This window comes from Lepisma saccharinum, chromosome 6 (genome assembly GCF_977018435.1).
Source record: "Lepisma saccharinum chromosome 6, izLepSacc3.1, whole genome shotgun sequence".
Lineage (NCBI taxonomy): Eukaryota > Metazoa > Arthropoda > Insecta > Zygentoma > Lepismatidae > Lepisma > Lepisma saccharinum.
In genome coordinates this window covers 22,853,083-22,925,171 of record NC_139234.1, presented here as the reverse complement: position 1 = coordinate 22,925,171, position 72,089 = coordinate 22,853,083, and the positions used below count along the sequence as shown (strand labels likewise).

General features: G+C 37.9%; 1 protein-coding gene across 1 annotated transcript; it reads left to right on the top strand.

The window, feature by feature from the left end:
* The first annotated feature begins 44,040 nt into the window (after positions 1 to 44,040).
* On the top strand, positions 44,041 to 68,713 carry LOC145989018 (carboxypeptidase B-like). The gene is made up of 11 exons (XM_083124318.1): positions 44,041 to 44,089; positions 48,340 to 48,470; positions 51,500 to 51,712; positions 54,010 to 54,094; positions 55,084 to 55,231; positions 58,354 to 58,511; positions 60,330 to 60,420; positions 61,832 to 61,977; positions 63,197 to 63,253; positions 67,853 to 67,937; positions 68,430 to 68,713. The coding sequence occupies exons 2-11, from the start codon at positions 48,403 to 48,405 to the stop codon at positions 68,615 to 68,617; spliced, it is 1,239 nt and encodes a 412-aa protein (XP_082980444.1). The 5' UTR covers positions 44,041 to 44,089; positions 48,340 to 48,402; the 3' UTR covers positions 68,618 to 68,713.
* Positions 68,714 to 72,089: the final 3,376 nt, after the last annotated feature.

Genomic DNA, 72,089 nt, shown 5'->3' with positions numbered 1-72,089 from the left:
ACCTATAAGAATAACACTACATATAGTGTCATCAGGAAGTGTATCGTGGAATTCACAGATAATTTTAATGTTTGTCCTGTCATTAACCACAACTTGTTTCCTTTTTGAAGTGTTGATGACAAACATGGGTCTCTGTGCTTTGAATTCATCTGGTGTGTAATACATGTCAGTATTGCCAGTAGTGACCCTTTTGTATGCTGTAAATGCTTCATATAATTTAAGAAAATCATCCTTGGACATGTCTAAATTATAATTTTCTCTAGGAAATACCTCATTTCTGCCATTTTTAAGATAAATGTTCTTGATGTTGCAGTTATCAAATTTACTTGAATTTTTTTCCTGATTATTGTGTCTTCCAGTCTGAAACAGTACCACTACAAAATCTGGCATGTCATATTGTATACTGGAGAATGAATTTGTAGCATCAAACTCATAATAGGTACCAGTGGCAGGCTTCTGTACACATTGATATGTATAAAATTGTAAAGGTACCTGTGGATTTTTAAGGATATCTGCTTTGTATTTAAGAGCATAACTGGCCTCATATTCAACAACCGGGATTCTTAGCTCCATAGTCTGAATAAGGCATTTGCCCTCATCAGGTAGGGTATTAGGCAGAGCTTCCCCTGTAGAGTTTAATGTACTGTACCTCATCAAAGCATTTTTATCATTGGCAGCTCTTCTAAATGTAATTCTTAAACCACCCTTCCACATAATATCTTTGTAATCTGAGAAGAATCCTGGCAACAGACGCATGGGGAACAGCACTGTGTGGCTCTTGGATAATATTTTATCACCAGCCTCAAATCCACCTATTTTGTAGTAAGAAGCCTCGGTTTTGGATAATTTTAGTGTGGCCAAAGCTGTAGAGGTAATGCCAGGGTAATCTACTCTGTTTATAACAACACCATGTTTTCTGATCTCAATTTCAGAGAACAGATGTGGCACAAAATTGTCTACCAATCTTATATTTGAATTTGCCGGATAATCTGTACCATCGAGCTTTACAACATCAAATTTGATGTATAGATCTGCTCTGTGGGGGTGTATAAAGCCATCCCCTACATCAAGATCAACCTCAATCTCTGTGTTGGGTTGATTTAAATTTGCAAAGGTCCTCCTGTTTGGGGGGAATGATTGTAGCTCATAACTCTCAATATTTTCCATTTTTTGTATGTATTTTTATTTAAATATTAATCTCTATGATTGCAGTTGTTGTGGCTCCAGCAAAATCAACTAATTCTTCTTTTTCATTAGTGACCATCAACTCAATGTAATCTATTCTATTATGGCACACAGGAAAATATAATGTTGGTGATGGAGTGTAGATGATTGGCTCCATGAATTCAGAGTTAGGTTTGAATGTTGCAATGATGCCAGTTTGTTTGTGAGTGCCTATGCCATTTGATTTGGTGATCATACCCTCGGCTACATTACAGTGAATATTTAGAGTCTCTATGGCTAAGAATTTAGGTATATTAATAGCAGTGTGTTTGATGGCTGGTTCAAGTTTTGTGTTGTTCTCAAATCCTAACAGCTCTCCTATAGTACCCAGATCCACTGTTTCTGTAGCAGACACAATCTCTACTCTGTGAGTGACAGAATTTTGAGTTAACACTATACCTCTGGGTAATTGAGCATTTAGAGTGGACAGATTATACTGCCCTGGAGTGATGACAATTTTTTGATCACCAACTGCAATTGTGTTGTTGTGGTGTGTAATATTAGGGATCAAGTACATGCCATAAAATGCTCTGAGAGCTATTGTTTTGGGATACACTATATCATCATGTAATCTGAGTTTCAATATTGAATTTTGGCTGGTGAGATGGAATACTCCCATGATGTTTTAAATACCACAAGGCTTTTTGAAAATCTTCAATTGATGGTTTATTTATTTGAGACAGATATCTAAGAACAGATAAACACAGATGTCCACAATTAACATCTTTGAAATTTTGAACACTGGCATTATTGTAATAAAGATTAGCTGATTTTAGATATTTTACTAAATTTTCAGGTGGAACACCTCCAAATGAATCAAACACAAATGCCTCATCTTTTAAATATTTAAGATAACAGATCCAGTGAGTGCCCTGATTTTTGTACTTATCCAAATTAACTATGCCGCACTCTTTGTTGAGTGGTTGTTCTGGCAAAGAATCAGAGATGTACACACCTCTAAAATGTTTGATGCCCAGTGGCTTGATTAAAGCTTCAATATCTTGGTTTGTAAGCGGCTCTTGTTTTTTTAAACTTATTCATGGCTCTCTTAACACCTTTGCCTTGTTTTTCCATAGCCAGGTTATGGCGCTTCAATTCATCTAATTCTGCCTTATTCTTCTTGGCATCTATTACTGTTTTTGCTATGGCAGCTGATCCCCCAGCCAAGCTCCCAACAGCCCCAAGTGCTGCTAAGATGGCCGGGATAGTAAATATAAATCCACCCACATGTGTTTTTTTTCTAGATTGCTGTAATTTTTTAATTGGGGGGTACTAAGCAACAATTTCATATCATGGCCCTTGGCAAGACAAGAATTTTTTTCTTGCGCTGCTTTTTGGTTAAAAGACTATCAATAGTTTTAAGAGATTTAAGACCTGCATAAGGTATCTGATACATAACACCCTTGGCCTTCATCCTAGGTTTATTATATACATATTCACAGCCCCCACCCCAGTTTTTGTTTGGTGTTCATAGCTATGGTGGTTCCCAATGCTGCTATTCTCTCACTTAAAGAAGCATCTTTGCTTACAAATCTACCAAATGCAGCCTCTTCTAATTTCTTGTCTGCAACATGTCTCTTGTCAAGATCAGAATGTGTGTTGTATGCTATGTCATGGTCTTTACAAGCAGCATCTAGGGGATTAACACCAGGGTCCCCTCTGTTTAATCTATGGTCCAATTTTGTACCGGGACCACAATACTGATAGCCTGGAATGTGTAGTTCAAATGGCAGCTTGTTTATGATGTCATTAACCAGCCCCCGACCCTCAGAGATATTCCAAAATTTAGGTGGTAGAGTATTAATAATTTTTATAAGATATCCAATCCCCTTAGTGTCATTCACTATAAAATTAGACAATTTTGTGCTTATCATGTCCATAATTCCAACCTTTTCATTGTAAAAATTGTGGTTGCCAGCATTTTCCTCCCCAGCTATCACCAGCAACCTATCTACAAGTTTCCTGACATCATCAACCCACACAAATTCTTTAGGCAGGGTGTTGTATTGTTTGATTCCACTACCTGTCTTGATCTGTGACCATATGGGCTTGATTAAGTTGTTGTATTTTGCTCCACTGCTAGACTTGACTCTTTTTTGTGTGGGATCATTGTTCTGGTATAGAGCATCTGATTTTATTAATATTTCTTTGTAATGCTCATAATCTTGATCTGTATAGCTGCCAGGTCTCTTCCTAGTCATCAGTTCCCATAATCCAGGTGTTCCAGGATACTTAACAAAACCACCCTTTTCTCCAAGATGAGATTCTGAATATACAATCAGATCATCTCCCATAAATGTTACTCTGAAATTGCCAATTCTATGTATGATGCTACCATCACGCTCTGTGTCAGCATATAAGCCAAAGACCTCATCTTTGTTGTCTTTAGGTGTGCTTAAATATTTTTGTGCAAGAGGACCCAATTCAATAGGATCCTGAGTAGCTTCAATTCTTCGAGGAGGAACAGGACTAGGTGTATGAATACTGGAAATTGGGGTGATTGGATAATCTAATATGTTCCTTGCAGCTACAGGTACAAGCTCTGTGATCAAATTTTGATTTTGCTCTGTAACAGTTTTGATATTTTTACCTAATTCACTAATAGCATCAATAATAGGCTGTTCTGTTTGCTTGTGTTTTTCATAGATTCCTCGGTTCTCTGATTTCCATCCCTTAAACCTTTTTACAAGATAATCTCTTAATTTAAGATCATCAATGATTGGCCTTTTCATGGTTATTTATATATGTTTCAATGTCTAGAAAATTGTTGATTTTATTTCTGTATTTGCCACTATTGGGTTTCCTTGTCATATCAATTGTGACAAAACCCATAACTGTCCTGGTTCCAGCACCTACTGCAAAACTTAGAAAAATCATTGTAGCTCAAGTCCCCACCTACATATTCATCATGTATGTGTTTGAGGTTGGTATGATCTTGATGAAACACACACATAAAATTGCTGTTGTATCGGATCAGTTGCTTCGGTATTTTAGAAAAAGTCTGTGCCAGGTAGAAGCAATCAATGTTTTTGTGTCGGCCCTGTGTAAAAAAATGTCTAACCTTGTTTTGATTATCCAGTATAATGTCATCAAACACAACAACAGAATTATCGAGACATTCATGAAGTGGCTTAACATCTGATTCAAAAGTGGCAATATCCAGTCCATCATATAGCTTCATCAGCTGCTGATATTTTAATTGTTCCAAGCTCTTAGAGAAGACATACAAGTGCCTGTTTTTCCAGTCTAACCAGTTGGGTGCCAATAAAAAATTATCAATCATTAGTGTAGTTTTACCACAAGCTGATGACCCTACAATAAGACATCTAATATTATCAGGCAGCAGCATTCCATTTCTCTTATTCTGCTGTTCAGGCTCTGGCAGCCTCTTTATAACATCCCAGGTGCTCATAGTATCACTTTGTTTGCCTCGATCCAGCTGTGTTCTGGGAGTCCTAGCCATTTCACCAGTATTTTATCGCCTTTTCTGCGGATGATTTTTTTCTATGAGATATGTGTCAGGCTGCTTAGTTTTGCTGAGTTCTTCTTCATAGAACCTGCCTTTGAGAATTTCTCCTCAGTGATCTTTTATTATATATGTATATCGGGTCCCAGGTTTAACTTGAACCACTGTAAATAATTCAGTACTCCAGTTTCTGGTAAAGCCTCTTTTGAATAAGTGCTTATATTTGCTGATTCTTACTTGATCACCCACCTTGTATTTGGCTTTTCTTGTTGTTGGCTGGTATCTAGGATAATAAACAGTACTGATCAATTTTTGCTCATCAGATGAAGTTACCTCAGAGGGTTTCATGTTGATTGTGGAATGGACAGAGTTGTTACATTTATGTAGAAGTTCTGGAAGAATACTGAGCCATTTGTAATTACCTTGAAGTGTAAATTGTTTATACATATGATTTTTTAGGGTTTTGTTGAATCTCTCTACAATAGAGGCCTTGAGATCACTGTAACTCGAGTAATGTTGTATTGACTGGCTTTTAATAAATTGTTGGAACACAGAATTATAGAATTCTTTGCCATTATCTGTTTGCAAATAGCGCGGTGATCTTCAACTCTGATTGATGATTGTCCTAAAGGCTTATGTAACACATTTTCCAGTCTTGGATTTGAGTGGCACAGCCCAGGCAAATTTTGAAAATGTATCTATGACAGTGAGTAGATACTTGTAGCCCTTGTTGATTTTGTCTAAGTTTTTCAGCTGTCCACTTGCCATTTCAACCAAGTCACACTGCCATAAATCATCTATGCCTTTTGTAACCACTGGCAGTCTCTTATAATTATGTCTGGCTTGTCTGTGTATTTCATCAACAATAATTTGTCTAGACATAGTATGTAAACAAGAATATTGCAACTATGGGGTGTTCAGCAGCTGATACTACAGGATTTTCTAAATACAGTTTGTCTCCTATTTGTATATTAAATTCCATCTTCAGCATAAGATGTTTCTAATGTATTGGGATCTGTAAAATCCTCTAACTCTACACTGGTGATTTTTGGTTTGTTGTCAGCATTTGTTATTGATAAGGTAGGGTAGTGGTGTGCCTGTGGTTGAAGCCAATATTTGATCTCGATTGGTCTAAGTGTGCCCCCAACAAAAAACTGGTAATAAAATTGTGCAGGGGACAGCATATATATTTTGCCACCTGGTGTAAATGGTGAATCATATTCTTTGTTGTGGATACTGTACAATTCAAGGATTATTGTATGTTTAGGATTCTCGATTATGCCAGTTATTTCTTTTTCTGCTGTAAGCAATCTACTTGTTACAGATTCAAGGTGCTCATTGATAGTCCTAACAACATCATCATGGCCTGGCTTGATCTTTATGTCCACAACAAGTTTCTTGTACTGTTGCACAATCTCTTGAAGCTGGGTGGCAAAAACAGACAAAGCATTTGCTTGATTGGATTCCATGGTCCCTAGTTGTTGCTTGATATTAGCTACAATTTGCTGTAAATTTTCAACAACTGCCAATTTTGAATTTTGAGCAGTAAGATCATGGACCTGTCTTCTGATATCCTCAAACAGGGCATGCAGTTCATTAATATGTTGATTGGTTGGTAGAGTGGCCACTGTCTGAGTGAGTTGTTTGATCTCTGTCTGGATATTCTTGATATCTTCTGATTTCAATATGCGATTCACAGCTCTCTTAATATTTTTAAGTTCCTGTGATGTAGGCAGATTTGATACAGTATTCTGCAAAGATTCAAGTGCCAATTTCACATCATTTAATTCAGAAGCATCAACCACACCACGCATAGCATCTTGGAGCAGGGCTATATCTGCCTGAGTAGGTGTTGATTGTTGTAAAATTTCAAGTTTTGTTTGGATATCATCGAGCAAGTGATAAAAATGAGATAGCTCAGATTCAGTGTTGAGGTTTTCAAGTTTTGTGATCTGTTGCTGGACACTGACAAGGGTATCTACAATACCAGGCAAGCGGGATTCTAGAGATTCTTGTACATTTGTCAGATCACCTTTCACTGCTGCTATTGTACCTTCAAGATGGGTTATGGTACTTTGAATTTTTCCAAAATCTTCATATGTTTCAAGTTGCAGCTTAATGTTGGCAACACTCCGAGTTATTGCACTCAAAGCATCAGAAGATGGCAAGTTGTTCATAAAATTTTCAAGTGTCTCAATTTTTTCTTTAACCTCGGCTATGGCATTGTTCAGAGGGTCCAGATTAGGTATCTGTAGTGATTGAATCTGTTCCTTTAAAGTGGAAATCACTAGATCAAAATCTTCTTGTGATTTTATGCTTTTGACAATTGTTTCTAGCTGTGTCTGGACATTATTTATCTGCTCTTCCAATTGTTGTTTCAATTGCTCAGAGTTGTTAGCCTGGGTCTTAAATTTGGCTTGAAGAGCTGTTACAGCCTCCTCTAAACTTTGAAAATTATCCAATGTGGCCAAATCAGTATATTTTTGAAGCAGAAATTTGAGTTCTGAGTCAATTTTAAGAAGAGGGTCCATGCATTGTGATTGTAAATTTGTAATTTCTAGTTGAAGACTGGCATTGAGTGTGGTTTGTAAAGCTTGTAAATCACTTCTTAATTTTTTGACTCTGACATCAAGCATCAGAATCTCATCACTGTTATCTTCATGCCTTGTATGGCCAAATATATCATTAGGCATTTTGTTTTAGTGGTTATTTATTATTGAATATCTAATTCTTAATTCTATAAAAAAGGGTATAAGCTTGTCATAGGATCCCGGGACCTCAATATATAAGCAGTCACCAGCAGAAACAGTATATACAGTGCCAGAAATCATGTTTGAGTGCTTTATTCTATAAATATCTCTCCCTATTGAAATCTTGACATTACCCTCGGGGGTTGTAATAAATTGTAATTGACCACCTACAGGTAATTGGTAATGATTTAAATTATTGTTAAATATGTACAATGTTTTACCTGTTTCATCATCAACATCTGTAAGTATGCTGTTCAGATGAATAATTAACAAAGCACTTAGTTTAGATATTATATCAGAAGAGGGTTGTGGTGTTGGCAGGTCCATAATAGCCTGTTTTTTGAACCCAAATAAGTTCATAGGCATGTTTATTTATTTCAAATCATGCTCTGTAATTGAGCATTGATTACCATTTTTCAAATCACAATGACCCCATGGTAGAGTATGTATGCCACATGACAAAATACATATCTTATCATCATGTGGGTCCAGAGCCACTTTTCTTACAACATTTGTAGTCAACAAGTGAACCACGCTCTGAATTCTGCATTCTGATGTTCTGATTGAACTCTGTGATTTGAGACAATCTTCATAATCTTCAAATTGGAGCTCTTTGTCAACAGTTACTCTGCCGATGCCCTTGGCTTTTTTGACAACAACACCACTACATGTTTCAAAGCTGTACATCTTGGCCCTTAACCCAGCAAATGCCACAATAACATCACCAAGTGTCTCATCTTTTAACTTGCCAGGCACCTTTTTGTTGTAGGGTTGAATCTTTGTATGTTCACTGGTATCAAAATATTCAAGCAATGCAGGCTGTGTCATATCTTGATAGACATCTTCTGTCTGAATATCAAGAATAAAACTATCTGTGTCCATGTACATCAATTTTACACAATCACCATAAATAGGCTTGAGCACATCATAATAGAGCTTTAACGTGTGTAATTTGGCCAATTCCAATATCACAGCCCCTACATAAATAGGCTTATCAAACTTAATCTTTTTTTTTTTCATGTTGAAGAGTGCCATATTTTCATCATAAATTCTTCTATAATTGAAATTAGGCTTTGCAATCAATTTTTTGCTCAGGCTGGGGTCAGTAATTATTTTAACATCAGTATGTTTTCTGACATTTTCTATGGTTTTGCCATACACTGAATTTACCATCAATTTAAACAAGGTCTTATCAAATTGGCTCATTGCAGATGTTCGAAGCTCTGTGTTTGTATCAATATATGGTTTCAACCATCTTGAGTGCCTGAACCTCAAAACTTTGCCAACTTTGGTCACTTGAACACCATGATTCATTAGGAACTGGAGGTTTTTGTAATATATGACATAATCCTGTTTTGGCTCTAGAGTCATCATTAGCTTCTTCTGTTTAGAGCCAGGTGAACACTCAACCTCAGGAATTGGGGGCAGATCAGAAAATGTCTTGTGTAAATCATCAGGAATTGTCAGATCAACCTCTAAGAACAGGCCATAGTTACTGTCATCAAAATCCTGAAGATCTTTAATATTGAAATCTTCAACCCACTCAAGCCCTGCATATGGCAGTTTATCCATCATAGCATAACCATACAGGCTGTTATCATCTACATACAGTATATAATTTGATGGCAGTGCTGGATCATAATCAGGAATATATTTGTTGTTAGCTTTGGCATATCTCTGAGAGCATTGCACCATGCCCCCTCTTATACATTGCTCCATAAACAGATACATATCTTGATCTTGGATCAGATCCAATTGCATTTTAGTGTTTAAAAACATTGCAGACCATGCTAGGCCTGGTGCACTGTAAAAATACATTGGATCCAGCTTATAATTTTCCATGGAAGATTTTCTGAATGACTGCAGTATATCGGCTAAGAGAACCACATCAAGTTTTAAATATGCCTTGTGATAATCACCAAATGTCTGGCATTTTAAATTGTTCCACATCAATTGGGCATGGTGATAATCTTCATCAGTGATTCCAGATGCTGTAAAACTCTTGTTGTGGTGGCAGAGCACACTCATCAAATTTAGAAAAACCTGTAACATAGTCATATGGATATACACCCTTCCGCCTAATTAATTTCAGGTCCTGATTTGGAAACAAAGCACATGTGATTTTGAATTGATCATCATATAATTGACTGGCCAGTGTAGCCAGGCTAGCAGACAGAATTATGTAAGAATCAAGAAATCTTAAGTGAATGGGAACACCATTAACTTTAATTATCTTGCTAATAGCTATATATTTCTCATTATTTTCTGCTAAAATATTTAAATTCTGCTTGTCAAACCCCTCGTACCTGATCAGATGATGAAAATCATAATTGGATGCACCATGGCAAAATACAGGGACAAATTTTGGTCTCTGGATCTTAATATTACAGCTCTTACACAGGGCCATTTTGAATTTACCATCTGTATGAGAATGGTGTTTCACCTTGATATTTATATCTGAAAATTCAGAATCACATACCGGGCATTTTTCTGCATTGTTGAAATCTTCAATCTGTTCCTCTGTTAAAGGCAACATGGGTTTTGATTTTAATAAGACATTAGATGCTATGTCATGGCACTCATTTTCTATTCTATGTGCAAATTCTTTGATGGCATCTGCTCCCATGTACAAATATTCTTTACTAACCACACCATCCTGTACAACAACATAATAAAAACTAGAAGGTTCATGTAACTGGTATGATGTAATTGAAGATTCATCAGGATCTGGGCTGCAGAATGCAAGGGGTTTGAGGTTTGATTCAAAATCACAGACTATATATGCTGGGTGTTCCAACAAGGCTTCAAATTTTTTGAATTTCGCATTTTCACTTGGATTAGGCATTACCATATGAACAGGTTTATGGTTTCCACAGTATTTTAGATGCTGAATTAACTTGTTTTTAGCAATTTCTGTGTTACATTCACGAACCCCATTTATCATTTTTTGACCATCAAATACAGTTAAACATCTTCGGCACAACTTAAATATTCCATTAAATTTGTCTAGTTGTTTTCTTACTAAAGCTTCAAGATTATGTATCAAAGTGTAATGGTATGTTCAATTAAGAGCAGATCAATCGGAACAGCAGAATCATCATCAAGTGTACTGATTCTGAGAGGTGCTATCAAGCAATTGCCACGACCAGTGGAACAAATAAAAACATTAATAGATAATTGTTTACCATTGATATCCCTGGCCTTTTTTTCAAATTTATCAATATTCTGAACAGACATTGGATATTCTAAGCCCTCCATAGCATCATCAAAATCATGTTCATGCTGTTTATAATAAGTTATTCTCTGAGGATTCCTTAAAACTGGATACAAAGCCGCTAAAATACACCACAGAAAGCATTTCTCATCATTATTTTCTATGTTAACCACAGCTTTTTTGTTTTTAATATTGGCAGGTAATGGCAGATATGTAGAACCTTGTAATGGGCTGAATTCAGAAATATTAATATATAACTTGTGTGGAGATCCGCATAGGCTCCATCCTGACTCTTTTGCTGCAAATTCAGAGTGTTTAATATTCAATTGCTCTATCAAACTGCTTATTATTTTGTCTAAATTTGCATTTGAATATATAGCTACAGTTTCTGTTATGTGGGGCTGTGTAAATTTTGTGCCATGTGGCTTCTTATATTGTGTAAACAATTTGAGGGACAGCTTATAAGAACCATTTTGTGCATTTAGAATTGCCTGCACATCAGGATTTATACTGTTCAAAAAATTCTTAATGTCACATCTTGGCTCTGATTTAAAACAGTGATCCCTTAATTGGCCATTAAAACTGCTATGGATAGGTGGTGCATAGCGTGGCTGCTTTGCTGCTCTAGCATTAACAGGTGCTTCATGCTTCCTTTTCAGACCAGATGTAGATGGCTGTGAGGGCAATGTTGATGACTGTACATAACAAGTACACTTATGCCTATTGTAATATGCTTTGCTTAATATTTTATGACATCTTGGACATATTTTTGTAGGCTTTCTGCATTTCTTAGGGTCACAAATATGCCGGTGCCTAGCCCAATTAGAACTAGATATATTTTTATTGTATTGATTGCAATATTTCAAGTTTGGCATTTTTATTGTTTATTTATATAAAATTTCTTGGTCCAAAACACAGAAGTATGGATAATATACCAAAACAATTATAACAGCAATTAGTGGCTGAACTGGTGCTTTAATACCCAAACAACAGCAATAACTAGGCTCTGGTGATCCCCAATATAAAATAATTTTGCTCTATTATGCTGTTGTATAACACACTTTACCAGGTTTCAAACCTCAGCTGTATATCAGCTAGCAGTGAATATTCTCAAAATCTCACGTGTGGGGATATTATTTTGCCACATGTATTTCAATCTCACACACTTTACCAGTCCTCAAACCCAGAAGCTTTTGATTACAAAGCAATAATACAAACACTTTGCCATTAGGGGAGGCCTACACATTTTACCAGGGCTCAAACCCAGAGCTCTTGTTTACAAGGCAGCAATATTAGCACTTCTCCATGGGGGGGGGGGCTCAAACCCAGAAGCTTTTGATTACAAAGCAATAATACAAACACTTTGCCATCAGGGGAGGCCCACACATTTTACCAGGGCTCAAACCCAGAGCAAGGCAGCAATATTAACACTTCTCCATGGGGGGCCTCAAACCCAGAAGCTTTTGATTACAAGCCATGGGACTATGTCCACATTCTATTGAGTATCAGAACCCAGGAGTTATGAGCTCTATATCAGCTAAATACAGTCAAAGTTGGACTTTGAACTGTGCAATGAATATTCTGTAAGTCTCACTTGTGTATATATTATCAGAACAAGGCAAAACCTAAATTGGGCTCAGGCATACATGACAACATGCAAAAGAGTAATGTTCTTTTACTAAGAATTTCCCTCTATTACACAGAAATATTAATTGAAGTTTTATGCTCTTTCAGTGAATTACACAGAAATATCATTAATGCCCCCTTTTAGCTGTGTAGATTATATCTCTTGCGTGCCAGCATATGAAAGCCCCCAGGCATGCATAATTTATTACCGGGCAAGCAATTTCTCAGAAATGTATTAGTCTATCACACAATTTTGATCAGGAAAATTGATGCATTTCTGAACTAAATAATTGCCCCGAGCAATAAAACTGATTAAAGATTAAGAAGAAAATAGAATTTGCAGCCTGCTTTTGCCCAAGGTAATTCTGTATTGAATTAGATCTGTAAGTTGTTAAGAGTATGAGGATATGAGCACTTTTGGTTTAGTTTTAGGTGTAGCAAAAACAATATCAAGAGGGGCATATTTTTGACAAGTTTACAGACAACAAACTGAGAGATTCAGCCTTTGCACACTTGGCCAAATCTGTCTGTTGAGGCTTCTTCATTTGTACACTAGGGCTCAAGATTCTTTAGACTTAACTGTGTGCACACTTGGCCGATTGATTCATATAGACATCTTGACATTGTTTTAAGTGTAGCCAAATCGGGCTGTTTAATCATATGGCTCTTCATTTGTACACTGTATGATTCTTCATTTGTACACTAGGGCTCAAAATTCTTTAGATTTAAATATGTGCACACTTGGCCGATTGGGGCATATGGGCATCTTGGCATAGTTTTAAGTGTAGCCAAATCGGGCTGTTTAATCATATGGCTCTTCATTTGTTGTGCCAATATTATCATCAATACAACTACTTTACGTGTATCTTGCAATTGTTGATATTGCATGATACACGAAACACTCCGTGGTGATGTTGTTAGCAAAGATCGCCAAGGCGCCAGGTGTCTCGAGTTTAAATCCCGGCCTAGACAATGGTGTCATTTGTTATTTCATCATAGCTATCATCCTCATCTTCGCGATTAGCCAAAGATGGCAGAAAATCAATCAATCGATCAATTATGGAGATATTTTAGAATGAGTTCGTAATCTTGAATTTCAGCCTGCCCATTATTTGTCTTGGTCAGTTTATAAATACTGTCAATGCTTCTTACAACATCGCAAGTATCATTAATGTTTTGGATTTTTCTCAGGCAAGACTCCCAGGTTGTTGTTTCGAAGTCGTCTCTCTTAACGAGGAATGCTAGTGGCAACCCTGCCACGCGCCCCTGGTAGTTATGTCAGAGCAAGCGTTTGCTGTGTTGGGTTGCATACGTACAGGATAGATTTTAAGCGCTTATAGCGTAGAAACTAAGCGCTTTTGAGGTAAACTTTATAGGGAAAAGTTACTTGTTTTTATGATATCTACCAGCACCCAAGCGTTGTTGAAAGAGTTTTGCGACACCCTATATATATATATATACACAAATGAAAACCTTAAAAGTGCAATAAATGCTAGAATGTAACAATGAAAAGGAAATCGTACCACTTATTTTTCAACGTAGTCCCCTTGACGTTCAATGCAAGTATGCCACCGTTTCGGAAGTACATGGATACCACGGTGGAAGAATTTTTTTGATCGAGATTGTAGCCACTCGTGCACCGCATTTTTCACCTCTTCATCACTATTGAAATATTTTCCGCCCATCGCTTCTTTGAGTGGTCCATACAAATTAAAGTCACTGGGGGCAAGGTCTGGTGAATAGGGTGGATGAATGAGACACTCAAATTTGATTTCATCGATAGTCTCAACGGGCAGTATGCGGTCGGGCGTTGTCATGCTGTAGGAGTACTCCTGAGGACAAAAGTCCTCGCCGTTTACGCCTGATTGCAGAGCGAAGTTCATTTTTCAGCATGTTTGAATACGAGGCACTGATTACTGTCACTCCTTTGTCCATGTACTGTTCCAAAATTATTCCCTTAGAATCCCAGAAGAGAGTTAGCATGACCTTTCCTGCTGATGGTTGAGTGCGGAATTTTTTTGGTTTCGGCGAAGAGCTATGCCGCCATTCCTTGCTCGCTTTCTTGGTTTCTGGTTGATGATAGTGAGCCCAGGTCTCATCGCCTGTAACAATCCTGTCCAGAAATGCATCACCCTCGGCGTTGAAACGACGCAAAAGTTCTTCACAGGCGTCGACGCGACGATCTTTCAATTCAGCGGTCAACTGACGTGGGACCCATCTTGCCGATACCTTATTGAAATTCTGAACATTATGCACAATGTGTTGAGCTGAACCAAAGCTCATATTCAATATTGTTACGATTTCTTTCAGGGTTATACGCCTGTTGTCCTTTACAAGCTGTTCCACTAGCGCAATGTTGTCGTCGGTCACTACGCGGTGAGCCTGTCCCGGTCGAGGAGCATCCTCCACAGATGTTACGCCACTTTTAAACTTCCTACATCACTCGTATACTTGCTGCAGGGACAAACACGAATCACCATACTTTGCTGCCATCCTGCGGTGAATTTCAATTGGTTTCACACCTTCACTACTCAAAAACCGGATCACCGAACGCTGTTCTAATGCGGTGCATGTGGACAGTGGGGCGGCCATCTTGAAACTGCTCCTGTGCTGGCGCTTGTTTGACTAGACTCTTCTGCCATGTACTGAAGAAAGAGAATACTGTTAGAAACAATATTGCCAACTTTCATAGCAATACCACAACATTTGAAATTTATAATAAACTTTTAAGGTTTTCATTTGATCCTCCCTCGTATATATATGAATGGTTGATTTGGTGTTTTAAGTCCACCTTTATGCACAGTAAGGGTAATTCGGGACTGGACCTACAGTTTTAGAGTGGGAACCGAATAACTCTGTGCCTCCTCCGGGTATCGAACCCGGGACCACTTTATTACAAGGTGGCAATTTTAATTGGTAAATGGGGTCACTACACACTTCGTCACACTCAACTTTTTAAAGAAAGCTTTGAACAAAACATATTTTTAATAATTGATGAAAAATTGCCGATGTAAATGTGTATCTTGACAGAAAGAACTTTACGATCAGAACGGCCAATCGGGACTTTGCCTACAGTTTTTAAAGTGAGATTTTGACACCCACCGCCAGAAATCTAGTCTGGGACCTAACTTTTGGGGATCTGAATCAAACTTGGGCATAACGTTTGTGGGGGAGGCAGAATCAAAACGTTTGCTACCACATAAAAATAGCTCGCAAGTATACTTTGCTAAAATACTGTTACATTTGTGCGAAATCATAAAAAATACTCATTAAGTTGCATCTTAGGATCCAGGAGCTTAACCCAAGTTATATTAGCTTGTTAATTCTGAAAATTTGTTAGGTGGGCAATGAAAGGTAATGTACGAGTATATGTAACTTCATCACTATACACAACAAGACATCCACGGCCACGTAATTTTCCATTTGTTAAATCTCTCATGGGCAACAAACAAAGAAACTCAACACATTACTACTACCTCCTTCTTGTGTAGATGCATTTGCAAATTTTCAAAACCGATCCTTTGATCAAGACAGCCTTCACTGCCAACAGCTTTATCAGATTTCGTTCATTTTGAAAGCAGATTCCTGATATAGCAGAGTCTGGAACTCGTAATGCTCACTTTTTCCACTAACATTCTAGCTTCACAAAGAAATCTAACTCATGATTAAAAAAGAGCACACTGTTCCTTTAAAAAAATGACTTCGTAAAGGGCTATCGCGCTTGCATAAAAAAATTCCATGTAGGCTATCTTCGTGTACTATTGTTCCACTCATAGCAAGACGTTCTGAGGTGACAAGTTCAAGTCAAGTGACAACCAAATTGTAACTTTCACATGCATTTTCCTGCCAAATTTCGTGTAGAAAGAAAAGGAAAGAGGGGAGGTGATCTTCAACCCTGGCCACTGGTTTGACAGTTCCAGGAGTAGAGCAGCGTTTGAGGCTACATCTGTGTTCGCCAAATGGAGCTTCCAGTTGTCTGACAGAAAATGTTGCAATTGAATGGCGAAGTAGGAAAAAGGAACTAAATTGCCAAAAAATTCTTGTCCCCCCCCCCAACACTATTCCTACCAGGGATAAAATTTATCAAGCAGAGAGGGGGATGCAAGTATCCAGAGAGGCGAATTCCCCCATCCCCCATTCAAATACCACACTGGTTGTGTGGTAATGAAATAAAACTTTACGAGTTTCTCTTTACATTGATATTACATTGACATTATATACATCTGTCTGAAATCAGGAAGATCATTTGTAATAACCCTGTATTTCGACTACAAAAATTTCTGTTACTGGTGGTCAAATTAGATTGACGAATTTTATAAGAATCTCTGGCTGCCCGGTGAAATTAATGCCAGGGTCCTGCGGTTGAGGAACATCGAGAGAGTTAACTATATGTTCGTATATTAGAAGCCATATTAGAGTACTGAGAATAATTTGTATAGTTTATAAAGATACTTATTTCGTACACAATCTTTTTCGAAGATGACGGTACGGCACAATGTGGTAATATATCGATAGGAGTGTATTTGTACCTAGAATTTTCTTCCTATTACGATTACTTCAACAACATAAATGTGTTAAATGTTTCATAGAAATCTATGTTATCTTGCAACAAATGTTCTTCGTGCGTTTAATAATTTTGATTGTTATTATTTATTTTCGTCGCATGTTCTAATACTTTGTTCGTCTTTCAGTTGACAAGAACAAGAATAATAATATAATATCATTTTCGCCATCTATTGGTGATATTCAAAGTTGCACAAGTCGAAGATTTTTTAATTATACAGTAAAACCCCGTTAATCCAGATCCCGATAAGTCGGACTTCGCTTAATCCGGATAGGCAAAAGGCGGCTAAAGGAAAGCAGAATGCAAGGTTTTATATGTGGCTAGAAGTCAACCATCGCATTTCACTGCATTGTATGTACAGTATTGCTTTATATTTTACTGTACTGTATAGTGTATTTAGTAGGCCTATACCCTTTAAATACACAATAATTAATGTGTTTTGTTGCTATAAACGGATTTTCAATGCACTTTCTAGTGTTCTTTTAGGTTATTTCAGTTAAACCGGTGACTTATCCCCCAATTAGTCCGGATTAACGAGGTTTTACTGTATAATATTACAAATGACTGGAAGAAATTCAGAATACATAGAATATCGCATTATGTAAATTAACTGAGGACTAAAAGTGGTAAACGTTGTAAGTGCCAAAAGCGAAAGTGTTGGGAAATCGCATCGTTCCGCACATCAGCCCGTAAGAACGTTCACACTAGTGACCTCTTTACACGCCCTTTGAACTACTTAGAGAGCTACCAGGAACTTTTCACGTTTACCACATTATAAAGCATGGCACATTTCACAGTTTAACATGGAAAACGATGTTTGAAATATTGTGGCACTTACAACGTTTACCAATTTTAGTCTTCAATTTTGAAACGTTGAACTTAAATATTTCATGTAACAGGTTCCACAGTAGCCTAATGCACAGAAGAATAGCCTATTCAAATATTATGTAATTAGTAGATTGTAGACCCTTCTTCTGTTTTCATTTCGATACTTGATGCAATGGTTTACCACCGCGGTTGCTCAAGGAGGATCATAGCGTTCTCAGTATTATGTTTTGGGCGGGGTTGTACCTTGAGACTAATATAGCCCTGTTCTATGCACTAAATTTTCGATTTTTTTTGCCTTAGTTACCCAGTATATTAGATGGCATGGCCACCCAAGGTTCTCCGGTTCGAGTCCCTTACAGGGCACGAGTGACCCCGTTTGCTCCTTCGACATCAACTGTCACTTGCAAAATCTAGACGAACTCCAAGAAAGAGAAAGTTAATCAAAAGCAACGCTTAATAACGAAAATACAAGTAGCAACACAGTAAGATAGTGCAATATTATTATTATTATTTCCTTCAGCGTTTTGTTTTAAAGTGAGAAATTACCTATACTCTGTCCCGGGAGTGTGTGAAGCAAGGATATGCACTTACTTTCCCTCTCACGAGTTCATTGGCCCAACCGTCACGAGTCACTACTTGCGCAGAGACTAGTTCTCGTTAGCATACTTCAGATATTCCCGGTATAGTGTGCATGCAGTATTATTCTGAAAGTTACTTTTTAAAAGTAACCGACTTTCAGTTGCCCAGTTTAAAAAGTAAATCAGTTACAATTACTAAAACTTGAAAAGTAATCGTAGTAGGAAATTAATTTTACAGTTACTTTCTGCTGGAAATTTTCTTACAAACAAATTAACATAATCAATGATCATTAATTGTTATAAAAAAATATATGAAGACTTACATGTGTTTTATTTAGGGGAGAGTTGCCGAAATTGGACCGTTGCCTAACTTGGACCGCCTTTGTTTTTGCCTATAAACGAGTATTTGAAACAGCTGAGTTGGCACTACTGGTTGACGTCAGTGCCATGTACAAATGACTGAACAGTAAGTCAACTAGAGACGTTCGACGAAGAAGGAGTGCTGTTATTGTGTTTCCATTGTTCGTGTAGCAATTATTATGCTTCGGATCTTAAGCTCTTGTGTAGACTAGTGGTAAGTAATCAAATGTCCTGTAGTATATTATAAAAGTGTCATTTATTAACCACTAACTACATGTGGTAAAACTATGGTTTAGTTGCGTATGTCTGGGTGCCGTCATATTTTTATTAACAGGGTATAATTGCCTAAGTTGGACCACCACGTGTTTCCTAAATTGGACCGGAGAAAGTATGAGCTGTTAACGGAGGTGGAATTGCAAATGGCTATAGCAGCATACAATAATGGGAATTATGGCTTGAACGATTGTAGTAGAAGGTATAGTTTGTTTGCTTTTACAGCTGACCGAATATTCAACGTGGATGAGTCAGGTTTCACCACAGTCCCGAAACGTCCACAAAAAATGTAGCAAAGAAAGGAAAATCACAGGTGGGTGCTGTTACAAGCGGCGAAAGTGGAGTAAATACCACAATGGTGTGTGCAGTGAGTGCTGTAGGTGTCTACATACCGTAGACATACACACGTACATACCTCTTGTGAGCGGTCCAAACTAAGCAACCTGTGGTCGAAGTTAGGAAAACAGTTGCCTATAATGAACCGATGTCACTACTTTCGTTTATGTACCCTATTATATTGGTCCCTGCATTTTTGTTGAAATACATATATGAAGTGAAAGCTAATAGTTTGTGCTTCTCATACCTATATCGTTCTTTTTCTGTGTCTTGTTTTTGATGCAGAAGCAAAATAGTACCAACTGGTACAATTTCGGCAACTCTCCCCTAATATAATTTGGTACTTCATACATTAACAACCAGTGAACTGATTTATATGTAAATACATATTTATGTATGAAGCTGAAATCAGTTCTATTTTGTATTATCTTTGCGCATCATAACATGTAGACTCGAAGACTTCAGTTTTAATTTTCCATATTTGTACATATATTAGAATTTGGCTCATATTTTACATATTTTAGTTATTTTTACATATTATTTCCATATTTCAGAAGATTTCTCAACATGTGCTCCATATTCGCGCAATAACTACATGTCCCCGTGTGACCGAAAGAGTTCAATGAATTTCTTGCGAATAACTGACAAATTTGAAATACACTCCCATTATTTCTGGCGATATTGAATGCAGTTTTAGTCAATATAAACATCCGTCTTAAGAGACAACAGAAGAAAATTCAGGTTTGAACACTTCCAACAAAATTTTGTTGTTATTGGTTTTGGAAACAGAACATAATAAATCATTTTGTGTTGTTTTGCAATTAATGTCAATGTAAGCGTACTGTATTTTATATAGCTCATGTAATGTCTTACAATTTTAAGTCCATATTTAACTCCAAAATTTTGGTGAAATACGTATTTACATATTTAGCACATTTTTTCTACATACAAATCCGTTTCCCTGTTAAAAACATTACAAAAACAAAACAAATAAGATGGAACAAAACACTGTAATCTTCAAATGCAATTATAAATCACTAATTGCAACATAGCGTGGATGTTAGAGTGCAGAGAACCTTATGTACCTCTTGCCTTAGACCATTTCAAGAAAGTATTACACATTACAACATTTCACTTTAGCATCTAGAGAAGACACACAGTTGCAAAGAAGGTTGCCAAATTCACATCTTCAGAAAGTTACAAACTTTTAAAATAAGCATTTCAGGTCCTCTGCGCAAGTAGGACTCAAGAGGGAAAGTGAGTGCATGGCGGGGACTCGAATGCTTGAGAGGGAAAGTGACGGCATGGAAGAAAGAAACGCTGCTGCAACTAACAGCCGATTGCAGCAGCGCACACTGTTTTGTTCCGCTCATTTGCTTTCTCCCCTTCTCCACCGTTATGCGCGGCGTTGAGAGTGTAATGATGATTCTGGAAATAGTGAATGCAGATTAGGAGTTCAAGTAATGTCCTGTGCGGGATGGGATTTCCGAGAAATTAACTCAAGCCTACGAAATATCACAACAATGAAGGACATGACAGAAGTCTACGAAAAATATGGTTACACATTTTAATACACATCAGGGTAAGATATTCGAGCGTAACTAAATCTTGCCCAGGATAGGGACAGGTAGAAGACACATGTTGCTACGAATAATACTTCAGTTTCAGGAATGTCAGAGTTACTCAGTTAAGACATATTTAGTGTTTTTTTTTTTAAATATAGTAATGTATACATGTTTTATCTACATAAAAATCTGGATGTTAGTGTTGAGAAGAAATATGACCCAATTAGGTGAAGAAACCTGCGCAGACCCGCGCCTCCTGTGCACCGTACTTCCGCGTGGAGGGGAGGGGGAGAGTGGACCATGCTTCCTTATGGCCCAAGCTGAACGAAAGAAGGGAAAGCTGCGCGGCGACTTTTCGTCCAAGGTTTTTTTCCTTGTGGTCGCTCTATAGTACACAGATTTCCTCACAAATTTTTACTGGTGTTAAGCACATCTGTCCATTGTGAAGAAGAAGAATGTCAAGGTCCCGTTTAAGGAGAGAATTATTTATTGCAGTTTATATGCTCTGGCCATTTCCTCTTCTTTGTTGTGAGAAAAAAAGGCGGGAAAGGGAATTTAAACATGCCCCATTAAACGACACTTGTAAAAACTTGCAAGGTTTTTACAAATTTCGTGAACTTTCCAATTGGACCCTTCTTGTTCTTTCTCTCCCTCATCTCTCTCTCTCTCTCTCTCTCTCTCTCTCTCCTCTCCTTATTTCTTAACGACAGGCAATGGGAGGGAAAAAAGCAGGTCATTACTAGTTAAGTTCTTGGTGCGTAAAATGAACTTTTACAGAAGTCACCATTTTCTCCTCTCAGTTTTCCAATTTCTACTTGATGTTACTTTCTTCTGTTCCTTCTTCTTTTTTTCTCCCCATCTTCTTTTTTTTCGGTGTTTTTCAGCTCGAGTGGAGATTTCTTCAAGCGGATTAAATGTGTCTGATCGGGTTTTCGCTATCATTGGTGATTGATGAGAAAATAATAGCTTTATTTAATCAAGGAGCAATTGAGAAGGACCAGTGAAGCGAACCTTGCAGTTACAGAAGCATAATCAATAAGGTTATTCTTTAATTTTAAAGAAATTGAAGCATGGCAGGACAAAATAAAAATATAGTTGAATGCGGTACACGTGTGGGAAAATAAGTGTTTACCTCTGAATAAAGTAAATATTGCAGAACAAATGAAAGTCTCACAAAGAACCATACTCCACTGGGCAAGATTACTATCTGGAAGCTCTGTTGAGTGTAAAATTTAAGTAATGTGTCGAATTTAGGATCACGGCGAGGTAAAATCTATTGAGGACACTGAATTGTTAGTAACATTTCTGTTCAATAGATGGCGCAAGAAACACTTTCCTTGAATTGTGGAGAAACATTTTCAGAGTCAAACCCTTGGATGAGACGCTTTACTGTTTTGAAGGAACTTAGGAAGTTTAATGAATATTAATAATTTTCTTGCGGATAAATATAAAATGTACATAACTATATTACATAAAAATTCTAATTATCACGGTAGTATATATCTAAAAATGATAAATGTATTATTTCTAGTCCTATTTTGGTAAAATTAAGTTTTGGTTGTATGATATTCATGATTGAAAAGTTAAACTAAACACATTTTACCAACTAACAAAGCACAGAAAATATTAGTAAATTTTATGACCGAAAACTTTTACTCGCCTTTCTGTTGATAATTTGAATGATATCCTTTACTTTCGAGAGTGAACATAAGTGAGTGTCGATTAACCTGTTCCTTTTCAAGAGATTTTATGTGCTACATTCTTGGAAGCATGTTTATAGAGATCCGAACATGGACAGAAGCCGCACAGTTAGATTGTGAATGATGACGTACTCGCTCATGGATACAATACAGTCTTCGTGAATGAATCTGTTACATACAAAGAGTATTAATTTCATAAATTAATAATTATGAAATTAAATAAGGTGTAACGAAAGCACATAAGAAATGTGTGTAGAGGTAAGGTTTCACACATTTTCAATCTGGAGCATGGTGAAAGCTATGCTATAGTGTAACCTTGTGTTAACAATATATTTCAGTTCCAAGGAAATCGCAGATATGCATCTTCAAAAGTTCAAGGTTCAAAGGCCAAAGTGGATGGCCTTGAAAAGATTTTATTCTAAATATAGTAATGTGATACACCGTTGGAAAGCTTATTTCATGTCCTTTCAAACAAGACTACAACCAGCTCTCTACGTCATTAGGGTAAGAGCAATTATCGATGAAAGTCTAGGGCGCCGACTAAAAATTGACATTTTTTTTGTATTTTCGAGCCCCCAAAACTCCATAACTACAGCATACAGGTAGCTACAATTTCTCAGGATTTCTTATCTTCATGAAGTTTCAGAAAATTCTGAGATGGTCGGGTTGTGGACTTTGTTGATTTGGCATGTGGAATGACCCGTAAATACTATTTGTGAATAGTCCATTCTGAACTTCAGTTTATGAAACATATTATTTTGTGAATGCAGTGTTGTGCCTATGTTGGAATGAATTATGCTACAGCTACAAACATATTTTTTACCTCATTTATTTCATTTCCTTACAAGGTGGCAGAAACCATTAAATAATCCAAAAGTACTATGCAACACAATGTTTTAAATCTTCTTCAATACAGTTTGTTCACAGTTTATCACAGTTGTGTTTTCCCATTATTTTTCTGCATGTTTCAAGCAAGCATAAATACCTCCTGCGTATATTAACCATGCCAAATTACAAGTTTGCCAGATTTAATTGTCTGGCTGATTTCGTCGTTATATATCCTTCAAAATATCTGGCTGATATGAAAATGGCAATTCCTACGGTCATAACATTTGTGGCCCATAATTTGGCCCCCAATGCTCCCTAAACATGCACTATATTTCAAAACACTTATTGTCAAACTATAGATAAGTGACGCCCTAAAATTCTTAAAAGGTTTCTTTCTTTAATCTCCAAAAATGTAGTTTAAGTATTTGAAAGTGTCATCAGAATTTGGAATCTACTTCAGCATATGAAAAATCCATTTTTCATCTACAATCTTGAAATGCTTTGAACAAATGTAAAAATCACTCCTAAGGTGTATCTTAGTGTGATTAATTTAAGCTAAAAACCTCTAAATTTGCTGCAGTTATCATGGTCTCAAAATTGGTAACTTACTCTCACCCTTTCTAAAACACACTACATTCAAGTGTTTTTATTAAAAACTTAAAACTCAAGTGATGTCATAACATTGCTGAGACCTGTGTTTCTTAATCTACAAAAATGTAACCTAGTGAAATATGATAAACCGGTCTGTCATCTACTATCTTTAAACATGGTGACCATTTTTCTCAAATGCAATGTGAAACCAATCCTTCAAGATATCTTGCAATTATATAAAATGCAACTCAAAAGCATTGCATTTATGGTGGTTATCATAAATACAACGTTTGTGATTTTACCACCACTCCTCTCCTAATCCAGGAAATATTATTTTGAAAGATTTACTTCAAAATTACGGACCAATGAAATATTGTATTCTAGACAGTTTTGAAAGAAAAAAATGTAGAGCATAGCATAGAGCCTGCAACATTGGGAAAATCAGTTTTTCATCCACCATCTTGAAACACATTTTCTAGCTGCAGAAATAATTTTACCTAAATGATTCAAAATTTGCAGCAGTTATCATGGCCACTAAATAGATAACTTATACCTCTCTGTCCATCCACCGTAACTCATGCATCATATTTTGATAATTTTATTGTCAAATTATAGTGCAAGTACATAATGCTCTTGTAAGTTTCATGCACAAAGCTCAAAACAATAGTCTATTCAAATGTTTGAAAATGTCAAAAACGAACAAAGTGTATAAAACATGTATATGAAACATAGGCACAACACTTCATTCACAAAATAATTGTATATGAAAATATACATGTACACTGTATTTAATTGAGTACCCTACAATCTTTAAAAAATGAAATTGTGGATGATCATGAAGGTGGACAACTTACATGGGTATATTGAATAGGCAAGCAACCCATTATGATGAGAAAAATCATTTGAAGAGTGTTCCAATTTAATTATACCTTATTTTTATTGACATTTTAATAAAATGTACTCAATTCTCCCTTGTAATGCTTAAACATGCAACAATTTATTGTATCAACTGATCATCACAGTTGAAACTATGATGTGCAAGTATGGTTTTCCCCACATAAGGAAGTGACTTATAACCAAAGTGCTACCACATTTCAAAAGTATAAGCTTTGTACAAGTATGCTGCACCAATCAATGCAAATGTTTTACCTAAAAATTTCTGGTACCTTTTTTTTCTTCTTGAATATATATATTATTTTTATTTCTGTTAAAAGTCCATTTCTATCTTGATTTGAGTAAAATAGCCTGAAGAACCCACTATGACTTGTATATATTCATTATTGTTAGTCTTATAATCTTTGCTGTGCCTTTTTTTTACAAGTTTTTCAAAACAGTTTGACAATCATAGAACGTCACAAGTATTTAAAGCAATAATTTACATTTTCTGAAAAAAAAAAAACTTTTTGACTGGGTTTTTTGGTGTTCTTTTTTCGAGGTTGGTTTTTCTGAAAAAACCCGCAAGGGGAAAACTGGGTTGGGCCCAACCGGGCCAACCCTGATCTTATGACCGACTATATAACCTAACACGTTAAGTGATTAACTTCCGATCTCGCTATCGAAGAATCCATGTTCAAGTCCCGACTTAGCTATGGGCGTTCCTACCTTAATGTACCGTCATTCATACTCATCACCGCGAGTGCCAAAAGCGACAGAAAAAGCAACAACAAAAAATATAAATAATAATAGAGTATTTTTATGATGGAGCAGCTGTGGTTCAGTCGGTAATGCGTCTGACAGCCACGCAGAAGATCCGAGGTCGATTCTCGGGGTGGGTGATGTAAAGCGCCTTTGGGGTTCACCCTGTATCTAAAAATGTAATACTTCTGTGGGGAGGGGACCGTACAGGGTAAAAACGGCAAGAAGATGGTGCTGATCACCATGTGAATATGTGGGACGATAGCTCCCCATTCCCCTATATGGCTTCATAGCACAGTGCAACATGCACGCAAAAATTTTACGTTTTTCAGTCTTTTTTCAGTGGTACTGTTCACAGCCAAAAGTGGTCAAAATACAGAATTTATTCTACATATCTCACACACACATAAGCACTAGTTGGATACTTGTATACAGTATATTTGAATTCTTGTATACAGAAGTATATTAATTATACAGGGAACAAGTCGCATATAAATGGATAAAATACTTACGAAAGTCTTTCAACAGTGTACTACAAATCCCTCACGTCGATTATGTTCTAAATATTGTTTATTTCTTATTTCACTTGTAAGTACTTTCAAATTGATATTGTTTTAAGAATGTACACTGTCCATTAGACCACTTAAAAGTTTATTTAAAAACTTCATAGATGTCAGCTCAAAATAAAACATAATATTATCATGTTGGAAGCAAGGAAAATTTATTACATAGCATACATTGCACTTAATAATACTAAATTATGTGTGTTTGCTAATCATAACAACTATAGTATCAATAAGGGGTGATCCTTTTTTTAAGACACCCAATTATCAACCTGTTTTCCACATATGTAGTACACACTAGACTCTATTTTATAGAGTAACGAGGAATTGCCGTCTGGACTCTCAGTGAGTATAATTCTCTGTGGACGTTTGAGTTGTGTCGTCCATGTATATTAGTGAATGTCCCTTCATCAGTTTTGTTATCACCATTTATCCTTACCATCAGGCAAGAAAGAAAGACGAAGCAAAATAAATCAATTAATAATATCAATGACAACAAGTGCTGGGACGCATTTGACATCATATTAATTATTATTATTATCCTCGCATATTTTTATTTACCGATTGGTCTTAATTGTGTCAGGTAAATTTATATGTGTGTCATATTTAAAAATTAAGCAAGATTTATGTGAGTGCCATACTTAAAATATAAGCAAAATTCACATGAGCCTCATATTTTTAAGCAAAATTCATGTGAGCATCATATTTAAAATGTAAGCAAATATGTATCGAGGTTTCCAATTTCATAGAACCGCCACTGACACATCTGCTTTCATTTCAACATGGGAGGAAAGATAATACGGAAAATCTGATTTCGATGTAAATCACCACGAAACGTACAAGTCAGTAGGTGTAATCACGCGATATATCTTTCCCTAAATGAATCTGTTAATTGTTCACAGACGATTTAATTTTTGGTGAGTGGCATAAAATCAGCATTTCTACTTTTCACATCTTGGGTTGGCAAAGCTCTGATGGCACAAGAATATCTGCGGATTCAGCTCCATAAATTACCCCTGTTTTCTCTTCCACACCCCACACGACCCCTTGCTCCAGCGGGAATGCCAGTCAGATAAAGAAGGGGGAGGTTTTGAAAAAAAAGGGGTCGAAATTCCAAAACTGCTACAACTCATTTTGTCGTCCTGACGCATCCTGCTGGTATTAATTTGCATGTGTGATAATAATGTGTGGGTCGCGCTGTTCTCCACGTCTGCCCTGCCACTATTATCATAACTTGGCGCCTGTTTCGCAACCACACACTGAGGAAATATACAGCCAGAACCGCACAGTTGACAACGCTTAGCTTTGCGCATGGGATACCCACTAATTTATTGCCCAATCCCCCGCTAACTTTCCGTTCGTGCTGCACAGCTTTTTTTTGAAGCGCCATTCTGCACGCATACTGCCCCGCCATCTATTGAGAGAATATCGAACTTAAGGAACACATGCGTAGCCTTAATTTATCACCTCGACTTTGCTTACTAAATATACACTTTCTTCTGCTTTGTAATAGTTCTGGAACGTCTATTTAAGTAAAAATAAAACACGAGGACCGTAAATATCATCCTTTTTCCCCTTGCATCGAGTGATAAGTCAAGCTGAACGCTCGTATTGATGTATAGTGTCATAATTCATTTCCTTTCCATTTTCCACATCTAGATGGCGCTGAAACACTGCATCCCGCTGATACTAGCAACATTGTACACAAGCAGAAATGTTTGGTTCATGAGAGCGGAATAAAGAGTTGGGCCGTTTTTCGTTTTGTTGGAGACTGTTAACCATTTTGTTTGCAACTTCTGCTTGTTGCCTGGCATTAAAATGATCAACCAGGTCACTCACTGCCTTATTTGTTACATAATCATAATTTTCAATACTAATATTCTGATTCGAAATTTAAGGTTTTCTGGCAATAAATGCGCGATATTTTCTTTTTTTTACTTGTACGTATTTGGGAAGGGTGTTAATAAATGTTATCTAAACGGTGTTGTAGCTTCCCCTTAACTTTTTGTCACTTTTGCCCCCGCACTATGTCCTCTTAATGCTAAGCCTTGTCTACCAAGAGAACGTAAACTGTCCACTGTCCTTGCCCCCCCCCCCCCGCTGTTCAGGCACCCAGTCACCGCTACTGCTCAGAATAGTTACAAGTCTAAGCTACGTCACAGAGCTGCCATTGGGTCCCCAGTTCATTTAATATATTCATGCCAATCTTTTATGCATATTATACAGACGCTTATTATTATTATTATTTACTCTTTGGAACAACTTATAGAAGTTTCCTCACACAGTCTGGTATTTTCCTTCCAGTATTTACTTTTAGTGAACACTAAAGTCTCATGTTTAGTCTATCTACGAAGGGCGGTCATAAAGTAGGTATCATTACCAAGAAGAAAGCGAGTCGCAGGTATGTGCTTTGGTGATGTACAGTTGGATCCATGAATATTACCGTGCAAATTGTCCATCACCATGTTCGTGCACTTTATTTGAGCCATAAGAGCTTCAAGAATTAAAAGAAAACTCAAAACAAGCTGTTGACAACTTCTGCACCAGCATACATAAAAATTCATAGCTTGAAAACACATAGGATGTAGTAGTCATGGACAATTTGTCGATCAATACTAGTGGATCTCACTGTATTTAGTCCTTCTATACACCACTTTTCCTGATATTTGTCTTAGTGTAAAAATTATGGTGGCCGCGGTGGCTCAGTCGGTAACGCGTCTGACTACCATGCTAAAGGTCCCGGGTTCGATCCCCGGCTGGTTCAAATCCGGGAACTTTTCTAACGTTGGAAGCGCCCACCCAGTGTCGAATAACATGGGTACCTGGGGAAACCCTGGGGGGTAAAGGCGGTCAGGGGCGTGATGCTGATCACATCACCCCCACTCACGACCGGATCAAGAAAGTGTGGGGCGTTACCCCCACACCCCCTATACGCCTTCATGGCGTGGTGCTATGGACAGGGGAGCACTTTACCTTTTTTTCTTTTAAAAATTAAGTCCTGGCAGCTTCGATTTGGTATAAATCCACTTTGGCTTTCTTGTAGTTGGTGTTCAATTTCTTGCCTGAGCCTGTATTCCAATATTCTTGCATACATTTTACTTGGGACACTCAACAATGAAATTCCTCTGTGATTTGAACATAATCGGTTCTCTCCTTTTTTGAAAAGTGATAAAATATAATAAAGAAATTCATATGTGTTTCGTAGATTTGGCATTTGACAGGGTACCTTGGATTAAATTATGGGAAGTGCTGCAAAGAAGAAAAGTGAATGTAACCTGATCGCTAGCATACAGAGCTTTTACAATAACTGTTGTAACTACATCCGTACAAGTAACATAAAATCTGATGAATTTTATACATCAACTGGAGTAAGACAAAGCTGCATTTTAAGTCCACTTCTGTTCATAATCTTAATTGATGAAATTACAAAAATTTGCAAAAGAAAGATTAAACCCTTTACTGTTGGGAATTGTCTCATGAGACCTGTACAAATATCAGAACTAGCTTTTGCAGACGATCTCGTTTTATTTGCTAAAACTGAAAAGGACTTACAATATAATTTAGATGTATGGAACGGAGAACTACAAAAGGTAAATATGAGAATTAACACCAGTAAAACAAAAACAATGATAATAAGTAGAGAACATAGAACTCATACCATTAAGATAGGAGGTGAGAGCTTGGAACAAGTAACAAAGTTCAAGTATTTAGGGTCTATAATAAGCAGCAGTGGGAAAATAGATGAAGAAGTAAATAATAGAATTGCTGCAGCAGGAAGATTATATCATGCTCTAAATAGAAACTTCATAAATAAAAACGAAATTACGAAGAAAACAAAGTTGACAGTTTACACCTACACTAATTTACGGGTGTGAATCATGGCCACTAACAACTAATTATTCTAGCAAACTTCAAGCAACTGAAATGAGATACCTAAGAAGAATAGAAGGAAAAACAAAACGAGATAGAGTAAGGAATCAGACAATTCGAATGAGCCTTAAGACCCAACCTTTACAACAACAAATAGAAGCGTCGCAGTTGAGGTGGTTTGGTCATGTTCACAGAATGAGTGAAGAAAGGATACCTAAAAAGATATGGCAAGCTAAAGTAGATGGAAAGAGACCAAAGGGAAGGCCAAGGCAGACCTGGGACGGCTGGATGGAAGAAGTTTTGAGGAGAAGAGGATTGGATACCAACAGGGCAAAAATGTTAGCCAGGGACCGAGAAGGATGGAGAGCTCTTTGCAAAACCTCTACACCTGACGGTAGAAGAGGATCGAGTAAGTAAGTAAGTAAGTTCTATACACCACACTTCTCTCATGGATGGATCACTTGCCGTGGTTCATGTTTGAGATTGGTTTGTCCACATTTACAACCTCTAGCGCACTTTTATTACTGTGCAATATGTTGGACATTGTCCCCGTACACTTGACCAGCTCAACACGAATATCCTTGTCGTTATTCTCCTTCAAGTGAGGGAAACGGATCACAGAGCGAAGTTGTTCTTCGTGCACGGGTTGAGCCATGTTGAATTTGCCCCTGTAGTGGCATCAGGCGGTACTACACCAGGGGAAGTTACGAGCGGCTAGGGACAGCATTAGTACCTTGGTAAATACCGGGTGGCCAGAATTAAAGTTACCCAACTCAGAGCCCTCTGTAGCCTGTTTGAGGCATTGTAGAACTCTGAAATTTGGTGAATCCACTATGCAGACCATGGGGAAGAGGATGGCGATAGAAAAATAGTTCAATTTTCCGCCACCAGGTTGAAATGTGGCGCTGTAATAATGAACATTGAAAAACATAAGTGATTTAGCCGAGTTATTAATTAGAAAGACATTTGTTAGTGGCTGGAAGTTGCGAGAAAATAATCTCTCGTTTATTGCAAGATTGAAAGGTAAAAGCAAATCCATAACCAATTGGAGCCGTTTACGTCATTATTACAACCCATCATGGAAGTACAGCGCCATATTTCAACCTGGTGGCGGATAATTGAACTTTTTTTATCGCCATCCTCTTCCCCATGGTCTGCATAGTGGATTCACCAAATTTCAGAGTTCTACGATGCCTCAAACAGGCTACAGAGGGCTCTGAGTTGGGTAACTTTAATTCTGGCCACCCGGTACATGATAACAGCACCAAACCTGACCTGCCTAAGCTATCCTCGTAGCATATAATAGCTTATATAAAAAATATAACTTGCTAAACCTATTTACATGCCTATTTATTCTATTATATGTATATTAGCATGTATTTCCCAAGGTGCTAATGCTGTCCCTAGCCACTCGTGGGAAAGTTTAGCATATCTGTAAACCTTAAGAGCGTTTTCAAACGCACCGATAACAACGGTGGCGTCCCCTACATTGATATCGTCGGCACCAGAAACCAACGGGGATTAATGGCACATCTGCGAACGTGGTCCTACACGACAAATTTCCCGGAAGGACCATCGAAGGGCCGGTATGCGGCCGGAGTGCCACCCATTGCGACTTAGGCAATGACACAGACCCAAGCTATAAGTTCTAGCTGTGTCAAGTAGGAAATTGTTCCGCCGGAGCCACGTGCGCTTTCAGGCTTTTTCCATGCGCTCCTTCCAAGGTATTGACGAGAACACCGATTTTATCGGCCCGTGTAAACGACTCCGAATACAGATCGGCACGTGTGCAAGAGCTCGAAAGATACATTTAACGGATTCCATAAATCTTGCGCTATGTCCTTTTTGCTAGTGGTGATAATACGAACTTTATGACCGTTGCTCGTAAGTGTGTTTAATTCAATTTTCACCACTTGTTCCACCAAATTAACTTTGTTCTTTCACATACAAGCGGAAACTGCAGGACTTTCCTCATATCTGGCAACAGGATTGTTTCACATATCTCTAACACAGTGGCGTATACTGGGTCCAATATCTGGGATATCTCACTATGTCACGTGGTCCTAGGCTATGAATAGAAATACATTTACCAACTCCTAAGAAATCAGGTTGCAAACTCATAAGAAATCAGGTTGCCAACTCATAGGAAATCAGATTGCCAACTCCTAAGAAATCAGGTTGCCAACTCATAAGATATCAGGTTGCCAACTCATAAGAAATCAGGTTGCCAACTCATAGGAAATCAGGTTGCCAACTCCTAAGAAATCAGGTTGCCAACTCATAAGAAATCAGGTTGCCAACTCATAGGAAATCAGGTTGCCAACTCATAAGAAATCAGGTTGCCAACTCATAAGAAATCAGGTTGCCAACTCATAAGAAATCAGGTTGCCAACTCCAGAATCAGCATCATCATCTCACTGATATGAATAATATTTATTTACAATTTGTAATAGATTTTTCTCCTGTATTTTATTCTCTAGACTTCAGGCTTCGTAGATAGCCTAGCTAGCCTAGAATATACGCTCCTGCTCTAACAGTTATCCAATTGGATTGGAACAGAAATTGAGAAGTCACGTGGTACTCCAAAGTAATTCAATGAAACGAAAGAGCATTAACATCGTCGTTAATTTTTCAGATAGGCCAATCTCTAGGACTTATATTGGTAGCAAACAGCTATAAAATATTTGTGTTGTTCTCTTTAATAGTAGCAGCTATAGAATTAGCAACGAACCTCGCAGTTATTGCTCAGAAATTTGCTCACTTCGGAATAGTAGTTGCTAATTACAGTAATTATGCAACCATTTGCTAGATTCCAAGCATCCTAAGGTTTTTTGACCATCTTTTGCTTGTATTTTCAAAACACTAGTACAACAGGACGGTCACTCGCTATATTTGAACGGAAACACATTTCATGCACAAACTCTCAGACGACAGGTCGCCCAGTGGCGAGAACTGTACCAAAATAAACCTTCTGACCTAATAATGCAATGCATTTACAATATAATATAACTCTAATGAACAAAATAACACGGCAATCATATTCAATAGCTTGTGAACGATTTTGATTTGGAAGGTACAAAGTTGAACTTCCATTTTAGCACTGGCCACACAGCTTTCAATTTTTACAGTAAAATTTGCATAACCTATGCTGCCAATGCGCAAATAATTTTGATTTTTTATTATTCTGGAAGTTTATGATTATTTTCAAGATAGTTTTAACAGGTTTTTGAAACAATTCTGGCAGAGATTAAAGTTCTAGGACTCATTCCTTGGTTTTTCAATTATTTTTCAAGTTTTTAACTTTCTCATAAAGTTTTCTAGAGCAGAGATCAAGTGAGATAACATAGTACCACAATGTAGTAACAGTTTTACGGTGGTTTTGCGTCTTCTGGATAAGGAAATAATGTGGACAAAATAAACGTCTGGCGTTTAGCTTATTAAAAACAAGATTTTATGAATAACAACTTCTTTGAATCGGTCAAATTACTTCAGGGGAGTAGTACAATTCGGATCAAAGGATTTGGGGGTACTATAACCCTTCCATAATAACTATTGGGGTAAAATGTACCCCTGTACCCCTTTCCCCGTTTTTGCGCAACTGCTACCGGTTTTCCAGAGGATGGTTGTTTCAGGGATACGTGCACAGAACGTAGTTCGACTAACACTCACAGGTGGCAGCACGATCCATGCCGGTCAATATACGGTGCTCTATTACTAACTTCTGGCAATAGATGGCAGGAGTAGAATATACCAACACTTGACCAGATAGAAATGGTAAAGTAAGTCCACTATTTTCCGTGATTTGCTGATTTGTAGAGATAGGAAGGTATACTTAATATACATACAGCAAGACGTATTTATTTGAGTTAATAAAACTCTTTTGCTTAAGGTGTTTTAATCGTTAAGAAAAATGAAGAAAATGGAGCCTTTACTAAATATTTTGGTATCTCAAAGCAAATGCAAACTATTACTAAAACGATTTTGTTCTGTTGATCGATCACTTGATAGTCTTTTAAACAAATATCTGGTTAATAGAAACTATTTTTTTCTTATTTCAAACAACATTTCTTTCTCTGTGCATATATACACCATGAGTTAAAAATTATACATGGATAATGCCTCACTACCTCATGTTCATACGTCTGGGATTCGCAGTAGATTCTGATGAATAATTATTTGAATGAAGAAACGTTCGCAAAATCATAGTGTATAAGTTACATTTATTTGTGAAGGTTGTTGTATTTCTGTTTCGAAGATATTATTGTACATATAGAAATTAAGATAAGTTCGGTAAAATCAAATTAATGTTATTTTTCTGGCATAGGAATTATATTCTGTCTTGGCTGACTTAAGTTTCGAGTAGTTATGTACTGAAAATAGGAGTTAGTTGATTTAACTTGGCATTTACAATATAAGATTATATAAATTCTCAAACTGTTGCTGTACATGGAGGTGTATAGTAGATATTGTAACGCAAACATGGGTGCTAATATTCTGTTACTCTCATACTCCATCTGTTGGTCATTCTCTCAACCTTTGCCTCCTGTTTGGGCAATTGTTTCTTCGAAAGTTGCAAAAGCACCGAATCGATATACCAATCCAGCAACATGTTGGAAGGAAATCCTGGAGTAGTACCAAGGAAACCTGGTAAACTGGATGGCAAAAGTATTAAGAGCAAACCTGATTATGCGAATGGAATGAACGTAAACGGAACACGTGCGAAACCAAACCTTGCTACTGAAATAGAATAGGAATAAAAGTGAAAGGAACAACTTTTCAACAGGAATAAGCCGAAAGAAACAGCCACGAATAGGAATAAAAGTGAAAGGAACAAGCTTCAACATTAATAAGCAGAAAGAAACTACCACGGATAGGAATGAAAGTGAAAGGAACAACCTTCAATATGAATAAGAGTGAACGCAACAGCTTTCAACAAGAATGAGAGCGAGAGAAACAACTTTCAATAGGAATAAAAGTGAAAGGAACAACCTTTAATAGTAATAAGCGAGAAAGGAGCAACTTTCAATAGGAATAAGAGGGAAAAGAATGTCTAGGGACAGGAATAAACGAGAAATGAAATACGTTCAACACGAGGATTAAGCCCGAAAGAGTTAAGCTGGAAAATTTATCTCTCAGTTGCACACGTACAGTCAAATGACCTGAAACAAATCTTAAAACGTGACAATACAGGAAATGACAAACCGATGGTCAGCATAATAGTAACGTAATTAGCGGAATACGTAATTGGTCTACAGATTGCATCATCTCTCGGGCAAGAAATAGGCTAAAAGATTCTGGTCTCACACAGTGAAAAACAACTTTCAAAGGAAATTCCTTCTGTAACGATACAACGATTAGAATGTCATTAGGGCAAAATAGAGATTAATAACTATTTAACCCAAGCGGTAGCAAGAACACTTACAGTAGAAGAAAGGATACTGGAGAGCTGCATTGAAAGCTAACAAGATGGTGCAGCATCTAGCATTTGCTCTGCTACTTTCCTGTGTTCTGGGTAAGACACCTTTGTGCGAATTATGATGTCTTGCGTTTTGTATCCCAAGTCAGTCAGCCTGTCTGACTGTTAGTCCGGAGCCTAAACGAAGTCAAAATTGTGCATGTAAAAAACATTTAACTTTGAGCCGCCATGTTGAAATATGGCCGTCCCAAGCCGTTTTCAGGCTGTAACTTTTGAATGGATAATCACATTTTGAGTTGTCCTCTTTTGTTATTAAAACTCTCTTTAAGACAAAGAAGAAAAAGTTACAAAGTTTTATCTACACACTAAAGTTTGTGCTTACGTGCGTACACACTTACGTAGAAAGTACAGTATAAAGTGCAAAATATCTATTTAAAGGGAAATTTCTTATATCAGACAAACAGTTTCACTACCGTACTCGGCATGCAGTGTTTCCACCCCACTGCACCCAAAAATACCTACGTAGCCCCACAAACCGTTGACGCATAGCCCCACGAACAATTCATACATAGCCCCACGAACCATTTCCGGTAAGGTTAGGTTAGGTTGGGTCCCGTTTAGGTTACAATAATTAAAAATTAGTGTAGAAAAAAAATATGCGTAGCCCCACACACCATTCTCGCATAGCCCCACGAACCATTTGCAGAACGTACCTTCTTCAGTTACAAAAACACGTGTTTGGAAACACTGACCGGCAACATCTGGCTGGAAGGAAATGGATGCAACAGCTTTCGTGCATCGGTCACACATTTATATCGAAATATAGATGATTTACCGGCAGAATTCAATGAACGATGCAAGAAAACACTTCCCCGAACTTCCACAACTATAAAGAAACTTCATTCGGTAAGTAATTTCTCCTGTAAATTTGAAGAAATCCGTTTGTCCGATATAAGAAATTTACTAAAAACGTTTATATATCCAATAATAAAATTATAGAAGAATTTATTCGTATTCAATGACTCATAAATGCACAACCCAAAACCATGGACTTGGAAACATGAAAATACTCATAAACAAGAAAAAAAAAAAGTCCTCAAGAGATGGCGCTATGTCTATTATACATCACGGTATGGTTATGTTTAGCGAAGATCTACATAAACAGATTAATAAATGCTAGTTACTGTGTTGAAATAATATTATACTAAACTAATTCTTCTTAATTATTGATACTAATGCCAACCCGCAGTTGAGAGGAGGGCTTTTTGAATTATCTGTGAAAAGGTTTTCAGTTTTACTGTTCAGCTGTCAAAGTATTTAAAACCCCTCATCTCGATTTAGCCTTTGCTCTTACCAATCCACAAGATAGAATCAGAAACTTTGGGAGATTTACGATGAAGAGTGTGTGACTTGCCTGGCTTATCCACACCTTACCTCCTCTCTTGAGGCTCGGTTCACTCCATACTCTGCTTTTATTTGACTAAATACATAGTTGCTATGCAAAGAATATAAAAACCTAAATAATAATAATAATGTAAAATGCTTTTTCACTAATTTCGTTAACGCGTCTGACTACCATGCTTAAGGTCCCAGGTTCGATCCCCGGCCGGTTCAAATCCGGGAACTTTTGTAACGTTGGAAGCGGCTCCGGCAAAGGCGGTCAGGGGCGTGATGCTGATCACATCACCCCCACTCACGACCGGATCAAGAAAGTGTGGGGCGTTACCCCCACACCCCCTATACGTCTTCATGGTGTCGTGCTAAGCACAGGGGTGCACTTTACCTTTTTTTTCACTAATTACTGAATCTTCGTTCAATCATATGAACATACACATTCACACATACATATCTGTATTCATGTTATTACCTAATTCATTAGATAATTAAAAAATATAATAATTTAAAAAAAACTGTTTTCCTGACACGAGGACAGTTCAAGTACAGCCAAATATTTCAAACTGCTTCTGAAAAGTGTCAACAGACATTTAATTTTGAAATTTCGATTCCAAGAATAACCAAACAATAAAGCGAGGTAACCATTCTCGTACTATTATTGGGGGAGGGGAGGAGGCTGATGTTTTATTGGCCTTGAGGGATGGGCACCCCTGGATGGACCCCTTCCAAATTTTGTTTCTGGATATGCTCCTCCCTTTACTCTTCTAAGATTTTTTTCAGAGTTTTATCTGTGTGTGTTTATTAGCATTCAGCTTACCCTTTAGTATTATAAAGTGGGCATATCGGGTGGCAATCGTCAATTTCGCCGTATCACACAAGTCCTCGAGAGAGTTTATCGCAATACTGGTCTATCTTTCCAACTCTGATCTTGAATTACCTTCCAAAACAATGATTACGTGATCTGCAAAGTCTATTGTGCTTTTAATCTCCAAAATATTTCCTAATTTTTTGAGAGATGGGTCCAAGTTTAGATTCCACAATTCGGGACCTAGAATGGATCCTTGCGTTGTTGATTTTGAGGCCGTGAAGTTAGACGTCTGATGTGCTTTCCATCTGATATGGTTCGTGGGCAATCTCTGTCTCTCAAGGTCCTGAAAAGATGGGGCCAACTAGCGTTGGTACAGGTAGATGTCAGTTCAAAGCCTCACAACGCCGTCAACGTCTCTACCATCTGCGAGGGCCTCTTTTCTTTCAGTTGGAAGAGGAACCCAAGGCCATTTGTACCTTACAGCCTTGCGCCGGAGAACCAACTGCAATCGACTTGATATATCTCTTGCAAATACACTCGATATAAATGTCGATTGCATCTGTGTATAACAAGATCTCGCTTTCATGTCCACAGCGATCCCTTGTAATACAACATTCTTCCTTTTGAATCTGCAAATACTGACATGTTTAAATCTAAGGTAATAAAAATTGCACAAGGCACTTGAAATACCTATCACTCACCTAACCTACAAACTTAAGGAATTACTTCGCAGACCCAAAAGGAAGAACCGTTAATGGTCTTACATTTACCTAGTATTTGCATACCTAAATTCACACTGGCTATCAAGACATACATCATTACACACCTACATTTGCCTGAAGTGACATGGGAAAATCTCAGGGATTTCTGTCATGACTGTAATTCACTGCTCTACAAAACTTAAGCAACTCTGTACAACGTGGGATAGGGGAGATGTGGTGCCCATTCAACACTTGTATGAGACATGTACAAGCAGTGTGAGTGCCCTCTATAACGCGTGAGCAGCACCTTATAAACCAAGATTAACAGCTTGTGCCTGCCAGCGCAAACCACAGCCTAGTATTCTCCCAGTCCTCAAGCAGTGAAATGGTGGTTCGTGCGTGTGATATCAAGTGTAGACACTTTAAAATGAATCGTAGACATTATTTGAGTGACGTTGACCAAGGTCGAATAATTGGACGATTGGAAATTGGTCAGTCCCAGGTGGAAGTGGCACGTGAATTCAGTGTGAATAAAAGTGTCGTGTCAAGGTTGTGGCTTCGCTTTCAAAATGGTCCTACTGTCAGTAGACGTCATGGAGGAGGCCATCCGAGGACGACATCAGCAGCTGATGACCGGTTTCTCACAATCACTGCCAGACGTAACCGCCAAGAGTCCTGCTCTCAACTGGCAAATGATTTGTTTCAAGCTACGGGACGACGTGTTAGTCGTCAAACTGTTCGTAGGCGGCTGAATAGAGCAGGACTGTATGCCAGGAGGCCTGTGCTGTGTGTGCCATTGACATAGGAGCACAAACGTGCGCAATTCACATGGTGTCAGGAACATGTCGAATGGGGAAAAGACCAGTGAGCACGACTAATGTTCTCTGATGAGTCTCGATACAGCCTGTCGTCTGATTCTGGTCGGATATTCGTGTGGAGAGAGCCAGGAACACGATATCACCCTAAGTTCATTGTTGAAAGGCCGTCCGTTGGAGGTGGTTCCATCATGGTGTGGGGTGGTATCATGCTGGATGGGAAAAAGAACCTCCATATTGTGGAACATGGAACTTTGAAGGCACAACGTTATCGGGATGAAATTCTCCATTCACATGTTCACAACTTCCATGGAGCATTTGGTCCGGACTTCCTTTTTATGGATGACAAGGCACGCCCACACCGTGCACATCTTGTGTCTGATTATCTGGAGACATAAGACTCGTATCGAATGGCCTGCATACTCGCTGGACCTTAATCCGATCGAGCATGTTTGGGATGCTCTTGGGCAAAGAATAGCGCAGTGCAATCCACCACCACGAACAATTCCTGAACTGCGGACAGCCCGCTTAGAGGAATGGCCCCATCTTCCTCAAGACTTGATAACCACTCTGATCTACAGCATGGAGGCCAGATGTCGTGCCTGTGCCCTCTCAGATTCCAGCTTTTCATGTAGGGTTAAAGTGGTAGTGAACTTTCTGGCCACCCTGTACACCATATCTGCATTGTTTGTGTTCATTTGTGTTGCATTGTGTATCTGTACCTTCCTTATATGTTCATTAAACTTGGCGAAGTGACATTTTCTTTACATTTAGCCCTACTTCATTCGAGTTGCTTAAGTTTTGTGGAGCAGTGTATTACTGTGGCAAGCTGACCAAGTTCACCCCAGCATAACAACAGAGGATGCTGAGCAAACATAGGACCTTCCTGACCCAGCAATATTCCAGAGCAGACGTTCGGAAAACGTCATGTACTATCACACGTAGCATAGGGTCACCAACGTAGAGGCAGGCCCATTGTCCTAGGTGGAACTTCCACGACGTCTCCTACCAAACGGTAGGGAGAAACCTTATCGGGAGATATCCTACAGTCTTTCTTGCCATCCGAATAGCAAGAATCCATGAGATATAGGGTGGAAATGTAACGTGTAAAATGCTTTTAATAATAATAATAATAAAAAATAAAAAACTGCCTTGGTTAGCAACTATAGTGTGTTTAAATGGAAACAAGGTATAATCGTGTTACAGCAAGTTACTGCAGGAAAATCCTGTGTGTTATACTTTGTTAGCACAAAATATAACACATACGATATAACTAGTAGATAAAGATAATAACTAGCATTCATTCTGAAACCTAATCTATCAAACTGTATACAGCAGCAGCGGCGATGGGATTCTATGAGTTGACTAGGCACCATCTAACTGAAAGCTGGTCAGCAGGCTTTGGCACTCTAAAACCTGTTGGCCACAGGGTATATTTATTTTACAGACAAACACTTCGAACATATAGCCTATTGCATTAACAAAGGCCCCTATTTTTAATGCCGGCCGGGGAATAGGTGTTCATTGTGACTGTCCCACCATCTTCGTCCTCCCGAGTAGCCAAGAGTGGCAGAAAATTGAAGAAAAATAAGCCAAATCAATGTAGCATTAATAACATAAACACGTCGGTTCGGTGACCGAGTGCGTTAAGTGGCCAACTTTCGATCTTACCCAGGAGTTGCCGCGTTCAAATCTCGATCTGGGCAAGGGTCTACTTTCTTTAATATATTCGCATCATCCCAAAACTCGCATCGTCGTTATTAGCCAGAAATTCCAGAAAACCGACAAAAATAATAAAAATAAAAAACTTACGTACTATCCTGCAGCTGCCAGCATCTTTCCACTTTTGAGTGGTAATCGGACATTGAAGCTTTAGTACAATACAATTCTTATGCGTATCTGGTCGTCAGTTTTTGGATGTGGTTTCATAGCTGCTGCAACGAGCTTCAGTAATGAACAATAACTGTTGCATGTTAAACATTGTTTTGCTGTTTTGTGTTAGGTCACGTTCACTTCAAAATAATCTAGAATGTAAAAGAAGTTTCGAACTCAAAGAAAGTTAATATTGAAACTGAACGTGAAGATAGTAAATCTCTGGACTTAGCTAATTTTACTTTCCTTTAATATAGCCATTTTGACATCGTTGCTCTTTACCTGTATCAGTTCATTATGAATTTCAGAACGTGGATAATTATTGTGAATCTCATTATGTTGTGTACGTCTGAAATGTTCTTGTGGTCATATTTCGAAAGAAATTTCACCAAATACGCAAAGTTTCCTTAATTTTCTGTTGTTTCTGCTGTGTATAATGTTTCTCGATGTTCTTGAACCGCTAAATAATGAGAAGTCCAAAATTGTTTTTATGTTTATCAACCTTTGTAAGAGAACGTTTCATTGTTGTTTGGCTACCACCCGGTTAATACTAAATAGTTGACGTATTCATTCAAATTGTAATGTTTCCCTCGATTTTATAACCGGTTACAAAAACGTAATGTTGTAGTTTTATCGCCCACAAAATTTAGCCCTTTCCATGTATTTTTCTCACCTCGATTTACTCGTATTACATTTTTCAAAAAAATAATAAGCCCATGGGAGGCGAGGCCCCTTCGCACACCCTTTGCTACGCATCTGTTATCATAATTCTTCCCATTGTCACGGTAAACTGAAGGTCATATATGAGGAGTAAAAAGAAATAAAAACGCATTCTCTGCAGTGGACTCAGGTCCGATCCCCTGTAAAGGCACCTTGTAGATTCGTTCCGATCCAAATTTAAACTGTAGGTTCAGTTCCGATTAGCCTATCATGAGCATACAGTGGACTTACAGAGCCTGTTAAATGTGGTGATAAAAATATAGAACGAATGAGTCCTGAATATTATTAGGCATAATATTAGGTTAGTCAAAAAGTAAATGCAATCAATTTTTTTATTTGTCACAGCAACAATAGAAAACTTACAATGATATCATTTTCAAACATAGTCCCCCTGCACTTCAATACACTTGGTCCAACGTTCCACAAGCTTTCCGATACCCTGAGAAAAAAAGGTTTTCGGTTGAGCAGCAAGCCACGTATGCACCGCTTCCTTCACCTGTTGATCTGTGTCGAATCGACGGCCTCTTAAAGCATCTTTAAGTGGACCGAACAGATGTTAATCCGACGACGCGAGATCGGGACTGTATGCAGGATGCTCTAACACCTCGAAGCCCAGATTCTGAAGAGTTTGAGCGGTGTTGGCGGCGGTATGGGGACGCGCGTTGTCATGCAAGAAAATAATTTCTTCCCACAATCGACCTCGACGTTTGCTTGGAATTGCAGGCTTCAACTTGTTCGAAAGCATACCACTGTTTATTGTTGTCCCCTTTTCCACATAATGTTCCATAATTACCCCTTCTGAGTCCCAAAAAAGTGTGAGCATCACTTTTCCTGCAGAGTGTTGACGCTTGACTTTTTTTTCACTGGAGATTCAGGGTGTTTCCATTCCATGCTCTGGCGTTTGCTCTCAGGTTCGAAGTGATGGATCCATGTTTCATCTCCAGTGATGATTCGTTAGCATGTCTGTTAAATAATTGCTGACAGATTCTCACACGATTTCGCTTGTTCTCGTCAGTGAGTTCTTCAGGGACCCGTCTCGCACAGACTTTATGAAAGTTGAGCCTGTTATGGATAATTTCATATGCAGAACCATGACTAACGTGCATATGGTTTTCAACTTCATCAACAGTCTCGTCGGTTATTCAGAACCAGCTCACGGACTTTCTCAATGTTGTCATCAGTAGTGGATGTGGCTGGACGACCTGCTCTTTCCTCGTCCTTCACACTTGTTCGACCGCTTTTGAACTTTTCAATCTACTGCTAAACACTTCGCAGCGGTAAAACATTGTCACTGTATTCAGCTGAAAGTCTTCTATGGATTTCAGCTCCTGGTACACCTTCAGACCACAAAAACTGGATTACAGAACGCTGTTATTCTGTGGTGCACACGGACATTGGCGCAGCCATGTTTACTTGGCAACACTGCAGAGCGAACTGAAGTGATGACGCTGTAACCTGCCACAGGCGAAGACAACGATACTATCTATCGGCTTGCGAGCGTAGAGAGCTGTACAGCCAACCTACGGAAGAAAAGAAAAACATTGCATTGCTTTTTGACTAACCTAATACTATATCGAAAAACATGGCAGTTGGGGGGGGGGGGCGATCGCACCTTTCGCCCTCCCTGTGTATTCGCGCGTGGTAAAGAGGCACTCAGCACACAGGTCAACACACACACACAGTCCTACAGAGCATTATACTGGCCGTAGGTCAAAACACCAGAGCCTCTCTAGCCTGCACAAACATACACCCCGAGAACATATAAATATGTTTATCATACAAATACCATATATTATTTAGTATTGAATATTATATTGACTCCTGTCCTTGAGGCAGCATTATTGAAGCAAAATATTAGTTTCGACTTGATTTTGATATTTGTTATTTAGCGTCGCATTTTTTCCACTTTTTGACTAATCGCGACGATGACACTCAACAAAGAACACCCATTTCGGGACTCGAACACGACACCCCTGGCGCCCTGGAGCATTTTGCTGAGTGGGTCGGCTCTGAGGCACAAAAAAATTGTATTTAGAGGCCATATTAGGAAAGTAATAAATTATGGTCGGCTTGATGTGCAAATGCTTGGAAACCAGAAAGCAGTAACGGTGTATGACAGTTGCCTATTTATGTAGCTATTCATGTGTACTGAGTGTTTCGTAAAGCCGACCTTGAAGTAGGAGCGTCACAGTGACGTCGTAGGTAAGTGACTGACCTCAGAGCTCTTCAGCTCCTCGCGGCTCTCGGCCCAAGAAAAAAAAACAAGGAAATTTTGATACTTAAAACATTAGGTCCGTAAACGTCAGCGCGTGAGCAGTGCAGTCAGTCGTTTGTGGTTTGTGGTTTGTTGGTGGAGTGTGGAAGCATGATACATGCCGGGCCAGAGAAGTTGTGAGTAATAGCCTACTAGTTTTTCCTTTTACTACTGTAGCTCACTTGTTGATTACCATTTATTTGCTTTATTTTACTTCGCTTTTTTATTCCACATTCGGCTAATTTGCGAAGATGGGGATGAGGGATGATATGATGAAATTGATGAATGGACACTCACAAACATCCATGCCCAGGCCTGGATTCGAATCCGGGACGCCCCCTCTACATGTAGAATGGGGGTTTACAGACGAGCTGATATTGCCATTTTCTGTATAATAAATTGCTTCAGAAAACTGATTGTCATTACTTCCTGCCTTCCTGATGGCGTATTAGTAACATCGCCGCCTTGTAATCAAAGGGGTCACGGGTTCGATACTCGGCGGAGGCACATACTGGTTCGGATCTCGCTTTAACGGTAGACCCAGTGCCGATTACCCGATATGTGTCTCTAAAGTGTACTTAAATCATAATAAAATAGTTATCATTATTTCCCGCCGTCACAGGCCCAATTGATTGATTGATTGATTTGGTGTTTTAAGTCTACTTTATGCACAGGAAGGCTAATCGGGACTGGACCTACAGTTTAAAGTGGAATCCGAGCCACTTGTACCTCCACCGGGTATCGAACCCGGGACTCCTTGATTACAAGGCGACGACGCTACCACTGCGCCATCGGGAGGGTCATGGGCCCAAGATAAATGATTAATCGGTTGATAAAGTTGATGTTTTAAGTCCAATTTATGAACAGTAAGGGTAATCGGGACTGGACCTACAGTTTAAAGTGGAATCCGAGCCACTATGTGCCTCCATCGGGTATCGAACACGAGACGGAAGGAAAAATGAGTTTGGCATTTTTCTCTTCTACTACTTTCCCTTGCGTCTACTTCTCTTCCACTTTGTCTTGAGAGCAGAATTCTGACGCATTTGTACGAGATGTGGGTAACCAAGGGATCAGAACGGAGCTGATGTTTCCGAGGAGAAGAGAGTGTGTAAGAATAATCGCTGCTCAACGGCTTCTTTCTGAACCATCTGTGTTTAGACCGTGAATGGCGGACTAAAGTGGTTGATATAAGAATAATAAAAAGCATTATTTGGTGTAAGCCAACCTCTGTTGAAGTATCGAGTTTTTCCATTATAAAACATTCGCATATAAGAACGGATCGTATTGCCTAAGGCTATAGAAAGGGGATGGTAAGAAAGCAAACGCGATAGAAAGCTTTCCCCTAGTTCTGCTAGGAGGTCTCTGTTTGGTTTCGGAATATCATTAATAGGGCTCGGATGTTGAAGACCTTAAATTGCCAGAAAAAGACCTAAAAATATATAAAAAAAAGGACGTATAAATGTGATCCAAATTAATTAATAACTTCAGTTTTAATTACATATTTAATGAATAAAAAAAATACAAAATTCTGGTGGTATGGAACACAAAGTGCGTAAAAACTATATGAATGAAATGCATCTTCTTTCAGACGTTATATATTTTTTAGATTAACATAATTTGAAAAATCATATTTGAAGAATCATATTTGGCCTAACCACACTAGGGTTACAGAAACAGGACTCCGGTAACCTTACCTCAGTTGGCATTGCAGTATATCACAATAGTCATCTCCAGGTTCTTAAATGTATAGGATCGTCGGTTTTCAGAGAGCACGTTGCGAAACATCGAGAAACTTCTCTCCACATAAACGGATGTTAAGGGTGCATTCTTGAAGCAAGTGAGATCTCGTGGTGAAATAAAAAATCCTCTTGAAAAACACTCACATCAAAATTTTCTCCTTTCAATATTTCACTTATCTTGCACATAATTTGATACCCCTGGTTTTTTCAAGCACTAGTTTCATTTTATAAAAAAACGTAGTCAAAAGAAGGTGAAGTTGCAGAAAAAAGCCGTTAAAACCTAAAAAGATGCTAACAAAGTACCAATAAGCCGAAAAATGCAAAAAAGGACAAATAAATCCCACCTTTTTCTGGCCTACAATGACCCAAAATGAACATATATTATGTTGGGCCTCGTCTTTGGACACTAGGAAAGAAAATGATTTTTCCTCAACTTCCGAGCATTAAGTTCAGCGTAGGTCCAGAGATATCATAGTTACACTACTTCTGCGTTAAGTGAAGTGTCAATGGCGGAAGTCATAGTTACGATTTTGCTAAATTAGAGAATTGGTTAATGCCAATCGTAGGTGCGCGGTTGGTGGTAGAAGCTGAAATGTTCAATTGCAGCGACCCTTTTTTTTAAAAAAAGAACTGCCCTGCTTCGCATCGGGAAATATAATATTCATCAATGCACAAATAAGAACATGTGCACATAATTGCATACACATTAATTAAACCCTTATTGTTAATTAAATACAATAAAAAAGAGTAAAGATCAATCCCGATTTTTACAGTTGGGAAAGAGAGATGGGGCTGGGGGTATTTTCTAGGGGTTGCATTTCGTATACTCGTAAAATCCATACAGAAATGCACATTTTGACTAGTAGAGCCCTTATTTATCAAGTTTTCCTTGTTTTCTGCAAGATAATGGCGTAATAGGAACCCAAAACCCAAACGTTCTGGGTTCAAATCTCGGCCTGCGTATGGCGTTCCATTGTATTATTTCTTCATCATCATTCATCATTATCTCCGCGATCAACCTCAACAGATGCAATAGCGCCGCTTGTTGAATGATCTCAATTGTCAGTACACATTAGTCAACGGTATAACTTGCTGGAACACACTACTTCAGGAGTTACACTTTCGAGTACCTGTATACGCACAACACGTAATACAAAGCTCTTTTGTACAGAAAAGCCTAGACTGAAAATTCAATAATAATAACAACAACAACTCTCCTATACAGACCTGCCACCCAATATTATGACCGCCCATTAATGTTGATACAGTTGTTCGTACAAGATAAACTTGTCGACAGAGTCGGAATTGCTAAAGAGCATTTACATAAGGATCAGTAGTTTTGGGACAACGTGATCTTGTCCGATTATACCAAAATAAACCTGCACAGTGTGACCAGAGTGTGGAGGAAGGCAAATACGCAGGACAATGTTGCCAAAACAACTCCTACGGTAAAACATGGCAGAGGATCCATTATGATCTGGGCCTGTATGTCGACTAAAGGAGTTGGCAAAATGCAAGTCATTGGTGGAATCATGGACAAACATGTCTGTAATAATATCGTTAAGATTAACGTGAAAAAAAGTGCCCAGCAAATGGGGTTGCCACGTGTGTTCACGTTCCAGCAGGATAACGACAGCAAACATACTGCTCAACTCAACAGGGACTGCTTGATTTTGAATGTACCAGTTGAAAACACTAGTTCAAAGTTCAGATATGAATCCCATTGAGCATTTATGGACATTTTTGAAGAAACGCGTACATAAACATGAGTGCAAGTCAAAAGAAGATCCGAGCGGGAGGGAAGCAGCCCAGACATCTACAAGACTTTGGTCGCTTCTATCCACAGGAGATACCAAACAGTTATTAAGACTAAGGGTTATGCATCTGGCTATTACATTTTCTTATTTTGTAACATTTTTATATTTGTTTTTCTAATTTCATTGCAACTGTACGAACAGAAATGTGACATCAAAATAGCATGTTTGTGCTAAAATGTATGTTTTCTTTCGTTATTAATAAATTTTATGGGGGGGAACAAACAGTGTAAATAAATCACCAGACGTGTTATAACTACATGTATGGAGAATATCTAATGTACTAAGGCTTATTGTAATTTTTGCTTTCGTTTACTTCTCACACTTCATCTGTACGAACAACATTGTAAGTAACTGTATATTCATCTCAGAGTGTATCTTTCGTTATTCCATCAGAACAAATGCTGCTAAATAATATAAAATCTTTGACTTATTATTTTTATTTTCGTTACTGATAATTTCAGCGTAAAATTGCCATTTTTAATGTATCTGGAAATTTCTCGATATATTTAAAGAAAAGCGACAGTCATTAAAAACATGCAAAAATTAGAACTGTAAAATTATGCATTTCACTATGTCATCTTGTTCCCGAAGCCCCGAATACCTATTTTTTATTTCTTTAATATGTGAACAGAAATCTGAAGCGACCTATACAGTATATTTTATTATTCAAAAGCTTGGACTTTCCTTCATGACTTAAAATATCTGATATCTCTTCTGTCGTCAAAATGCAATGTTTCTAATTAGGCTGTTGTGAAAATGACAAGTCATCTTGGCTGTTCTTTAACGATGTTTCATGTTCTGCAACTTACTAGTTTTTCTTATCTTTGAAAGACCCTTCCGGCCGTATCCAGAACACTGTTGTGAAGAGAAACGCTGACACTTGGGAGGATAAAAATGACGTCCTTGGCATTACTTATTATTGTCATCACTGGAAGTGAAGCTGCATTGAATTCATACAATAAGTGAGTATATAATAAGGTTATTTTTCTGATTTTATGTCGCATTTCTGAAACTTTTAGCTAATTTGAACGATTAGGGTGAATGATGGTTACATGATATTCATGAAGAACCACTTAACCCAGTTGTTCTCTAATTATTTTCTCATTGTACCCTTTATGTCTGACTAAACGTCTAATGCACCTCCACCTTAGATTTTCTCAGAATAGTGCGTTTTGAGGAAATTTTTTGGCTGTCTGATTGGTGTGGCGTTTTTGATATGTTGGAGGGGTGTATCTGCAATAGAACAAAATTGCATTCGGACTGTATGTGGAAAGATGGTAAAAAAAGTAAACATTAGAATCCTATGTTTATTATTTTATTGGGCAATCCTACTTTTACAAGAATAAAAATGTGAAATACATGCATACTAAAAAGTATATAAAACTTGAATTTTCGTATACTATTTTTTCCAGAGTCGTTGAAAAAAGTTAAGAACAAAACTAAGTTTGCGAACAAACTGTCAAGCACAATTTTGGAGTTTTTATTGTAAATCCTCAGAGTTTCTAGTGAGAAGGATGTGCCTGCATAGCCGGACACAGTTTCTTGATGTCTAGCTGTGCACTTGAAACCTTCAAGAGGAGATTCGGCTCCAAATTTAATCTATTATAGACTTCGAACGAGTGTTTTATTTCAAAGCAAATGAAACAAAGATAGGAGTGTAAGTGACAAAATCAGCCTTATTTTCCTGTTGAGTGTTAAAGCTATGAAGTCTGAAACAATGAAGTCTGCTCTACACACCTGCAGCAAAAATGTTGTCTTGTGAGTATTCTCGACATTTCTCTTCAGAGCTGATCGCGTGCCCCCTTCAAGTCCTTCATGTACCCCTGGGGGTACGCGTACCGCAGTTTCAGAACCACTGACTTAACCCACTCGGTCACTGTGGTGGCAGAAGAGAACAATTATGTACTAAAGATAGTAAAATATGTACATATATATCTATAAAGAAATCCAGAAATATATGACTGAAGCCATTCAAAAAGTAAGTAGCATGTGACATAAGAAACATGATATTACAAGCAATTACGTTTTATTTTCTTGACACAAAGAGTTCAAGACAGACGAACCAACAGAAATATATCTCAAGTATAATATTTAACGTAATATTTTCACTTATTCCTGTTCCCTTTCACACAATTAGCGTTACAGTAAGGAGCCAAAACGTGTTTCAAATTTTCTGAAACTTCTGTTATCGCGTAATAGGGCTTTGCGTTGATTAAATTACATTTCCACTTCGCACGAAGTAATGATTTGAACTTGCACAACTATTCCGTTGTGTATTCAATTTCCACTTCTTCAAAAGGGAACGCTTTTTTTGTACCGATTCTTACGTACTTTCCAGAAAGACGACTATTGAGTGAACAAATTAAGTCCGTCTGACCCATACATCCCGTCGTGTATATATGGAAGTATATTTATAGAAATTATTAAAAATGTAATTAAATAAATTGGTCATACGAACAACGTTGCAACCAACAGTTTTGCTGACAGAAACGTTACATTGAAAATAGAAGTATTTTTCGTATTGGGAATATACAAAGTATTCCCTAACATTCGCTACGAGACTAGCGGCAAGCGGCCCGGCGTCAGTGCTTGTCTTTCCCGGTGAACGGGTTCCGTGACAGTCGCTAGAGTCGGCTATTAGAATTACAGTTTTCATATTGTGTACTAACCTTGACTACAGATGGTGTTGAAAATGATATCCCTCTGCTGCAACACATTCCTGGCATCTCCGAAGGAAATTGGCATTTACACTTGCTAGTTCGTCTACTGTAATTCTCCCGATTTCTCGTACAGTACTCTATTTTAACTCACGGATGTTGTGCGGATTGTCGTTGTATACTTTATTTATTAGACTTCCCCATTCTTCTTTCCACTTTTATTGAGAACTGACCCTGTTACTCTAAACGTTTTTTTACGAGGTTTCATATAGTGGTCCTATGTGGAACGGGAACACCAGGAAATTTCGTTGCGAAACGTCGTTGCACTTCTCCACAATTGCTCTTTCCGAAGTATAACTCGACAAGATAAATCCTTTGTTGTAATGTAAACTTTTGTGGTACCATATTAAGCCACAATCTTCAACACACGGACACGACACAACAAAACTTCCGAGGGAGGATTATACTGTCGTCAGTCTGCAACGTCAACAGAAAGGGAAAGAGAGCAAGGGCAGGGAGAGCGAAAAAAAACAGACTGCTAGCGTGCGACTGTCGCGGACCCCGTTCACCGGGAAAGACAAGCCCTGACGCCAGGCCGCTTGCAGCCGAGTCTCGTAGCGAATGTCAGGGCATGCTCTGTAGTAGTGAGACGTTTTGTGAATAGATATAATAGAAGAGATGTCTGCAACGTGGAACTTCCTATTGGAGGAGAATCTCATAGGAGGAAGCAACATAACTGACTGTTTTCCTGTTTCTGTAGCATTTGGATTTTGTTGGTTACAACGTTGTTCGCGGGACCGAATCAAATATTAAAATGTTAAGAATATCTAAATACATGTACTTATGGAATGAACCATGAAAATAATTTCATGTGAACCCTATTTATGAGTAAAATATGTAAATACTCGTACATATATTAATACTATAAAAATGCACATTGTAAGCACTATTTGGCATGAAAACACAAAGCTTCACTGATTTTTTGCGGGCTGATGAGTATCTGGTGCCTGGACTAAAAAGCCAGAGTGGATGTTTGTGTTGTGTCGTCCATGTGTGATTGTGACTATTTCTTCATTCATCTAATATTATCATATCCCCATCGTCCCAATTATCCAAAAGTGACATTAAATAAACCAAATCAAAACAAACACTCAAATCTTTTGATAAATTACTCGAACATTTCAGAAGAATTGCATTTCTATACTGATAATATCGAAATTAATTGAAGTAATTCTTCTCTCAAGGTTCATACGTATCATTTACATATACATTTTTTTCTTTTTATGTGACTGATAATTATTTCTGAGAGTAATAAATTCAAATTTATTTTTCAGGTGCAAGACGTTCCGTGTCAACATTTCGAATATGACTGAACTTGAGGCGTTGGCACAATTCTACGAAAAACCAGGCTTTGATTTTTGGACACGGTCTCCGACCATCCACCATTCCACCGATATTATGGTTTTCAGTGATGAAGTCGAAAATTTCGAGGAATTTTTGAATTCCAATAACTTGTCCTACAGAATCATCATAGACGACGTGGATGAGTAAGTTGGTTTTAAGAGTAAGGAACAAACATTTTTATCTGAAATTTATGATTTTGTAACTTCACTGATATAATGGCTTTTGTATCGAGGTGGCCCAGTCAACCACGAAGTATCAGGATCCTGCTGTAACCCAGTGCTTCATCGAATAGTGGATAGATCTAAAAGATTGAGAAGTTAGTATTCGTTTAGTAACGTTGAAACATCCTAAAAGTCTAACATTTATATAAAGTTTACCATGGACATATTTACAAATGTTATTCCTTGATTCAGTGGCGGCGATTAGAGTTTGAGTCGGTTTGATTTAGTGCCTTTACTGGCCCGACCATATGGTATCATCAAAAGTAAGGTCGTGCTACTACCCCGATGATACCATATGGTTTCATGGTGCTGATTACGAAATGGATGTGCTTTCTGGACCTTCATACTTCATAAGTTTGGGTGAACAAGCCTGGGAAATTCACATTGATGACCCCCCTCCCCTTCCCTCCGCAACATATCCATGCCACATTTCCGAACAGAGTTACACATGGCACCCAGAAACATGAAACGTGTTTCATTCTCTCTGGAAACGTCCATTCTTTGAAGAGAATACTAAGATTTGCGCCTTCTCTCCAAAATAGCGGGGGAAGAGGGGGCAAACTTCAGACTTTTATGTCTTTTTCCATTGAAATTCGGGGGGCACGCCATCCACCAACCCCCCATTGGTTCGGCGATCTGAATTGTACACGGTTACATACTCTGATGTTTTAGCTGCAAAACAGGACTTATCCGAAGTAGATCCCTTCCATAGTGCCCGAGTTATAACAATTTTCTGAGCAATATGCAAATTACCTATTTTTCGTAAGAAACAGAGTTTCACATTTTGGCTTATTATTTAACTTGTATGCCACCCGAAAACATGAAACATGTTTCATTCTCTTTGGAAACGTCCATTCTTTGAAAACAATACTAAAGTTCGCACCCTCTCCCCAAAATAGCGGGAGAATAAGGGGCAAACTCCATATTTTTGTTTTTTTCCATTGAAATTCGGGGGTCGTGCCCCCAAGCCTCCCTTCCTCAGTCAGGCGTTCTGAATTGTACACGGTTGCATGCGCTGATGTTTTAGCTGCAAAACAAAAGTTATCTGAAGTAGATTGCTCCCATAGTGCCAGAGTTATAACAGTTTTCCTCCAAAGAGTGTTCGAATTTAAAATTCCCGCCGAGAAGCCTGGGCCAGAACGGGGTTACTTTCGTAAACCTGTTCGGCCGTCTAAAGGTTAAAGTGGGATCCGAACCACTATGTGCCTCCACCGGGTATCGAACCAGGGACCCCTTGATTACAAGGCGACGACGCTACCACTGCGCCATCAGGGAGGCTCTTCGCGGCGATTAGGGGGGGGAGCAGTTGCCTCCCCCCAGTTTTGGAATCGCCGACACTGTTTTGATTTTATTAAGTTTCCCAACTTTCCAGCCAGAGCCCCTCGATTCCAAAGCTCTTCAGGTGCAACCCATTACGAAATGCACGCACGAAAGAATGCAAGTTAGAACAAACAAACAAATAAATAGGGTCTCGATGTCATTCAAAGGTTGTGAAGACTGACGGAAAAAGGAAGTGCAATAAAATCTCCCGCCAATGCTTCAGCTTCTGGAAGACTCGAGAAAGTAAACTTTCAAACACTGTCAGGAATGTCTACGAGAAATTTTGGACAGTTCGGGACTCTCAATGAAAGACGGATACCAAGCCTTCACTGCAGCGTGTACTGCTTCGCTCTGCCCACTCGTTTCCTCACCCTTCTCTGCCATTATGCGCGACCTGGCTCTAGAGATAGCCGGAACAAAGTATAACGTTTTCAGGGTGCAATAAAAAGGTCATGAATCTAGGACTTCTAAGACTGTATGGAAATCTGTATTTGTGGATGGATCCAGGCTCAAACGTCTTGCACGTAACGTGTAGGGTTAGGTACAGTACATGATTGATTGATTTGTTGTTTTAAGTCCACTTTATGCACAGAAAGGCTAATCGGGACTGGACCTACAGTTAAAAGTGGGATCCAAACCACTATGTGCCTCCACCGGGTATCGAATCCATTTTTGGAATCGATGCTCAGGACCCCTTGATTACAAGGCGACCTATCACTGAGCCATCGGGGAGGCCTAGGGTAATGTACAATTTCAAATTTTCAATACAACGTTTTCATCAGACATTTGATCAAATTTTTAAAATAAGACAGCTTTACACGGCCAGATAAGCACGTAAATTGCCATACAATGTTATCTTGGTCATACTAAACACAATCTTGTATTTTTCCCCCCTTTAGGTTAGTGGAAAGTGAACGACTAATTTTTCCAACAGAATATAACTCGACCTCTATTGGTTTCGACATATACTACAGGTTTGACGAGGTAAGCCAATTGATACATTAATATAAACATCAATACTGCCTTAGTATTGACAAACATTACAGGTTTAAAGGGGTAAGTCAATAGATACATTAATTTATACACAAATACCGGCATAGTTTAAAGGTACATTATTGTTAATTAATCAATATATGAATTGAGGTTTGCAGAAAGGGCAGGAGTAACTTTTTTCTTGCGGAATTGAGCTATCACAGCCTACCTTTAAGTTCACATAAACTCATCGGGACTAGACATAGTTTAAAATCCGATCCGGACCACTGTGAAATGTTCCCAGATGGAAATTAAACTCGAGACACGTTGATTACGAAGCAACAGCGTTTATAATTGATTAATTGTGAGCATTAACTTACTTACTTACTTATAACTTATTTATATATCATCATTATAACCTGGCAGGAATGAAAGACGTCCCAAGCGCAAATTTAATTAAATATTGGGCGAGAAAGTTTGAAAACGCTGGAAGCATTAACTGGCACTGAGGAACTTTAGTTCAAGAATAATTGAATGTGAAAACATGAACGGCCACAATTTGTCCAATACTCTTTTCCACAAATAAAAATTTAATGTTTAAGCTTTCTTTTGGTAATACATTTATCTTTATTCAAAAAAAATTAAGTATTTTTTTTAATAGTTTTAAAAACGAAAATGTTTCTGAGACACCCTTCATTAACATTTCTCTTACTACGCATACTTAACTATCTTTACTTTGTTAAGTTTTGCATAGCTGGAAATAACAATAAGTTTAGATGCACCACGGCGCATATAAATCAAATAGTATTAAACTGGCGATTGCTTCTACTCGCCTTTGCGCTTTGAGCACTTTTAATTTTGTGTTTTCATGTTCAATTCCTGATTGAAGGTTCATTTCAGTAGTTCAGATCAGACATTAAACTATGTTGCAAAATAAATCATGTGTATGTAGGTCTACTTGCTTGTCTTAATATGTCCTAAATTACATGTTATAATTTCAGATCAACGCATATCTAGACCATCTTGCAGCTGAGTATCCAGATTTAGTGAAAGTACAGAGTATTGGAACATCTTTTGAAGGTCGAGACATGAAGCTTTTGACATTATCAACTGGTGACAATGGGAAACCAGCCATATTTATCGACGCTGGTGAGGATGCCTTTTAAGTTTCAAAATGAAAATCAGATTGCAAGGAAAAGTGCAATCATGTGTCTTAAATGTCCTACTATTGAGTGGCAATTTTTTAAATATGTAGCGTAATTTAGAATGGAATTCAAAACTCGTGCACCAGCATACTAATCTTCAACCCAAGTTTATTGTGCGCAATGACGTACTGACGACAAAGTTAATGTGAAACTAGAATGTGAAATTATGAAACGACAGTGTCGCAATGTGCAGATATTAAACAACTTAACATGGACAATCTCTGGGTAAGTGCAACATAGCGCATAGAAAAGCGAAAACGGAAGTCATTAGCGCCATAAAACGGTTGAACGCCTACTTTAAGTTGCAAACGATACGATTAATCCGCGGCCAACATGAAACTCAAAAGTGATTTACTAAATGTCATCAAATACACTGAATTCCTATTGGGTAAATTTCCCATATCCGAAAAACGGCTGAAATTTTCTACTTCATGTAATTTCAATATTCGTACTTACGTATTCTGCATTGAGAAACATTTTTGAAGGTGGCATTTCGCTTATTTCACGGAAATAAGCTCTATTTGCGACATATCGAGTAAGTTTTCTTCGTTGTTTCTTCCCTTCCGTAACACGCGAAATGGCGGTCACAGTTTCACTATCGTAGTCGGCATGCAGTGTTTCCACCCCACTCCACCAAAAAATACCTACGTAGCCCCACAAACCATTGACGCATAGCCCCACGAACCATTCATACATAGCTCCACGAACCATTTCCGGTAAGGATAGGTTAGGTTGGGTCACGTTTAGGTTAGAATAGTTAAATATTGGTTTAGAAAAAAATTCTTAGCCCCACGAACCATTGACACATAGTCCCACGAACCATTGACTCATAGCGCCACAAACCATTTGCGGAAAAGTACCTTCTTCAGTTACAAAAACACGTGTTTGGAAACACTGATCGGGATTGACCGGGATTGCGTCATCACGCACAGGCAACATCCGGCTGGACTGAAATGGATGCAACAGCTTTCGTGCATCGGTCACACATGTATATCGAAAAATAGATGATTTACCGGCAGAATTCAATGAACGATGCGAGAAAACACTTCCCCGAACTTCCACAACTTTAAAGAAACTGCATTCGGTAAGTAATTTCTCCTATAAATTTGAAGAAATCCGTTTTCCGGATATGGGAAATTTACCTTATATTGTAAAATATTGAAACAAAAATGTTCATATTGCCAGAAACTAAATGGGTTTATTGCTTATGAAAAAAATCACCTGACATCAGGAAATGTAGGTACAGTTGTCTGTTTTCCTATCTGCAATCTGAAATCCAGTAGATAGATTGCGTATTCGTTTCGCGTCGTTGGTCATCATAAGAAAAGAATCCATTTACCCAACCTCTATATTTCAAATAACCTTGACTAATCTTATAGTCTACCTGTTTTCGTTGGCTTCGTAGTTTTCCAGTATGTTGTCTGACGTTGAAGGTGGGTGCATACAGGGGAGGCTATCAGAGTCAGCGATAGGTTATGCGTCGACAAGATTACGTCAGCTTGGTTTTAAATGTAACTTTGAAACACACAAGAAAAAGAGAGATATATTTGTTATGCATACACAATTTGTTACAAATGTACGAAACATGATTTTTGCCTTTGGGGAAAGGACAAAGTTTACCAACGCGGACTGCTACATGCGTGCAGCACTCACTGAGGAGTTTAAGGGCGTTCCGGTGGAATTTTGCCGTTCTGTAGTACCAGAAAGTGAAACTAGACTTTCAAGCTTGCATTGACGCGCGGAGAATGTTGATCACCTCAAAAAGAACAGGTATTGACTTTACTGTGTTTCATTACCATTTTTTAGTGTCCATTAACCTATGTCTGTGGAAAAAAATGAAGCTAACAATCGACTTATGCCACACTCGGAATACGGATAATGATGTTGTAATAGTTGCAATCATTATCTCATGTCCACAGGAAGACTTTCCATGTAACCAGAAAGCTATGGAGAAGAGAGTGTGTACAAGGTCAACGAAGGTAGTAGTAAGATGTGTTTTATACAGCGTATATTGATACACGTGTAGGTTGAATTGTATATTTTGCAAATATGCTGTATAAAGAAACTAAACTGCCGGAGTACTAATTGAGGTGAATGTACAGGATTTTCCAATAAGAACGATATAATTTTGAAATGAAATAAAATAAAAACTATTTCAGATACAACCAAACTTTTTATATTATTTTGAAGCATAGTTTATTATATTATGTTTTGAATAACACATCATTTAAGTGTCCACCTCGACTTCGTGCACACGAGTGAATTCGATGAACCCAATTTTCGATGACTTTGTGCAATAACTCGGGCCTAATGTCACGAATGCAGCGTTCGATGTTCAATCTTAATGCATCAAGGGTTAGTGGTCTGTTTACATAGACTATAGATTTCAAATAACCCCACACAAAGCAATCTAAGGGAGTTAAATCACAACTTCTTGGAGGCCAACTAACAGTTGCATTTCTTGAAATTATCCTTTCACCAAACTGTTCTTGCAATACGTCGATAGTAGCAGTAAGACATATGGCACCGTCTTGTTGGAACCACATGTCCTCCAAATCAATTTCATTTAAATTTGGCCACAACAAATCTGTTAACATCAATCGGTACCGCTCACCATACACTGTAACTGAATCTCCTACCTCGTTTTGGAAAAAAAAAAATGGTCCGATGATGCCACCATGCCATAAACCACACCATACAGTGACCTTTTGTGGATGCAAGGGTTTCTCGTGAATCTCTTGTGGATTGTTTTCACACCAAAAATGACAATTTTGTTTGTTAACATATCCACTTAACCAGAAATGAGCTTCATCTGATTGTTAATGTAAAAATTATGATCCGTTTCAAGTTCAATAGAACGTCTATTTTCATAAATAACCAAACGTTCTTGAAGCGTATGATGAATTGTCACAGTATACTAAACACAAATGACAACTAGTGACACTTATAACATTTGAAACATAGTTGCCAGTTCATTTCAAAATCATATTATTCTTATTGGAAAACCCTTTAGATATCACTAGATTCCATCATGCGTAAGTTCATTAATGCAAATTGTGCTTTCAGGAATTCATGCTAGAGAGTGGATATCTATATCGTTCGTGCTGTACGTTATGAACCAATTAGTGGAGCATCACGACAAGAACAGAGCATTGATTGAAAATGTGGACTGGTATTTTCTTCCCGTTATGAATCCTGACGGTTATGAGTATTCTCACACCAACGTAAGTAAAGATGTTGTTAATAATGTATTGTTAACTTTCTGTTTATATTCTTCGCCTAAGAACTAGTTGCTGCTTAATGGTAATTATGGGTCCATCCATATATATATAGGGCAAAAGGCATAAGTGAACAGGCTTCCCACCAAAGAACGGACGGCAGTACTGGCCTGCGTCAGCTAAAACCAACTACGTCGGCGAACTGGCCACCGCCGTTGTTAGATCTTGCTGAATCCCTGCTGAAGATGTGAGTAGCATCTGCAGATTATAACTTATTCCCTGCTAGAGATTCAGAGCTTTCTATCTTCTGAGGCGAAGCAGGCGACGCGACAACAGCACCCACGTGACCCAGCACGGAGAGACTGTCGGTAAGTCCGTACAGTGGTGCTCTTTGCCCCACAGAACCTTAAAGATATTTTCAACACGTCTAACGCCTCATTTCGCATATCGTTAAATAAAGTTCAATATGTAGGGTCCTGACATTTATTTGGTCATATTTTTCTAACGATTCCCGCATTAATTCATGACGTTCTACAGAACTTTACTATACTGTTCTTTCTGTTCAAATATTTATCCATCGGTACGCTTAATACTATGAATAATCCTCTATATTCCCATAAACTCTCCACAAATGACTCCCGCTCCTTCCTTCTTTTCTTTGAAGTTCTGTTTCACAAACTCCTGCTAGGTCCTTCCAAGTGAAATCATGCATAACAGGTAGGGGGGGGGGATGTAACCCACCATCTCAGATTTTCTTCAAATTTGCTACATTTGCTCCTCACATGCAGATGTTCAATATTATTGGACATTTGGAGTAGGAGATATAGGAGTGTAAAGTATGATTTAATATGGGATGACTCTGCTACGTTTTCCATATATTCTCTTTCGATACAACTTTCCTTCGTCGTTTGTCATGGGTAATTCAACTTCCTCCATTCTCTCAGCTATAATTCCATCGAGTTTTCCTGTACATTCGCCTGTCATGTTTTTCTCTCGTGCTCGAAGTTCTCCTTCTCATATAACGTTTTCTTCTATTTCTAATTCAGTCTTGTTTCTCTTCATCTCCTATCTGTCCTCTTGCTTTTATTGTTAATTCATTCGAGTGCTCCTCCATATTTTCCTGCCATACTTTACTCTTTTTCTTGCACTTGGCATCACGACTTATTCCGACTAATGGAACGTCCTCAGATCTTCATTACTATCTCAAATTCAACTACATATTCTCTTCTCTGTTCTCCTAACATGACTCGAAGTCGTGAGTTCATTCTTACAAATTATCTTCCTATGGTTCTTGTCTTTTCTTCTTCCATATGCTTTTTCTTCTTGAATTTTTCAAACTAAAAATTCTTCCTTATTTCTTATATTTCTAAATCTATTAAGTCCACTTCATCATTCTTATATTGGGGGTTCTCTCTTTTGCCTTCATTTATTTTTTCTTCATGAACTTTATGACTAATTTTTCTTTCTCCATCCTCGTATTCTAAATTCCTAAAAGACACACTCCAAACATGCTTGTCGCATTTTTTTAACTTTCTTCTTGGATCTGCTTCCTTCCTTGAGTTCTTATGACCACCATTCATTCTTACTTGTTTCCTAATTCTCCTAATTCACCCTTCAAATTCTCTTGTGCAACCAAATGCGAAATGTGTTTATAACAAAAGGAGATTACAGTCAATTATTATATCTTATGAAAATTTCATTTTTAATATCTATGTATATTGGTTGTATTATTCTGGATACTTAAAGTGTTGCAAAACATTCCATTCGTCACAGTCACGATCATACTAATTTCTTGAGCTCATACCTGAATTTTTTCGCAAACAGGAAAGATTATGGAGGAAAACAAGATCAACAACTGCGTCCACTACTTGCCCAGGGACTGATGGAAATAGGAATTTCGATTTCCATTGGTTAGGTAAGTGTTTTATCTTTTCTCACTCTATCTCTGCCGTCTCTATTTCTCGCACTCACTAATTTCCACCATCCCATTCTTCTTTCCCCTTGCTCACTTTCAACTGTGTCTCGCTTTTACGGAGCTCACATCGCAACGTATCAGTTGCCCACTATACCGTGTTACGTGACTGAAGAGGCCTTGGACATTATTTCTACTTCTCCGAGCACAGTTTTCTCCCTGCAGTGCTGCCAGAACTTCGACTACAAAAGTTCGAACAAACATATTCCATAAACACCCCGCCACCATCTCTCCACCTGTACCACGGATTGCCACACTTTGTATAGGGATGCCAACTGGGCACGCTCACGCAGTGTCAGATATCGGGTCACTATGGGCTGCTCTTGTCACCATGAGGAGAAAACACACATTTGCAATTAATTATACTAATTCAGGGATCACAATACATTTTGTTTCATGTTAAAGCAGTGCTACTTACAAAGTTACAAGTATGTTTCAATAAGGCAATACTTTCCAGTCACCCTGTAGTTAGTATTCCATATAAACTGTAGGTCCAGTCACGATTATCCTATTTAAGAATAAAGTGCACTTCAAACAACCATAATCAGACCTAAAAACTGTCTCATTTGTTTCTATTGTTGAACAGAGATTTTGAAACTATAGTGTTTCGATGCGGTCTACGTTCTTCTTTGTTGAAAGTGGTTATGTATATCTGTCTGTCTGGATTTTGTTTTATTGGACTGATTCAAATCGCTTGCTTGGTTTCAATGTGGCTTATGTACTTTTGTCTGACTTAATTTCCTTAAACTAACTCACTCTCTAACCTTCTTGAACCCGAAGGTTTATGGTTGCAGCAATGCAAGCCTTCCATTTGTCCCTATCCTGAGCGAGAGCTGTACACTCTTTTCCATCCCTACCAATTTCCTTTAGGTCCATCTGAACGTTATCCCTCCATTTTTGTCTTGGCCTTCCTACAGGTCTGCAACAGGTTTCCCAACAAGAATCCCGTAAACTCTTCTTTCCTCTCCCATTCCTGCCGCATGTCCTGCTCACCTAAGTCTTCTTGATTTAATCATTCTAATAACTTCTGACTGAATTTCCTTATTGAACTACAATTGAATCTGCTTTCCTTGTTTTGACATAGACTACTCTTTTTCCATCTGGATTACGTCGCTTGTTTGAGATTGGGGTTTTCAGAATCCACCTTATGCACAGTAAGGCTAATCGGGACTGGACCTACAGTTTAAAGTAGCACCACTATGTACCTTCGCCGGATATCGAACCCGGGATTCTTGGATTACAGGCGACGACTTAGGCACCACGTCACTTCTTCAACCACATATATTTTATTCCTATGTTTTCGTGTGATTCTTTGTAGTTTAGTTCCTGATTTATTTATTCTTTGTCGTTTCAGAGATCGGAGCCAGCAAGGACCCTTGCTCATCCACATTTGCTGGCGCACATGCCTTTTCTGAGCCAGAGACTGCAGCTGTATCGAATTTCATTTTACAGAATAGCGACAAGATCAAATTTTACCTCACCTTCCATAGTTATGGTCAGGTAAGTAATGAATCGTTTGAGGAACAATTTTCAAAAATCAAGCCGAAGATAATGAAACCCAACACACTGACATCTGCTAATATATACCCTACTTGGCACCATGTCCTGTTCAATCCAGAAAAAAAATACTTCCTTAATTTATTAGTGAGCAGTATTATTTTTTAATGTTACAGGTGAAGGTGCATTTTCAGAATTCCATGAACTTTTCAATCGGTTACTTGCAATTCTAAAATGAAAATAAAAAATGTATATTTTTATATAAATGATAAAGAATAAATGAACCAGATTAGATACAATATGTTATACTGAATGCTCTTTTGACTTGATGAGTAGTCAGTAGGTCTACACTTGTTTTACAATACGCTTCAAGGATATACACTAAAAATTCAAAATATACTGTGTTCAATATAAGTAGTGGAAGCTAAACTTTATGCATAATGTAACAGTTTAAAATAATTTTAAAATTACTATTTATTCATGACATAGAGATATGTAAATTTGTAAGTGCATATAAATTTATACATTACGAAGTCTTGTCAGGGGCGTGTAAAATATCGGTTATAGAATAAAATATTTACATTTACTTAAAAAATAGTTTTTCTAATGTAAATATAGAAAGGGTATCATGAAATGTGATATTTATTTCGTTCTTGACAGCATGCTCCATCTGTTGACAATTTACTGCACTAAGAGAGTCTAAAAGCGATCTGAACGTAATTTACTAAAATGAATCGATCGCAAATTTTGCAGGAACTCTTAAATTATAGGACGTCATGTTACGTCAATAGGCATTTCTTTTCTGACAAAGAACACGTCATATGACGTCCTCAGGGCTCTAAGTTCTAACAAAGAAGTGAGAAATGTGTGTAATTGTCTACTTCAAATTAAGGAAATTAACTAAGTATATTATAATGTCAATGGTAGCCTATTGTTAGTAAACAAAGCTTTGTGTCTAAAATAGCTTATTTCTAATTCGACTAACACGGGGGAGAATATATAATCCACTTTGGATACGGATAAGTGCAAGAGAAAGTTACTTATATCTTGATAAAGTGAAAATATGCCAATATGACCGAAAAATGTTAAAATATGCTCTCTTGAGTAGAAAATGGTCAAATGTGCATGCATATACTTAACAAAGCGCTGTGACAATATAATTACTAAATTTACACTTCGCAAATTATGATCAACTCACTGTGCAACTTTTTTTTCCCCACAGTATTTCCTATACCCATGGGGTTATACCACTAATCAGCCTACTGACTGGAAAGACTTGGTAAGTTAAAGTTTTGCACTAATCTGTTTTACTAAGTGAGACTAACACACGTGCAAAATGTGTGAACAGTACGTAGTCTGTATGCGAGTAGGAGTGGCTTTAATTTTTGGGGAGTAGCCTCCAGAAAAATCAAGAAACTAGAAAAATCCTTAAGGTTTTTCTTCCTTCAAAACTGTTTAATTTTAGGCTGGATAAAAATGTCCTCTGTTTTCAATGTTTACATAGTTCGACAACCTTCGTGCATAATATATTATTCTTCTCTAAAATAAATAAATAAATGAATAAATAATCATAGTAGCTGTATCTACATTACGGTAGATACAGTTGCAGACATTGCTGATGTGCTGCGACTTATTTCAGCCAATGCCGATTGGGGGTAAAGGTAACGTACATAGATACTGGCTACTCATTGGATAGTTCAAGGTCACATAGTTCCATTTTCATGTCGTGTTCCCCTGGACCAGAAGTGTTGGGCAAAATACACAGATGTTTTATCAAATCGGCACAAGATGCTGCTAAGAGTTTCATTTTTGAAAACGAATAGACTGGGAGGATTGCAAGTTCAATCTTTCGAGTTGTTAGTAAATAATTATAGAAAAAATCAAAGCAAAAGGATGAATACATCTACAACAGTAAAGATGTGGGCCAGCACTGCTGGCCTTGCTGTTTTGAAAGCACGCGCATGAGTAGAGACAACCTTAAAATAACAGTTTGATTCTCTTGTGGAAGAGCTGGGAAATAAGTAATGAGCCTGTTGGACGATAATTCAGAATATTGTAAAATTCAGCTTACTTACCATTACCAATTGGCTCTACAGCTCTGGGTGAGCTTTGGCCTCCTGCACTATCAGCCTCCAAGCATTTCGGTCCAATATCTTCTCCCTCCATCCATGGACTCCCATTCTTTGTAGATCTTCTACGACACTATCCCACCATCTTAGTTTGGGTCTGCCTCTTCTTCTTGTGGAGTACATTCTCTCATACATGATTCTTCGCGGCATTCTATCCTTATTCATACGTTCTATATGACCCATCCAACTAATTCTTCTGGCTTTAATAAATCTTACTATATCCTTTTGATTTAAGATGGAATTTATCTCTTCATTGTTTCGGCTTCTCCTGAAATCTCCATCCTTGATTGGTCCATATATTTTTCTGATTATTCTTCTTTCAGTTTTCCTTAATTGCTGTTCGTCTTCTACACTCATTGTCCATACCTCAGCACTGTAAGTTATTACCGGTCTAATAAGTGTTTTGTAAATCAATAGTTTGGTATATCTGCTAATTAACTTGCTTTTTAGTAATTGTATGTTGACATAATATGCTTTGTTCCATGCATTTATTCTTTCTCTAATTGCATCGTGCATGTTATTTTGGTCATTTATCGTCATTCCAAGATACTTGAAGTTTGTTACCGCTTCAAATTTCTTGTCATCTATTGTAAATTGATGGTAACGTTTTCCATCTTGCTTTGGAGTCAGCAGTAGGAATTTGGTTTTATTCATGTTTGTCTGTAACCTAATTTTATTTGCTTCTTCTTCTAATATCCTGTACGTTCTCTTTAATTCTTCTTCTGTTCTGGATATTATAACTACGTCATCGGCATATGCGTTAATTTGGCTGAGTTTCGTAAATATTGTTCCTCTTTTGTCTATTTTGCTTATTATTGCATGTAGTGCTATGTTAAATAAGCATGCAGATAGTCCATCTCCTTGTTTTACACTTGTGTTATATTCTGTTAGTTCACCCATATCGCTCCATATTTTGACTTTAAAATATGTGCGTTGCAGTGTCATGTTTTGTTAATCTGATCAATTTATTAGGTATTTGTAATTCTGTCATAATTTGTATTAATTTGTGTCTTTTTATACTATCAAAAGCACTACGAAAGTCTATGAATAACGTGTAGAGATTTATATTATGTTCATAATGTTTTTCCATTATTTGTCTTATTATAAATAATTCATCTATTGTGCTTCTTCCTTGTCTAAAGCCTGCTTGGTATTCTCCTATTATGTTTTCTGTTATTGCTGTTAATCTTGTATGTATGATGCTGGTCAATATTTTGTAAGTTGTATTAAGTAACATGATGCCTCTATAATTACTACATTCTGTTTTGTCACCTTTCTTGTGTATTGGGCACAATATTCCGTTATTCCATGCTTCTGGTATGTGTTCTTCTTGCCAGATTTGTTTTATCATTTTGTATATTTCTTCTATCATATTTGGTCCAGAAGATTTTAATATTTCTGCTGTTATTTCATCTTCTCCTGGTGATTTATTGTTTTTTAGATTTTTTATTATCTTCTCAACTTCTTCTCTTGTTGGTGTTCCTTCTGTGTTTTGTTCATCGTTATTTTCTATTTGTTCTTCTCTATATGTTTCATTGTATAATTGTTCTTGGAAGTGTTCTGTCCATCTTTCTAGTACACTTTCTTCGTCTCCTACTATCTCCCCATCTTTCCTTTTACATCCTATCTCTTTGGGTTGATATCTTTTATTTATTCTCTTTATTGCTGCATAGTACTTTCTAATCTCTGACTGTTGACTAAGTTGCTCTATTTCTTGGATATTCTTTCTTATCCATTCTTTTTTCTTTTTCTTACATAAATTATTTGCCTGTTGCCTTAGTTCTTTGTATTTATTACAACTGCTTCTTGTTTCTCTTTGCAGCATCTTCATTCTTGCAACATTTTTTTGGTTGATTATTTTCTGACATTCTCCATCAAACCACTCTTTCTTCCTTGATGTTTTCTCTTTGCCTATTACTTCTTCTGCAGCTTGTGTTAACACTTTTTAATTCTTTTCCACTTCCCTTCTATTGTTTCTTCTTGAGTATTTTGTTGTAACTTATTTTTAATTGCTGTTTGATAATTTACCTTGTTTTCTTGGTTGTCAAGTTTTGTATAATTCCATTTTGTTCTTCGTATGTTCTGTTTGATTGGATTATTGCTTAATCTTGCTCTTAGTTTAATTTTTACCAGAAAATGATCTGAATCACAGTTTGGTCCTCTTTGGCTTATTACATCTATAATTGTTGAGGAGTGTCTCTTATCTATTACTACATGATCTATTTGATTTACTGTTTCATCGTCTGGTGATTTCCATGTGCCCAAATGTATCTTCTTATGTGGGAAGAAGGTGCTTTTAATTACCAGCCTATTTCTTATTGCGAATTGTGTTAGAAGTAGGCCATTTTCATTACTGTTTTTGTGTAGGGAATGATTACCAATTATGTCTGTGTCACTATTTCTCACTCCTATTTTTGCGTTGTAATCACCTGCAATTATTATGATGTCATATCTTGCTATTTTTTCTATTGTTCTTTCTAGTTGATCATAGAATTGTTCTTTTTCTAGATCTTCTTTTTCATTGGTTGGAGCATGTACCGACAGTACACTAATATTTTGGAATTTACCCATAATTCTTATTTTGCATATCCTCTCATTGATTAGTTCGAATGATAGAACTCTTTCTCTTATGTTTTTTGTTATTATAAACCCTGTTCCATATTGTCCTGTTTTCTCTTTTGTTCCACTATAGTATACGCTGTAATCTTTTCTGTCTATTTTACCATGCCCTTGCCATCTGATCTCTTGTAGTGCTACAATATCAATTTTGCGTTGTGTGATTACATTGGCTATTTCTTGCATTTTACCTGGTATTAACATTGTTCGGACGTTCCATGTTGCTATGGACCAATCATGTACCTTGTTCTTGCCTAGTTCGTCATCTGTGTTTCCCATCCTTATCCGAGGCTGATGTGCAGGTTTCTTAACAAGTTGCTTTTTAACGAGGTGAGGTTGTCAGCCTAACGCTCAACCATTTTAACCCTTGGAGGGGTTTTTCTGTTGGGGTTTACTCCCGTAGATGGTCGCCTACCAGGGCTATGGGGCCATCTCCCCATGTCATTTGATTCGGGTTTCCGTCCCTTAGACCAGTTGCTTTCACTACAGCTCTTGAGCCTGGTCCGCCCTTCTTTTGCTAGTTTTGGTTCGCCCCGGTTTCCCGGTACCCTTCATATCTGGAGGGCGTTCCCATATCCGCCACCTAGGGAGGCGCCCGATGGGGGACTAGCAACCCCGCACGGGTGTAAAATTCAGCTATACTTCGAAATTTGTAAAACAAGTATTTTGACACTAAATATAACAATATTTTAAAATTCCGTTGACCTCCAAAATCTATGATTTGATAATAAACACGATATACTTTCATCGATTTTGCACCCGAACATGTTTAACTATAGAAACTACTTTACCACTTTGAGAATAGTGAATGAAACTACACGGGAATTAGAATGGGAAACCTAATTATTCTATCTGGAACCAAAGAATAACAAAAAACAGAGAAAAACTCTGTTTCTCAATACTGTTGAGAGGGTACGTGGAATAAGATGGATTAATAAAGACTATTGGACATTTTTGTATAACGATTAAGCTATTTTTCTCGCGTTCTTCGTCAATATTTATGCTCAATTCACATTTTATTCCAGATAAGATAAATAGTTAATCGGTCAGAAGCCAACGTGTAAGAATCTTTTTTAAAATGCAGATTAGGTCAAATTAATGCTAACCTACTGTGCTTCACCTACCTTTTGCAGCATGATCTAGCCATCGCAGCCACAGATGCAATACAAGCTGTTGCAGGCACCAGATACACTGTTGGATCTTCAAGCATTGCCCTCTGTAAGTAAAATAGAAATAAACATTATTATTTACAATGTCGAAACAAAGGCGAAATACAAGCTATAAGTGGTATTGCCTAATGCAAAGATAAACAAGACAAATTGTCATTTTCCATGGGCTGGAATTGTAAAGGTGGCTATTACATAGTTACGTAATTACTATTTTTAGCCTTTGTTTTAAAATTATTCGACAAAAATGGAATTTTGATACTTAGCTGAGTAGTACATTACATATTAATTAAATTAAGGTAGTTAATGAAGTTCTGACAAATACTACTAAAGCCACGTCTGTGGTCAAGCACGTTAAGTGGTCAATTTATAATTCTTGTTCGAGTCCTGGCCTCTGACTGTCCCTTTTTGTATTTTATTTCATCATTCTGACCATCGTGTTTATCCAAATGGGGCAGAAAAGGGATGTTAAAATTAAGAAAAATTCAAAATCTATAATATGCGAGAAAACATAGTGATGTTATAATATTTCTCCATACTCCAGATCCAGCGGCTGGTGGAAGCGATGATTGGTCAAAAGCAGTAGCAGGTATCAAGTATTCCTACACCATCGAGCTTCCTGGAGGAGGGAGACTGGGGTTCGATCCCCCAACCAGTAGTATTCAAAGTATTGTAGAAGAAACCTTTGAAGGGATCAGAGTAATTGCCGTGTTTGCAGCTAATAGTAACTAATGACGGCCTTAACCTGTACATAGGAGTGTAATAAATAAGCACATTAAGGAAGAGCTTGCTTTATTAAGGAATCCATTGGAGATCTAGACTACATAATGTGGCAAGAAAATCCGTTTAATTTTCTTTAGCTTTCGAATAATCGCAACGATGAGGATGAATGCTTATTAGAGTTGATGAGTTGAATCTTTGTGGGGTGACTTTGCCTACTCTGTACAGGCACCTACCTACCTTACCTCCTACTCACCATTTGGTTGGTCGGCAGTTGCTAAGGCAGCTTGTAGCTCCTCCTCATTGCCGAGCTTTGTCAGAGTTCACAGCTCGTCAACTTTAGATGACATGGCTAAAGAGACAAGACGAACCTCCCAATGGATTAAACTGGCCACTGGGCCTCGATAGTTTGCAAGGCTGCAGGTGGAAGAAAGGTCGCCATTTGAGTGTCAACAGAGCTAGATCACTTTTAGACCTGTTGATGGACATACAAAACTTCAAATTATCGTTTCGAAAGCAACATACAAGTATAACTTGCCTAACGAATAGCAGAATTACCCGGACAATCGGATGACGCATAAATAAATACCTAATACACAGGTTTATGAATACTGGAAAAATTCACTAAATGAAATTGTTCACGAGGATTTCTTTTACAATAAATACGATCATGCAATAATTGTGTTCAAATTTATTACACCTCTGAAGAACAAAAATCATGTATATTTAAAAACAAACAGCTTACACTACCTGCAGATTGACATAGTAATTGACTATAACATTTCTCAAAAGATTCCCATCACATACTATATTACATCTGTTTTGTTGTAAGAATGAGTACATCTTATGCTACTTATAGTTATACTGAAGTTTGCGTGACTACTTCAAATACACTTTTCTCTATATTGAATTACATTCATTCTGTTACTTTCTTTATATCCGACCAAAACATTCTGAACAATTACTGCAACTGTTTCACGTAAATACAAAACATACTTATGGTAGTAATAGCTAAAAGCTAAAAAATAACTTCTGTGCGATTGTGGCTCCACCAATCGGCATTATAGATAAACTACAGCAGTTGTGAATACATTGATAAATCTACCAACTTAAAATAATCTAGTACATTTAGTTCAAAAATGAACTGAACTTAGAAGTAATTGTAAAGAAATTTCTTTAAACGGTATCTTATAGCCAGATGTCTTGAGCAAACAGTGGCGACAAGTCTACCACTCTACACTCTGTCCCGATAATCTCTGGAGCCAGCGAACGAGAAACACGTCCTTGAGGAAGTAGAACTCGAGAGGGATCGACCAATTAGCGCATGAGAGGAGATGTGAGTGTATGGAGGGGAGATCGCGGCTGCACTGCTTTGCTCCGCGTACTCGTTTCTCTCCTTCGAGTAACGGACTTAAAAATACACCTTTGTTGGTATCCAAAGATATTTTAATTTACGTAATTTTCCTACCTTTTGTGACACAGTTTAAGCATTAAGTATGATAAGATTACGTACGCCATGTGCATTTGCTCATTATAGAGTCAAATACACGATTTACGACAGAAGAGTTAATTATATTTATTAATCAAGTATGCAAAGGCGAAAATGAAATATTTAATATATTTTGGCAAAATTTCCAAATTTAATCTTAATACGAGAACTGAAGATGTTATCCGATTTTGATTTGCAATTTCACCTACGTCACTGCTTGGATAATACAACTTGCCCGCGCTTTCTTGATGAAGTTAACTTGAGTTTTCTTCGGATCACCCAACTCCCCGTAGTCGCATTAAACCAGAGAAGATGAAAAGTGATGTAAAATATTCAAAATAAATCTGTAAACACGACAAAATGAAAGTTGAAAATGTGACCGACTAGCTACAGGGCAGAGGATGACAGAAACTTTTACTATTGTCCAAAAGGTAAAAAAAAAAAAAAAAAGGCAAAGTGCTCCCCTTTGCTTAGCACCACGCCATGAAGGCGTATAGGGGGTGTGGGGGTAACATCCCACACTTTCTTGATCCGGTCATAAGTGGGGGTGATGTGATCAGCACCACGCCCCTGACCGCCTTTGCCCCCCAGGGTTTTCCCAAGGTACCCATGTCATTCGACGCTGGGTGGGCGCCGGGGCCGCTTCCAACGTTAGAAAAGTTCCCGGATTGTCCAAGTCTCAAGAATTTCACATTCACACTGAACAGAAACAAGTACCCGGTGGAGACAACAGCGACTCGGATCACACTTCAAACAGTAGGTCCAGTCCCAATTAGCCTATCTGTGCATAAAGTGGAATTAAAGGTACAAAATAAACATATTTCGGCTCAAATGCATTTTCCACGTGCACACATTGTCACCATGGAGTTCCGGGTTCGATTCACGACGAGGGAACATTGCAAATGAAACTGTAGGTCCAGTCCCGATTAAGCTCTCTTACGAGCATTGGAATTTCTTCCGTCGTCTTATCATTGATTTGCTGAACTTCTAAAAGCACTCCCTGGCAGCACGAAGTTCGAATTTCTGCCACAGATGGCAGGACACTGCACACTCTCCGATTTGGAGCTGATATAAGTACTACAATCGACAACAGATGGCAGCAGTTAACGTGAACTGGTGTAAATATGGAACTTACGGATAGAAAGCTCCTGCGAGTGCTATATGAACTACTATTAGCAAGGACGAAGTGATGCTGTGGTGTTTACCAGGGAAATTCATAAGGTATGGGCGTATGGAGGAGTTATGACTCGCTCTATTTTTTCAATTTTTAAGTGTTTTTGGTGATCTCTATCATGTGGGGCCAAATGAAAATTATAGCCCATACCCACTGGCTAGTCAGGCATGGATGGGGCTTTCTGGCAGTGGCGTGCCCAAGGGGGATTTGGTGGGGTCATAACCCTTTCCCCCCGCTTGGCCCAATATTTGTAAAAAATAAGGAACGTCAACGGCCAAAGGCAGGAAAAGATCGGAAAATAAAAGTAACTACCAATGAAAGTACACGTACCCCCCCCCCCCCCCCAACCTTTCCTTTTCCAAAAAATCTGGGCATTCCACTGCTTGTTGGATCTGAACATCTCCCGAAATTTGACAGATTACTATGCTGCTCTTTCCCTGCAATTCTTCAAGAACAAAAGTATATATTTTTCGTATACCTCATGGTGCTGAATTCCAAAATGACGTTAACTGTTGTTTTTGACGGTTTGATTATTTTTATGTCATGCAAGGGGAAAGTAGTAATTAAAACCACAACCGATTGTTCAATCCTATGCCCTATATGTACCCCCAAATTTGTAGGAAGGGCTACAGTAAGCCTCTAAATAGTCTGATCCAATTTCAAGTGTGTTCGGGAAAAAGCACAAGTAAAAAAAAATGCAATTTTACAGCAGACAGTTATTTATGTTTACATACAGACATGATATACATGTTCGATTATCACTGTTTAGAATCTTTGCACATGCCCAATATAATATTATACTTATAATATATTATTTAATT

Bases quoted from the DNA above. Each gene is read 5' to 3' on its own strand.
- LOC145989018 (XM_083124318.1), top strand. From the start codon at position 48,403: ATGACGTCCTTGGCATTACTTATTATTGTCATCACTGGAAGTGAAGCT. The intron at 55,232-58,353 runs GTGAGGATGCCT...TTGTGCTTTCAG, and splicing joins AGCCATATTTATCGACGCTG to GAATTCATGCTAGAGAGTGG. The intron at 63,254-67,852 runs GTAAGTTAAAGT...TACCTTTTGCAG, and splicing joins CTACTGACTGGAAAGACTTG to CATGATCTAGCCATCGCAGC.